Raw genomic sequence first — 69,321 nt, 5'->3', positions numbered from 1 at the left:
AGCACAACCCAGAAACCATAGAGGAACTCAAACCAAACCAAACAGCCGCAGATTGATCATACGACCCAAACATTGAATCACAATGAAATCACATAAACAAACAAGTTTGCATATTCAGTAGATAGAATGAGGAAAGAACTGAGTTTTAGAGACAACTAAGGTCTCAGTAGTAAAGAGAGTGACCAACGAACCCCAAATCCTAGTGTGTCAGAGTTCACAAGGATCTAAAGTGGACCCCGAGCACTGCTCACACTAGGGAGGTCATTAGAGAGAGTCTTAGTGGCCTTGGCTTTCAGCCGGCCAAGAGTGATAGATTCATAATAGTGTAGGTAACCAATGAGAGTGAGAGAACAGTGATTAAGGGACAAAATTTGGAGAGATGCACTTGTAGTTTATAAAGTAGACATAGCAAAGTTGCTTAAAACACAGAACATGCTAGTTAAAAGGGTCAACAAAACTTGGATGAATTTTTCTATTACAGGTTTAACACTTAGCAAGAAATAACATATTGGCAGAAAACACATTGAGAGAGTTGGAGGAGAATCAAGTTTCCTGAGATTACAAGATTAATATACAAAGGTGCATAATACCAAACAAATCTAAGTAGGGCACTAACTTAGAAAGTTTAAAGCTTAAAGGTCCAAATTATGCTAAGTATCCATCCCAAATCAAAACAGTGTCAAACATGGTAGGGAAACACAGATTAAGATAACCATTCCAAAGGTCCCAAATAATCACTGAGGCTACAGAATCATGCAAACCAAAGACATGTCGATGGACACATTAACAGGGGAATCAAGTCATAGTTGATAGCGAAGGTCTAAACATAGATTAGAATGCATTACAAATACTAGTCAGCTATTACAGGAATTCAGAATAGAGTAGGAATGAAAACTCATGTCAAATAGTAAATGTAAACGTTTAGATGCCAAAATATTAGGCTAAATGAACTTAAGAGGGTCTAAATTATTCAAGGGAAGCATATTCAAATAACAACTCTCAAAAAGCTGGAAATTTTAGGTAAAAATCAAATACTAAAGAGGTTCAGATCATAAGACAAGTTTAATAGTAGCAAAGTTACACACAGAGATGGTCTAAGAACACATTAGGTCATGAAATTCAGAAACGTGAATATGCAAGACATATACACAGAAGAATGAAATCGTAAAGCCATGAGACTTACCAGTTATCAGTTGAATAAACATACAACAAGAAAGAACAAATTACACAGTGCTCTGAATGTCAACAAAGAGCAAGAACTCAGATTCTTAGTGCGTCAGAGTTCCCAAGGGCTTCAAATGAACCCCGGGCAGTGCTCGCACCCAGAAAAGTTAAAAATCGAATTTCGGTGGCCTTGGCTTTCAGCTAGCCAAGAACCAGAGTATAGAATAAGAGAATAAGAGAACAATAGAGTAATAGTTTCGATTTGTTTAGTGAATCCGGGTAATTAAAAAGCCTGGTTCAAAGGGGAAAGGGGAGGGGTTTATATAGTAGTAGAAATCAAACAAACAAATCAAGGAAATACTGTAAAATCAACATAAATAAGGAAATAATAACATGCATAATCAGTAAAAGTCAGATTAGAGAAAAATTAGGTAAACCCTACTTGACAGAAATCGAAAATTGGCGGGAGATCTTGGATAATCAAACCCATATAGCCTTTTTATAAATGTATCTAGACGAAATATTGTGTGAATCCCAATGATTAGAACTGATTCCTTTGATTTGAAGATTTGTACTTTGCCAAAAATAGAGCAAGTACTATGTAATACCGCAAAGAGATAACCAGTGGAGAAGGAACATGGATATAGTAAGTAAATAATAGGTGAATCCCATGTCTAACGGGATTAGAAGAGGGATTGGTGAAGGGCGGCGATTAGGGTTCTTCAGAGAGAGGCGAGACAGAGAGAGTTTAGAGGCGGCGAGTAGTGGTATTTGTCTCTAGGGTTTGAGGTATTGGTAGTATAAGAAAAATGAGGGGAGTGTTGTGAGCCGTTGATCAACGGCTGCAATTTAAACAGGCTGGGCCCGGTTTTGGACTGGGTAAGTTCATAGACCATGACGTACTAGGCCATAAAGCGCATGACAAGGAATCACAGGCCATGAAATGGTGTCCTCGGGCTATGAGGATGGTGCCTCTGGACGATGACTCCTTTGAATAATGATGTGCAATATTGAGAGATCCTCAGGCCATGGCATGGTGTCACCCGGCTATAAGGATGATGCCTTCGGACTATGACGACTTTGGACAAGACGACGATGTTTCAGCCCATGAAATCCAAAAATATGATGCTTGGTCACATGTGATGATGAGACAAGACAAGGCTTAGTCTTGTGTAAGATGAGGGCAGTGCTTAGCCCTAGGTGAACAGAGGGATAATGCTAGGTTTTAGGTAGTGTAGTGGAGACAATATTTAATCTTATGTAAGGAAAAGGCAATGCTTAGCCTTATGCCAAAAGGGAAGACAATGCTTAGTTTTGTGCAGGGAAATGCAGTGCTTAGCCTTATGCAAGAAGAGGAGACAATGCTTAGTCTCATGCAATTAGGGGAGACAATGCTTAGTCACATGCAAGGAAAGGCAATGTTTAGCCTGATGCAAGAAGAGTAGACAATGCTTAGTCTCATGGAGATAGTACTTAGTATCATACAATTAAAGGAGACAATGCTTACCCTCATGCAAGGAAAGACAATGCTTAGCCTCATGCAAGAATATGGGACAATGCTTAGTCTCATGGAGACAATGCTTAGTCTCATGGAGACAATGCTTAGTCTCATGCAATTAGGGGTGACATTGCATAGTCTCATGGAATTAGGAAGGCAATGCTTAGCCTCATCCAAGAAGAGGAGACAATGCTTAGTCTCATGGAGACAGTGCTTAGTCTCATGCAATTAGGGGAGACAATGCTTAGTCACATGCAAGGAAAGGCAATGTTTAGCCTGATGCAAGAAGAGTAGACAATGCTTAGTCTCATGGAGATAGTACTTAGTCTCATACAATTAGAGGAGACAATGCTTACTCTCATGCAAGGAAAGACAATGCTTAGCCTCATGCAAGAATATGGGACAATGCTTAGTCTCATGGAGACAATGCTTAGTCTCATGGAGACAATGCTTAGTCTCATGCAATTAGGGGTGACATTGCATAGTCTCATGGAATTAGGGAGGCAATGCTTAGCCTCATCCAAGAAGAGGAGACAATGCTTAGTCTCATGGAGACAGTGCTTAGTCTCATGCAATTAGGGGAGACAATGCTTAGTCTCATGGAATTAGGGAGGCAATGCTTAGCATCATGCAAGAAGAGGAGACAATGCTTAGTCTTATGCAAATAATGGAGATAATACTTAGTCTCATGCAAGGAAATGTAGTGCTTAGCCTTATGCAATTAGGGAGGCAATGCTTAGCCTCATGCAAGAAGAAGAGACAATGCTTAGTCTCATGCATGGAAAAATAATGCTTAGCCTTATACAATTGGGAAGGCAATGTTTAGCCTCATGCAAGAAGAAGAGACAATGCTTAGTCTCATGCGAATAAAGTAAATGCTTAGCCTTATGCAAGAGAACGATGAGTGACAGTGAGAAAGTAAAGTATTTCTTAGCTGGAGGTGTTTGCGCTAGGTAATTTGTCGTCATGAAGATAGTGACTTGATGTATCTACGGATAATGTTGTTTTATCGTTCCTGCATCCAAAGAAAAATCGTGAGTTTTATGGGGGGAAGGTCGGTCCGTGCATTTGTCTTCTTGCTCGGCCTCTGTTCCTGTTTTGGGATCCTGTTTGAGTTACCCTGGGCAACATCTCACTGTCATAGAAACAAAATTTTGAAAAATATGCAATGCATTTGATAAATATAGTCATTTGAAATGTAGTAGTTTGCGACATCAAATAATTTAGATGAACCGGCGATTGTGACACATTTTAGAGACATTGCGACCTCCTTGCTTTAGAATTTTGAGGGTCCCCCTCAAAATTCTGCCCCAGTTTAAATGCATACTTCTGAAAATACTTTTGGCCGTTCCGCATATGACGAAGTTGGTTAAAATTGAGATCTTGCCCCAGTTTCTGATCGTTGGGAAAATGAAGATTTTATTAAGATGTGACCGAACCCATAGGGCTGCCTACGTATCCCCTCTTAAGAAGGAATCAGGTCAAGCGTAGTTCAGTTATATCAAGTGAAGAAACGTAAACAATCTTAAAAATAGTATCTCTTGACTGCGTCTGAGTTGATAGGTTTTGGCCAAATTTCTCCGTCCATTTCTGCAAGTATGAGTGCTCCTCCTTTTAATACTCAATGAACCATGTAGGGACGTTGCCAGTTGGGTGAGAACTTCCCCTTGGCTTCATCCTGATGTGGGAAGATCCGCTTTAGCACCAACTTTCCCGGTGTGAATTGCCTTGGTCTGACATTTTTGTTGAAAGCTCTTGCTATTCTGTTCTGGTAGAGTTGACCGCGACATACTGCATTCATTCTCTTTTCATCAATGAGAGCCAGTTGTTCATAGCAACTCTGTACCCATTCTGCATCGCTGAGCTCGGCTTCTTGTATAATTCTCGAAGAAGGGATTTCTACTTCGACAGGAATAACTGCTTTAGTGCTATAAACCAACAGGTAAGGAGTTGCCCCAGTTGATGTGCGAACCGTGGTACGATACCCGAGCAGAGCAAATGGCAACTTCTTGTGCCATTGCTTGTAATTATATACCATTTTCATTAGTATCTTCTTGATGTTCTTGTTAGCGGCCTCTATAGCTCCATTTATTTGCGGCCTATATGCCGTGGAATTCTTTTGCTTGATCTTGAAAGCTACACACATGGACTTCATTAGGTCACTGTTGATATTGGCGGCATTGTCGGTGATGATTGACTCTGACATTCCGAACCGACAAACAATGCGTTCCTGAAAAAAATCTGCAACGACCTTCTTAGTTATAGCTTTGTAAGATGCGGCTTCGACCCATTTTCTAAAATAATCTATGGTTACTAGAATGAACCTATGCCCATTTGAAGCAGCGGGTTCGATTGGACCGATGACATCCATGTCCTAAGCGGAGCAAGGCCAGGGTGCACTTGTTGCATTGAGTTCACTGGGTGGCACTCGTATCATATCAGCATGTATCTGGCATTGGTGACATTTCTAAACATACTTGAGCAGTCTGTTTCCATAGTCATCTAGAAATACCATGCTTTTAGTATTTTCTTGGCTAATACGAAGCCATTCATGTGCGGTCCACAAGTTCCGGCATGTATTTCCTAGAGCAATCTAGCTTCTTTGGCATCAACACACCATAATAATCCCAGGTCAGGAGTTCTTCTATACAAAATTCCTCCGCTTTAAAAGAAATGGTTGGATAATCTTCGAAGCATGCGCTTCTGAGTATGGGTAGAGTGCTCTGGATATTCTTCTTTTGCCAAATATTCCTTGATGTCGTGGAACCACGGATTTCCATCACTCTCTTCTTCAACATGAGCACAATAAGATGGCTGTTTATGAATTCCTATTGGGAAAAGATTGATGAAGTTCTTATCTGGTTGTTGTATCATGGAAGATAGAGTGTCCAATGCATCTGTGAACTCATTTTGAACTCTCGGAACATGTTTGAATTCTATCTTTGTGAACCTTTTGATCAGCTCTTGCACACAATGCAAATATGGCAATATTTTGGTGTTCTTTGTGGCCCATTCTCCTAGAACTTGGTGCACCAAAAGGTCTGAATCTTCGATTGCCAGCAGCTCCTAAACATTCGCGTCAATGGCCAATCGGAGTCCCAAAATATAGGCCTCATACTCTGCCATATTGTTTGTGCATGGAAACCCGAGTTTTGTGGATACCGGATAATGTTGGCCGGTCTCTGATACCAAGACAACTCCAATACCTAATCCTTTGAAGTTTGTTGCTCCGTCGAAGAACATTCTTCAACCATCATATGCTTCGGTAATATCTTCTCCCACAAACGACACCTCCTCGTAGGGAAAATACATTTTCAATGGTTCGTATTCTCTGTCTATGGGATTTTCTGCCAGATGATCTGCCAATGCTTGTACTTTGACCGCCTTCTCAGTTACACAGTCGATGTCAAACTCGCTAAGCAATATTTTCCACTTTGCTAACTTACCCGTAGGCATGGGCTTCTGAAAGATATATTTCAGTGGATTCATCCTTGATATGAGATATGTACTGTATGCAAAGAAATAATACCTCAACTTCTGAGCTATCCATGTCAAAGCACAGCAGGTGGATTCCAGCAAAGAGTACCGGGCTTCGTAGGGTGTGAATTTCTTGCTCAGATAGTATATTGCCTGCTCATTTCTTCCAGTTTCATAATGTTGTCCCAAAACGCAACCGAAAGCTCTATCCAGTACAGACAAATAAAGCAGCAGTGATCTTCCTGGCTCTGGTGGGACTAGAACAAGCGGTTTGGATAAATACTCCTTGATTTTGTTGAAGGCTTTCTGCCATTTTTCAGTCCAACTTGTTGCAGCACCTTTCCTCAGCTTTCTGAAGATCGGCTCACCGATCACGGTTGATTGTTCTATGAAATAGCTGACGTAGTTAAGACTTCCTAAGAAGCTCATCACATCTTTCTCATTCTTCGGAGGTGGCAAGTCCTGTATAGATTTGACCTTTGACGGGTCAAATTCAATCCCTCGACGACTGACGATGAATCCTAACAATTTTCCGGCAGGGACTTTGAAGGCACACTTTGCAGGATTCAGTTTTAGATTGTACCTTTGAAGCCGATCAAAGAATTTCCTCAAGTCTACTATATGATCTGTGCTTCTTCTGGATTTGATGATGGCGCCATCCACGTACACCTCTATTTTCTTGTGTATCATGTCGTGGAAAATGGTTGTCATGTCTCTCATGTAAGTGGCTCCAGCATTCTTCAAACCAAACGACATCATTTTATAGTAGTACATTCCCCATGGTGTGATAAAGGCTGTCTTTTCGGCATCCTCTTCATCCATCCAGATCTGATGATACCCTGCGAAGCAATCCACAAAGGACTGGAGTTCATGCTTGGCACAGTTGTCGATCAGTATGTGTATATTGGGCAATGGGAAATCGTCTTTGGGACTCGCCCTATTTAAGTCTCGGTAATCAACACACACTCTGACTTTCCCATCCTTCTTCGGAACCGACACAATGTTGGCCAACCAAGTCGGATATTCAACCACTCCGAGAACCTTGGCTTTAATTTGCTTAGTGACCTCCTCTTTTATCTTCAAACTCATATCCAGCTTGAATTTTCTGAGCTTCTATTTTGCCGGTGGACACATAGGATTGGTAGGTAGCTTGTGAGTCACTATGCATATGCTCAAACCAGTCATATCATCGTAGGACCATTCAAAGATATCTTCATACTCTTTTAGGAATCGGACATACTCTTCCTTCTCTGATGGTGATAGGTGAATGCTTATACGTGTTTCCTTGGCCGTTTCGGAGTCCCCTAAGTTAACTGCTTCAGTTTTGTCCAAATTGGACTTTGGTTTGTTTTCAAAATTTTCCACTTTTCTAACGATTTCCTCAGGTATCGTATCATCTTCCAGGTCTTCTGAATCACTATCCTTATGTTGCATTGTCTCATTACATGTCACATTCGTAGGATCATCGAGATAGGTAATAATAATGTTGAAAAGAAAAATGTAAAAATAATAATAAATACGAAAAGCAGTAATGCATAAAAAAAATCTTAAAACGTCAACAAGTGCGGATGATGGCTCGAGCAATTATTTCAAAACAGAATACTGAAAAATGTCTCAAATGCTCAAAACTATTTTTTAAAGTAATTCATGCTAATTTGCCAGGCTACCCAGGAACTCGACGGGCCTGGGATGGTGCAGCGGTCCAGTTCCTGATAAGATGCTAGTATGTACGAACCAACCTTTGGGAATGAGAATAATCAAAAGAAAGAAAAAGCAAAAGGTAACCAAGTTAGTATGGAATATTAAAAGAGTGTTTGCGATATTAAAACACGTTTCACAAAATCATGCAATAATTCGCGTCCTAATTTGGGGACCTCATTGTGCCTGAGGTAGGCCTAAGCGACACGTAGACTTGGAGAAAATTGATGCCAACATTTGCGTCATTTCATTAATGTGAAAATGAGCCAAGCCTTCACTAAATCGACAATAATAATAAAATGACTAATGGTATTTCGCCTTATTACAATTGAAATCTAAAACTAAGCTAGAAAGTTGTAAAGATCTTTCAACCAGTCAAGTAGCAAAGATGGGATGTTTTGGGCCATACCGAACCTGGGGACTTTGTGCTTCATTTTTTATAAACAAACAAAGGTTAGCCCTTCCCCCCTCCAGGTTTGACTACTTACGTAACAATGATCAACACGTTGGCACATTTGCTTCAAGTAATGCACATAATATGATAGTGTCCATTGGGATTGTGGAAATATCGTTGTACTTTGGACAAGGCTTATCTTAGCGGGCTATGACATTAACACCGTCATAACCCGTACTAGGTTTAACATGATACATGTGCATTTGATGTCGGAGTAAGGTTTCTAGAATGGTCTAGACTGGTACTCTCAAGTGGACAACTTGAGAGGGAAAGGCACGGGACCGTCGACTGCATCGCTGATCGACTAGTCTACCGCAAATAAGCCTTTCTGATTTAAAAAGGGTAATTCTCGAAGAGCGCAGACACTCATCAAGTGCCGCTATGTTGATAATTGGCATGAGTGGAGTATGATGTGGAGCATGCATTATGCAGAGATAATAACAAGTTGCCAAGTATTTACATGATAAATATGTAAAAGTAGTAAATACGGTAATAAGTTAAAACATGAAAAGAATAAGAAAGAAAGACAAAGGAAGTAGTTAGTTCGTGGAATATATGCGAGAATGTAATAGAGCAAGTAAGGGAGTAGGGATGGGAGAGGTATGATATAGCTGTCTTTAAACAAAATGAAGAGCAGTCATAGCAAATAATGGCGAACGGGAAAGGGATGTGCATGTTATAACAAAGAAAATAATCCACATAAGCCAAGTTCATTATGGAAAGAGCCTAAGTATTTCCCCAGCAGAGTCGCCATGCTGTCGTGCCCCATTTTCTCGCGAAAGCGGGTTTCGACGTCGTGACAACTCTTTTGAGTGGGAGGTAGAGTGCTAAAAGAAGAAGAGTCGCCACCTAACAGTTTTTAAGGTGTGTTAGGGCACCTATTATGTAGATAACTCTGTTTGACTAGTCAACGCCACCAAAGATCGGGTAAGAGCTCAAATTACCTCAAAGAGAAAGTGTTAGGCACATTTCGAGGTCCACAACTGTGGGTCCCGGCCGAACTTAAGATTATGTGGATTATAATTAGGCAAGATAAACAAAGTGAATAAGGGTCAAAGAAATTTATTATAACACAATGAGAATTAAGGATTACAAGGATATAACTATGACGGTCAATATTAGACGGCTAAAAGTATAAAGAAGAGAAAATGGGGGGGGGGGGATACTAAGTTTTTTAGCCTAAAGGATCACCCCGTGCGACATAAATAATACTTCACAACTCCCTTGAGGTATGGAATTACTCATATTATTCAGCAGGCACAAACTATCATCTCCTGCTACCCGATTACTAAGTTAAAATCATTTACTTAAGCATTCTAATTCAATTCTAAGTTGTGCCCTATGCGTGCACTGCCCGTCCCGTACCTATGGTCCAGGAGGCAGCATTAGACCTCTATTTAAGGTTAGTTCTAGAATTTACTTAGGCTGCTTAAAATGATGAAACTAGGCAACATACAAAACAAGTTGGACTTCATGTAAGGACAGTTAGGGGGATCAAGTTAGCCTCCACACTTAAACAATAAATGCACGCAAAATAGGTTCTCACATTAGGCGTTAGACAATTTCAGAACTGAGACAAATTAAAGCCATTTAAGCCCTATAGACATGGTTTGTATATGACCTTGGATTCAAACGTGCATGCAGTTTCAGATGCAAGATGCCGCTTTAAGCTTATAGACATGATCTGTAGGTGATTTACGCAGTAGGGGGTAGTGAGAACCATCAGAAATATTCAGAATTACTCGTGTTTGATCCTACGGGCGTGCTCTCTAATAATGACATGGCTAAGCAATGAAACACTATTTGAAAGTTCGGTATTGACACTTTAACGCGAGTGGTAATACCCCATAGGCAGGATTTCTAACGATTAACGATTGAAACTGATTTTTTATACTTACTCCTTATAGGCATGTTTTCCAGGTGAGCAGTATGATAACACTAGAAAATTAACCAATTAAAGTCCTATAGGCGTGATTTCTGGATGAAGATCAATAAAACATAAGCTAGTATAATTCTATAGGCATGGTATTTAATGAATACACTGCAGTTATTGAAGGAATGGACATTTGTTTCCTATAGGCATGTTGTCTAGTAACACATGGCAGTAGACATAGGAATAAATAAAGAACATATGCCTTGATAGTAGACAAGTTATGTGAGTGTGTGATTCTCCTAATGGCATGATTTCTACCAGTGTACATGAAAATTGAATAACATATATGACATGTTGGATAAAATAACAAGTAGATCATACGAACCCTATAGGAATGATTTCTACCCTTTCATGAAAACATTAGAGTATGCCCATTTCCACGATTTTACTAACACCCCAATTGTTTATTACAAAATTATTACTTACTTAATGATGAATGTAATTACAAAATATTATACAAGAAATAATAGTAGGCCTATAGCAGGCCTAAAAGGAGATACCCAATATTGCTTGGGCCTTCAACAAACGCTTTCCTCACAAATAGCATACCAATATCCCAACAAAGGACTATATTCATCAGCACAACCCCAGAAACCATAGAGGAACTCAAACCAAACCAAACAACCACAGATTGATCATACGACCCAAACATTGAATCACACTGAAATTACTTAAACAAACAAGTTTGCATATTCAGTAGATAGAATGAGGAAAGAACTGAGTGTCAGAGACAGCTAAGGTCTTAGTAGTAAAGAGAGTGACCAACGAACCCCAAATCCTAGTGTGTCAGAGTTCACAAGGGTCTCAAATGGACCCCGAGCACTGCTCGCACTAGGGAGGTCATTAGAGAGAGTCTTAGTGGTGTTGGCTTTCAGTCGGCCAAGAGTGATATATTTTGAATAGTGTACGTAACCAATGAGAGTGAGAGAACAATGATTATGGGACAGAAGTTTTAGAGATGCACTTGTATTTTAGAAAGCAGACATAGCAAAGTTGCTTAAAACACAGAATATGCTAGTTAAGAGGTCAACAAGACTTAGAGGCAGGTTGCTATTACAGGTTTAACACTTAGCAAGAAATAACATATTGGCATAAAACACATTGAGAGAGTTAGAGGAGAATCAAGTTTCTTGAGATTACAAGATTAACATACAAAGGTGCATAATAACAGACAAGTCTAAGTAGGGCACTAACTTAGAAGGTTTAAAGCTTAAGGGTACAAATTATGCTAAGTATCCATCCCAAATAGATTAGAACGCATTACAAATGCAAGTCAGCCATTACAGGAATTCAGAATAGAGTAGGAATGAAAACTCATGTCAAATAGTAAATGTATACGTTCAGGTGCCAAAACATTAGGCTAAATGAAATTAAGAGGATCTAAATTATTCAAGGGAAGCATATTCAAGTAACATCTCTAAAAAAATTGGAAAATTTAGGTAAAAATCAAATGCTAAAGAGGTTCAGATCGTAATACAAGTTTAATGCTAGCAAATTTACACACAGAGATGGTCTAAGAACACATTACGTCATGAAATTCAGAGGCGTGAATATGCAGGACATAAACACAGAAAAATAAAATCGTAAAGCCAGGAGACTTACCAGTTATCAGTTGAATAAACAGACAACGAGAAAGAACTAATTCCACAATGCTCTGAATGTCAACAAAGAGCAAGAACCTAAATTCTTAGTGCCTCAGAGTTCCCAAGGGCTTCAAATGAACCCCGGGCAGTGCTCGCACCAAGAAAAGTTAAAAATTGAATTCCGGTGGCCTTGGCTGTCAGCCGGCCAAGAACCAAAGTATATAACAAGAGAATAAGAGAACAATAGAGTAATAACTTCGATTTCTTTAGTGAATCCGGGTAACTAAAAAGTCTATTTCAAAGGGGAAAGGGGAGGGGTTTATATAGTAGTAGAAATCAAACAAAAAAATCAAGAAAATACTGTAAAATCAACATAAATAAGGAAATAATAACATGAATAATTAGTAAAAGTCAGATTAGAGAAAAATTAGGTAAGCCCTAGTTGACAGAAATCAAAAATTGGCCGGAGATCTTGGCTAATCGGACCTATTTAGCCTTGATACAAATGTATCTAGACGAAGTATTGTTTGAATCCCAACGATTATAACTGATTCCCTTTGATTTGAAGATTTATACTTTGCCAAACATAGAGCAAGTACTATGTAATACCGCAAAGAGGTAACCAGTGGAGAAGGAACATGGATATGGTAAGTAAATAATAGGTGAATCCCATGTCTAACGGGATTGGAAGAGGGATTGGCGAAGGGCGGCGATTAGGGTTCTTCAGAGAGAGGCGAGACAGAGAGAGTTTAGAGGCAGCGGGTAGTTGGATTTGTCTCCAGGGTTTGGGTTATTGGGAGTATAAGGAAAATGAGGGGAGTGTTGTGAGCCGTTGATCAATTTTGATTAACGGCTATGATTTAAACAGGCTGGGTCGAGTTTTGGACTGGGTAGGTTCATTAGGTTTCTTGGGCTGCTGGGGTTATTGGGACAAGGGTCTTTTGGTCCGAAATTAATCCTAATTTTGGGTAAGATTTTAAAAATAGGAAATTAAGGGAAAATAATTTAATAATACATTATAACAAATGCTATTTACGCAAAGTAATATTTTAAAATAGTAGTAGAATATTATAAAAAATGTAATATATTATTTTGACCTTAAATAAAATGATAAATGCAATAAAAATTATAAAATACAGGCTATTATTGCAAGATTGTGCAAATGGCCTAAAAATACTAATGTAAATATAAAAAATAGAGTAAAACATCTAAATCAAGTATTATAGATTCAAAATAATAATTTTAGGTAATTAAGTCATCACAAAATAATTGAAACGAGTAATTAAAAAATATTCAAGTAATTTAAATGCAAAAATATCGATTTTAAAGCTCTGAAAATTATGGAAAATTATAGAAAAATACTTGTATAGATTTGTAACTAAATAATGATGCCAAATGATGTTTTGAAAGTATATATACTATTCGAGAAAATATAAGGGCAAAATTGGGTATCAAAAGCTGCTCCTCTTTACCCGGGAATGATGAAAGATTTGTCGGGTAAAGAAAATGATGACCAATTTTGGCCGAATTGAATGAGAAATGATGTGATTTGAAATATGGGGCCTAACCCTGGTTCCTGAGTTGCCTACATATCCCTGGTGTTACAGGAATTAGGACGTGTGTAGTTCTGGACCCAACGGTGAACGAAACCGATGGAGTTGTTATATGAGTGTTCGCATGGTTCTTTTGGGTAGGATAGTATTAGATGATTTTATTTGGAGTCATGAATGTGAATCTGAAACTTTTCGGATGTATCACAGAGCAAATATCTGAACGGTCATAGAGTAAAAGTGGGCAATTACTGGTGGTCGGTTACGTTTGAAACAATTGAAGGATGTGAATGTTGTGAACGGAAACCGTAGCGAAGAATGCTCCCGTTTGTAGAACGGCTATCTCTTGGATTACCTGCAAAACTTAAAACACGGTGCATGCGAATATATATATGGATTATTGCAAAAATTTAAAACATGATGCAAATTCCCTTTGGACCATGAAGGTTGTCTTTGGACGGTGAGGATGATATCCTTAGACCATGACGTCCTGGGACATGAAGCGCATGACAAGGATTCGCAGGCCATGAAATGGTGTCCTCGGGCTATGAGGGTGGTGCCTCTGGACGATGATGCCTTTGAATAATGATGTGCAATATTGAGAGATCCTCAAGCCATGGCATGGTGTCTCCCGCCTATAAGGATGATGCCTTCGGACTATGACGGCTTTGGACAAGACGGCGATGTTTCAGCCCATGAAATGCAAAAATATAATGTTTGGTCATATGTGATAATGAGACAAGACAAGGCTTAGTCTTGTGTAAGATGAGGGAAGTGCTTAGCCCTAGCTGAATAGAAGAATAGTGCTAGGTTTTAGGTAGTATAGTGGAGATAATATTTAATCTTATGCATGGAAAAGGAAATGCTTAGCCTTATGCCAAAAGGGAAGATAATGCTTAGTTTTGTGCAGGTAAAGGCAGTGCTTAGCCTTATGCAAGAAAAGGAGACAATGCTTAGTCTCATGCAATTAGGGGAGACAATGCTTAGTATCATGGAAAGAAAGGCAATGTTTAGCCTAATGCAAGAAGAGGAGACAATGCTTAGTTTCATGGAGATAATACTTAGTCTCATACAATTAGGGGAGACAGTGCTTAGTCTCATGCAAGGAAAGGCAATGATTAGCCTCATGCAAGAAGAGAAGACAATGCTTAGTCTCATGCAATTAGATGAAACAATGCTTAGTCTCATGGAATTAGGGAGGCAATGCTTAGCCTCATGCAAGAAGAGGAAACAATGCTTAGTCTCATGGAGATAGTGCTTAGTCTCATGCAATTAGGGGAGACAATGCTATGTCTCATGGAATTAGGGAGGTGATGCTTAGCCTTATGCAAGAAGAGGAGACAATGCTTAGTCTCATGCAAATAAGGGAGATAATACTTAGTCTCATGCAAAGAAAGGCGGTGCTTAGCCTTATGCAATTAGGGAGGTAATGCTTAGCCTCATGCAAGAAGAAGAGACAATGCTTAGTCTTATGCAGGGAAAGGCAGTGCTTAGCCTTATGCAATTGGGGAGGCAATGCTTAGCCTCATGCAAGAAGAAAAGACAATGCTTAGTCTCTTGCGAAGAAACGCAATGCCTAGCCTTATGCAAGAGAACGATGAGTGACGGTGAGAAAGTAAAGTATTTCTTAGCTGGAGGTGTTTGCGCTAGGTAATTTGTCGTCATGAAGGTAGTGACTTGATGTATCTACGGATAATGTTGTTTTATCGTGTCTGCATCCAAAGAAAAATCATGAGTTTTGTGGGGGGAAGATCGGTTCGTGCTTTTGTCTTCTTGATCAGCCTCTGCTTCTATTTTGGGATCCTGTTTGAGTTACCCTGGGCAACATCTGGCTGTCATAGAAACAAAATTTCGAAAAATATGCAATGCATTTTATAAATATAGTCATTTGAAATGTAGTAGTATACGACATCAAATAATTTAGCTGAACTAGTGACTGTGACACATTTTAGAGACATTGCGACCTCCTTGGTTTAGAATTTTAAGGGTCCCCCTCAAAATTCTGCCCCAGTTTGAATGCATACTTCTGACAATACCTTTGGCTGTTCCATATATGACGAAGTTGGCTGAACTTGTGATCTTGCCCCATTTTCTGATCGTGGGGAAAATGAAGATTTTATTAAGATATGGCTGAACCTACAAGGCTGCCTACGTATTCCCTCTTAAACAGGAATCAGGTCAAGCGTAGTTTAATTACATCAAGTGAAGAAATGTAAACAATCCTATACATAGTATCTCTTGACTGCGTCTAAGTTGATAGGTTTTGGCCAAATCTCTCTGTCCATTTCTGCAAGTATGAGTGCTCTTCCTGTTAATACTCGATGAACTATGTAGGGACCTTGCTAGTTGGGTGAGAACTTCTCCTTGGCTTCATCCTGATGTGGTAAGATCCGCTCTAGCACCAACTGCCCCGGTGTGAATTGCCTTGGTCTGACTTTTTTATTGAAAGCTCTTTCCATTCTGTTCTCGAAGAGTTGACCGTGACATACTGCATTCATTCTCTTTCCATCAATGAGAGCCAGTTGTTCATAGCGGCTCTGTACCCATTCTGCATCACTGAGCTCGGCTTCTTGTATAATTCTCAAAGAAGGGATTTCTACTTCGGCAGGAATAACTGCTTCAGTGCCATAAACCAACAGATAAGGAGTTGCCCCAGTTGATGTGCGAACCGTGGTACGATACCCTAGCAGAGCAAATGGAAACTTCTCATGCCATTGCTTGTAATTTTCTACCATTTTCCTTAGTATCTTCTTGATGTTCTTGTTGGCGGCCTCTACAACTCCATTTATTTATGGCTTGTATGCCGTGGAATTCTTATGCTTGATCTTGAAAGTTTCACCCATGGCCTTCATTAGGTCACTGTTGATATTGGCGGCATTGTCGGTGATGATTGACTATGGCATTCCGAACCGACAAACAATGTTCTCCCGAACAAAATCTGTGATGACCTTCTTAGTTACAGCTTTGTAAGATGCGACTTCAACCCATTTTGTAGAATAATCTATGGCCACTAGAATGAACCTATGCTCATTTGAAGCAGCGGGTTCGATTGGACCGATAACATCCATGCCCCAAGCGGAGAAGACCAGAGTGCACTTGTTGCATTGAGTTAATTCTGAGGCACTCGTATCATATCAGCATGTATTTGGCATTGGTGACATTTCTAAACATACTTGACGCAGCCTGTTTGCATAGTCATCCAGAAATGCCCTACTCTTAGTATTTTCTTGGCTAAGATGAAGCCATTCATGTGCGGTCCGCAAGTTCCGGCATGTATTTCCTCGAGCAATTTGGATGCTACCTTGACATCGACGTACCGTAATAATCCCAAGTCAGGAGTTCTTCTATACAGAATTCCTCCGCTTTGAAAGAAATGGTTGGCTAATCTTCGAAGCGTGTGCTTCTGAGTATGGGTAGAGTGCTCTGGATATTATCCTTTTGGCAAATATTCCTTGATGTCGTGGAACCACGGATTTCCATCGCTCTCTTCTTCAACATGAGCACAATAAGCTGGTTGTTTATGAATTCCTATTGGGACAGGATCAATGAAGTTCTTGCCTGGGTGTTGTATCATGGAAGATAGAGTAGCCAATTCATTTGCGAACTCATTTTGAACTCTCGGAACATGTTTGAATCCCATCTTTGTGAACCTTTTGATCAGCTCTTGCACACAATGCAAATATGGCAATATTTTGGTGTTCTTTGTGGCCCATTCTCCTGGAACCTGGTGCACCAAAAGGTCTGAATCTTTGATTGCCAGCAGCTCCTGAACATTCGTGCCAATGGCCAATCGGAGTCCCAAAATGTAGGCCTCATACTCTGCCATATTGTTGGTGCATGGAAACCTGAGTTTTGTGGATACCAGATAGTGTTGGCTGGTCTCTGATACCAAGACAGCTCCCATACCTACTCCTTTGAAGTTTGCTGCTCCGTCGAAGAACATTCTCTAACCATCATATGCTTTGGTGATATCTTCTCCCACGAATGACACCTCCTCGTCGGGAAAATACGTTTTCAATGGTTCTTATTCTCCGTCTACGGGATTTTCTGCCAGATGATCTGCCAATGCTTGTACTTTGGCTGCCTTCTCAGTTACATAGTCGATGTCAAACTCGCTCAGCAATATTTTCCACTTTTCTAACTTACCCGTAGGCATGGGCTTCTGAAAGATATATTTCAGTGGATTCATCCTTGATATGAGATATGTAGTGTATGCAAAGAAATAATACCTCAACTTCTGAGCTATCCATGTCAAAGCACAGCAGGTGGATTCCAGCAAAGAGTACCGGGCTTCGTAGGGTGTGAATTTCTTGCTCAGATAGTATATTGCCTGCTCATTTCTTCCAGTTTCATAATGTTGTCCCAAAACGCAACCGAAAGCTCCATCCAGTACAGACAAATAAAGCAGCAGTGATCTTCCTGGCTCTGGTGGGACTAGAACGGGCGTTTTGGATAAATACTCCTTGATTTTGTCGAAGGCTTTCTGGCATTCTTCATTCCAACTTGTTGCAGCACCTTTCCTCAGCATTCTGAAGACCGGCTCACAGATCACGGTTGATTGTGCTATGAAACGGCTGATGTCGTTAAGACGCCCTAAGAAGCTCATCACATCTTTCTTATTCTTTGGAGGTGGCAAGTCATGTATAGATTTGACCTATGATGGGTCAAATTCAATCCCTCGATGACTGACGATGAATCCTAACAATTTTTCGGCAGGGACTTTGAAGGCACACTTTGCAGGATTCAGTTCAGATTGTACCTTCGAAGCCGATCAAAGAATTTCCTCAAGTCTGATATATGATTTGTGCTTCTTCTGGATTTGATGATAATGTCATCCACGTACACCTCTATTTTCTTGTGTATCATGTCGTGAAAAATGGTTGTCATGGCTCTCATGTAAGTGGCTCCAGCATTCTTCAAACCAAATGGCATCATTTTATAGCAGTACATTCCCCATGGTGTGATAAAGGCTATCTTTTCGGCATCCTCTTCATCCATCCATGTCACGACCCAAAATTCATAAAGGTCGTGATGGAGCCGGACTCCACTGTCAGGCAAGCCAACACTAAATTGTTAATTAAATCCTCATTTTAATATTTCTGAAATCGTAAATTTACTTTAGTTTGTCTAGTAAAAGATGAATTTACATAATAAATAACACTATTTTCCAATTCCAATAGTGAGCATCCCATAATCATCCCAGAACCTGGTGTCACAAGTGCATGAGCCTTTTCTAGAAATTTAAAATAAAATACAATAACTGTGCGGAATACAACTTGGACAGGTAATAAAATACAATACTCTGAAGGAGACTCTGCTGGCTGCGTTGCATCGAATAGAAAGCAGCTCACCTAAGTCCTCGCCATAATCGCGCCTCTGCGTCCACAAGGCCACTAAATATCTGTGTACCTGCACAAATATGTGCAGCAAGTATAATATGAGTACGTAAATCAACACGTACCCAGTGAGTATCCCGTCTAACCCTGAAGAAGTAGTGACGAGGGGTCGACTTCGACACTTACTATGGGCTATAAATGGGATGTCAATGATATAATTAAGTATGGATTATATGAAAGGTTGCAAGCTCAATATATTGAAGTAAGCAAGCAAATCTTTCATAATTAAGAAATCTCCAAATTTAACTCCCATTATTTAACAATTTAACCCAGACCGAGGGGGCAATAACATTATTTATAAATTTCAAGGCAAGCAATACAAGCATGCGCAAATCATAACAACATCACTATGCGGAACCTCAACACATAAGAAATTTACCAAGCTATTTCACAACTCACACGGCACAATATAGTATTACATGAAATAGCCGACGACGAAACGACATCCAACGTCCGAATACTACTACATAAGGAGCGCTATGCTGAAATGAACATATCCGGCCTGATATAGAGTGCATATTTATATTTAAATCCATCCGCGAACCTCAAGCCGATTCTGATTGCACCGTACTAGGCTAATAACCTTTCAAGGATCCATAATAACCCTTTTTCCCATAACACACAAGAACAACCATCATAACCAGAACAAACTTCCACAGTTCACAACCAAGTGAACCGAGCGCCCTCTAGGCATAAATTCTCGAATCAGCGATATTACCACAATCTTCATACTTGGTTTCAATCTTCACTCAATCAAGTGACTACATGCCACTCTTACACAATCTTTCCGTAGGACACACTCCCACGACCTTCCGCACCAGGTAACAAGTCTGCACATCCATACCACCGGTCATACTAATGCTGTAAAGCATATCAAGAATCCACAATCAGTACGCAAAGCCTCTTACACAGGACACTGATCTCAGGTGACGCTGGAGAGAATACCAGCTTATTCTAAACATCTAAATTCCTTTTCCTAGTCATCTGAGCTCATGACATCCTTGTCAATACCGAACTGCAACCTTAATCCCTAATCTTTCAAATTTCATGCCGCTCACTGCACCTATCTTACCAATATGCGAGGACCCAAGAATTGCATCATAGCTCCTAAACCACTAATAAGATACACAATTCACTTGTAGAAACCTTTCACTTTACTCGTTTCAGGAGAATCATTGCAACACATGATTGAATTCTCATAACCGTAGAACACACAAATCCTCAAGTAGTGGTCTAAACCACCATAACCCTTCCGGGATCCGCCTACACATAACAGACCATAATACTCGAATGCATCCAAATACAATCAATTACGGCGGCCATCAAGCCTCGCACGTCCCGCCATAAATCACATGCATAATCTAATCACGCTGGAGGAACTGATCACTGCCATCATCATGCCAATTCAACCATGGCTAACCGATCCGACTTCTCCTAACTTATCCTTAACTTGTCTTAGAAATAATAATAACTCCAGTCAACATATAATGAACTCAATCCGCATTCATCCTGAGTTGCCTTGAATCACGAGGCCATGCTGTCTCAAATCCCACGAACCATCTTATACCCTGCTTGTGCGCATATTCGCATCTTCAAGTGGTACACCCATTCTGATAATTCCACTATGAGTCCGAAGTTATTTTCTCTCATTCCTCCAATACTACACCGCAGACCGAAGGTAACATAGAACACTCCAAGCCCCTTTTCATAATCTGCAAAAGCTCGATACTCAACCATACTACTGGCTCGTAATCCTTAGGCACCGCACTCTGAATTTTTTTTATTTTTTTTAACCCACTAGAATCATTGCTGCGAGTCACCCACTCTGACCCGGTCCCGAATATAATCAACTCCAAGGCTCTACTAGCACATGAACGCTCTCTCAAAGAAGTACCCGGCCTAATCATTTTCCTTATACACCACTTCCACATGAAGCCTAGACTCTAAGTCTTCCCCAAACCTGGACACGAATCGATAAGGCCAAATATATCACACATTCCTCAAATCCTTTTCTCAAATTACCGTTGATGTTCTCTTCCCTTAGTCATGGTGACCCATCAATACACTGATAACCAGAAACCGCACTAGTTGACAATTACGGAATCCAATCATAGACAACGGGGCTCTCCCACTTAGCATGAAGCTACCATTGCATAACCCTGGAACCCACCAAGATTCTTTATCTCCTATTGACATGATCTTGCACAATAAACTCGCCAAATTTCCTCGAAATCCTTATGTTAAACATTTCATGAACATTCTGAATCACAAGCCATATTCACATATTCGACCTCTTACTGGATTACTAGTAAAATTTTTCGTAGAAGCTTTATCAACACCACGCAACCGCTAACCTGCTCACAGGAGATATCCCACCTGTGGAAATTCTATCCCGACATCCTCCAACAACGCTGCACCTAGTACAATTACCATAAAGCCAACAAACCATCCTGATCCCGTGCTCATTCACCAGTTGCACAAGCCCGTAGACCTAGTCACTGTCCACCATGAATCCCCAATCACTCTAACTTCCCCCAAGGCGTATTGTCATCCTACCACAAAACCCATATGCAACTCTACCACTCTCCTACTTTGGTCAACCCTCTCCTTTAAGCAACTACTCGACTCCTGTTTTTTTCACACTTGGCCTTCTAGAAGTTTAACCATCACGAGACATATCCCACATGTCCTTCCTCATCCTTCAGTGCCCGGTTGTTGCCTTAAATCAATATCTATATCTGTAGCACTTGAACCAATAGTTCGCCACCAACTTTAAACCTCCCCGAAGATCATCTTCCTTGAGCCCTCAACATCCGGAACACCGATTCAATCTTGAACCACCGCATACTGCGATCTCTGACAGTCGCTTCCCCGACACTATTTCACAATACCCTACCCTGAAGGCAAATTAATGAAGACCATAAAACCAACGAACTTAACACATTCAATCAAAGGCGACGATACCACATTATTGATGAAAATTCTACCACACTCGAAAATACCAAATCTCGTTATTCCATCACCCCAAATATAAACATTCCTAGTCTGATTACCTTTCCTTTGTCGAAAATAAAATACTGGATCTCTGAATCATGCACTGAGTAAACCTCTTTCCAAGTCATTTACTTCTTCGACGCATAGACAAGCATCCTTCCATTACATAAACACGGTGCGATAGCAACGCACGAATCATCATAACAATTGGCGCATAGCCCCAAAACTATCAGAAATACAACTACTAAGCTGAGATGACAGAACATCCTTCCACATGGCGACGCCGTTAGCCCAATTGAATACACAGGAAGAAACATCCTGCTCTACATCAGTAGTGCCATTAAAATTCCTTGATTCCAATTTATAATAAGCGCTTCGCATCACATAAGATTGAATAGGAAGGAAATTGAGGCATAAGCCTCAAAGGAATCGAATCGCACGATGAGGAATCAAGAAGGGAAGTGCTCCTATCAGCTCGGTAGCCTCTCAAAGATAAGTAGAGATGTCTCCGTACCGATCCACAAGACTCTACTAGACTCGCTCATGACTCGTGAGACCTAAGTGAACCTAGTGCTCTGATACCATGTTGTCACGACCCAAAATCCATAAAGGTCGTGATGGCGCCGGACTCCACTATCAGGAAAGCCAACACTAAATAGTTAATTAAATCCTCATTTTAATATTTCTAAAATCGTAAATTTACTTCAGTTTGTCTAGTAAAAGATGAATTTACAGAATAAATAACAATGTTTTCCAATTCCAATAGTGAACATCCCATAATCATCCCAGAACCCGGTGTCACAAGTGCATGAGCTTTTTCTAGAAATTTAAAATAAAATACAATAACTGTCTGGAATACAACTTGGACAGGAAAGAAAATACAATACCCTGAAGGAGACTGTGCTGGCTGCGGTGCAGCGAATAGAAAGCAGCTCACCTAAGTCCCCGCCATAATCACGCCTCTGAGCCCACAAGGCCGCTAAACATATGTGTACCTACACAAATATGTGCAGCAAGTGTAGTATGAGTACGTAAATCAATGCGTACCCAGAAAGTATCCCGCCTAACCCTGAAGAAGTAGTGACGAGGAGTCGACTTCGATACTTACTATGGTCTATAAATGGGATGTCAATGATATAATTAAGTATGGATTATATGAACGGTTGCAAGCTCAATATTTTGAAGTAAGTAAGCAGTTCTTTCATAATTAAGAAATCTCCAAATTTAACTCCCATTATTTAACAATTTAACCCAGGCCGAGGGGGCAATAATATTATTTATAAATTTCAAGGCAAGCAATACAAGCATGCGCAAATCATGTCGAGGTTGTACGACCCTATCCAACAAATATTTAAACTGTACACTGCAGAGGGTCGAATGATGCGAACCATAGATGCATCTATTTAATCTACCGAGGCGTTCGGCTCATTCCACAAAGATAAACACATTCAAACAGTCAATCAAGACTTCAACAAGGGAGAATTATCCAAGGAAATGGCAATTGCTCTTTTAACAGTCAAGAAATGATGTTTAGCTTTTTAGAAAGTTTATTTACCAAGTTTGATATGATTTAGGCATTTAAATTGACAACAAGGTTGTGAATACTACAAGTAGAGCATGCTTCTGGGTCCTAGACTACCCAGATTTAAGCATAATAATAGCTACGCACGGACTCTCGTCACCTCGTGCGTACATAGCCCCCACATATAGGAGTGCATATTGATTTATTTCACCTATGGGTAAATTCCCTCTTACAAGGTTAGAAAGGAGACTTACCGTGCTCCGAAATTCCATAACCGGCTCCAAGGCCGCTTTGACAATTCAAACTGATGCCCATCGCTCCAAAACTAGTCAAATATGATGCAACCGAATCAAAATATACTTTAATACTCATAATTAATCATTTTATTACAAATTTCCAACTCCGTTCGAAAAGTTGATAAAATCACCCCCGGGCCCATGTGCCCGGATTTCGAAAATATTTGAAGATAAACTTTACCCATAACCCCACGAACTCAAATATATAATTTATTCTCCATTTCATGCCCAAATTCGTGATTAAAATCCAAGAATACCAATTTCTAGGTTTTCTACCAAAACCCCACAATTTCTACAAATTTCCATGTCTAAATCCGTATATAAACCTTGTATTTAACTCACAACCAGAAGAAATCACTTACCTCTTGATGACGATGGAACCCCCTCTCAAAAATGCTCTCAAAAATCGCCTAAGTCCAAGCGGGAAATGGGCTAAGTCTCGGAATAAAAGCCCTTGGCTCCAGTTGCAGATGTAGTATTTTCGACAAATGCATCGCAAATGCGAAGCCAAGATGCCCCTACCCAGGTCACAAATGCGAAGGGGACAGGTCCGCAAAAGTGACAAATTGTTCGCCAATGCGAACCCCTTAGAAAATTCCCACCCTTCGCAAATGCAAACCACTCCTCGCAAATGCGATGTTCGCATTTGTGACCATTACATCGCAAATGCAATCACACCAGAACCAGCACTCCAACTTCTTAACAAAACACTCTCAAGACACTCCGAAACTCACCCGAGGCCCCCGGGACCCCGTCCAATCACACCAACCAGTCCAATAACATAACATGGACCTGCTCGAGGCCTCATATCACATCAAACAACATCGAAATCATGAATCGCACCCCAATCCAAGCTTAATGAACCTTAGAACTTCAAACTTCTACATTCGATGCCGAAACCCATCAAATCACGTTCGATTGACCTCAAATTTTGCACACAAGTCACATTCGGCATTACGGACCTACCCCAACTTCCAGAACCGGAATCCGACCCTGATATCAAAAAGTCCACTCCCGGTCAAACTTCTCAAAAGCCTTCAAATTTCTAACTTTCGCCAAATGACCCCAAAATGGCCTACAGACCTCCAAATCCACTTCCAGACGCGCTCCCAATACCAAAATTACCATACTGAGCTATTCCCAGACTCGAAATCCCAAACAGACATCGATAACATTGGAATGCACTTCTACCCAAATTTATGAAATTCTTCCAAAATGTTAACTTCCACAATAGGCACCGAAACGCTCCCGGGTTATCCAAAACCCGATCCGGGCATACACCCAAGTCCAAAATATTATACGAATATGTTGGAATCTTTAAATCCCGATTCCGAGGTCGTTTACTCAAAAATCCAATCTTAGTCAATTCTTCCAACTTAAAGCTTCCAAAATGAGAATTTTCTTTCAAAATCAACTCTGAACTTCCGAAATTCCAATTCCGACCACGCGTACCAGTCATAATACCTGAAGTGAAGTTGCTCATGGCCTCAAACTTCTGAACAACACGCTAGTGCTCAAAACGACCAGTTGGGTCGTTATAATCCATATCTGATGATACCTTGTGAAGCAATCCACAAAGGACAGGAGTTCATGCTTGGCACATTTGTTGATCAATATGTGCATATTGGGAAATGGGAAATCGTCTTTGGGACTCACCCTATTTAAGTCTCTATAATCAACACACACTCTGACTTTCCCATATTTTTTTGGAACTGACACAATGTTGGCCAACCAAGTCGAATATTCAACCACTCCGAGAACCTTGGCTTTGATTTGCTTGGTGACCTTCTCTTTTATCTTAAAACTCATATCCGGCTTGAATTTTCTGAGCTTCTATTTTACCAGTGGACACATGGGATTGGTAGGTAGCTTGTGAGTCACTATGGATATGCTGAAACCAGTCATATCATCGTAGGACCATGCAAAGATATCTTCATACTCTTTTAGGAATCGGACATAGTCTTCCTTCTATGATGGTGATAGGTGAATGCTTATACGTGTTTCCTAGGCCGTTTCGGAGTCCCCTAAGTTAACTGCTTCAATTTCGTCCAAATTGGACTTTGGCTTGTTTTCAAATTTTTCCATTTCTGTAACGATTTCCTCAGGCATCGTATCATCTTTCAGGTCTTCTGAATCACTATCCTTATGTTGCGCTGTCTCATTACATGTCACAGTCGTAGGCTCATCGGGATAGGTAATAATAATGATGAAAAGAAAAATGTAAAAATAATAATAAATACAAAAAATAGTAATACATTAAAAAAAATCTTAAAACGTCAACAAGTGCGGCTTGATGGCTCGAGCAATTATTTCAAAACAGAATACTGAAAAATGTCTCAAATGCTCAAAACTATTTTAAAAGTAATTCATGCTAATTTGCGAGGTTACCCAGGAGCACAACGGGCCCAGGATGGTGCAACGGTCCAGTTCTTGAGAAGATGCCAGTATGCACGAACCAACCTTTGGGAATGGGAATAATCAAAAAAAAGAAAAAGCAAAAGGTAACCAAGTTAGTACGGAATATTAAAAGAGTGTTTGCGATATTAAAACATGTTTCACAAAGTCATTCAATAATTCACGTCCTAATTTAGGGACCTCATTGTACCGGAGGTAGGCCTAAGCGACACATAGACTTGGAAAAAATTGATGCCAACATTTGCGTCATTTCATTAATGTGAAAATGAGGCAAACATTCACTAAATCGACAATAATAATAAAGTGAGTAATGGCATTTAGCCTTATTTACAATTGAAATCTAAAACTAAGCTACAAAGCTGTAAAGATATTTCAACCAGTTAAGTAGCAAAGGTGGGGTGTTTTGGACCATACCGAACCTGGGGACTTCGTGCTTCATTTTCAGTAAACAAACAAAGGTTAGCCCTTACCCCCTCCAGATTTGACTACTTACGCAACAATGATCAACACGTTGGCACATTTTCTTCAAGTAATGCACATAATATGATAGTGTCCATTAGGATTGTGAAAATCCCGTCGGACTTTGGATAAGGCTTATCTTAGCGGGCTATTACGTTAACAACGTCATAACCCGTACTACGTTTAACATGATGCATGTACATTTGATGTTGGAGTAAGGTTTCTAGAATGGTCTAGACTGGTACTTTCAAGTGGACAACTTGAGAGGGAAAGGCATGGGACAGTCGACTGCACCGTTGATCGACTAGTCTACCGCAAATAAGCCTTTCCGATTTAAAAAGGGTAATTCTGGAAGAGCGCGGACACTCATTAAGTGCCGCTATGTTGATAATTGGCACGGGTGGAGTATGATGTGGAACATGCATTATGCAGAGATAATAACAAGTTGCCAAGTATTTGCATGATAAATATGTAAAAGCAGTAAATACGGTAATAAGTTAAAACATGAAAAGCATAAGAAAGAAAGACAAAGGAAGAAGATAGTTCGTGGAATATATGCGAAAATATAATAGAGCAAGTAAGGGAGTAGGGATGAGAGAGGCATGATATAGCAGTCTTTAAACAAAATGAAGAGTAGTCATAGCAAATAATGGCGAACGGCAAAGGGATGTGCATGTTATAACAAAGAAAATAATCCACATAAGCCAAGTTCATTATGGTAAGAGCCTATGTATTTTCCCAATAGAGTCGCCATGCTGTCGCGCCCCGTTTTTCCACGAAAGCGGGTTTCGATGTCGTGAAAACTATTTTGAGTAGGAGGTAAAGTGCTAAAAGAATAAGAGTCGCCATCTAACGGGTTTTAAGGTGTGTTAGGGCACCTATTAAGTAAATAACTCTATTGACTAGTCAACGCCACCAAAGATCGGGTAAGGGCTCAGATTACCTCAAAGAGAATATGTTAGGCACACTTCGAGGTCCACAACTGTGGGTCTCGACCGAACTTAAGATTATGTGGATTATAATTAGGCAAGATAAACAAAGAGAATAAGGGTAAAAGAAATTTATAATAACACAATGAGAATTAAGGATTACAAGGATATAACTATGACGGTCTATATTAGATGGCTAAAAGTATAAAGAAGAGAAGGGGGGTCCTAAGTTTTTTAGCTTAAGGATCACCCCGTATAACATAAATAATATTTCGCAACTCTCTTGAGGTAGGGAATTACTCATATTATTCAGCGGGCACAGACTATCATCTCCCACTACCCGATTACTATGTTAAAGTTGTTTACTTAAGCGCTCTAATTCAATTCTAAGTCGTGCCCTATGCGTGCACTTCCCGTCCCGTACCAATGGTCCAGGAGGTAGCATTGGACCTCTATTTAAAGTAGGTTCAATACTTTACTTAGGCTGCTCAAAATGATGAAACTAGGTGACATACAAAATAAGTTGGACTTCATGTAAGGGCAGTTAGGGGGCTCAAGTTAGCCTCCACATTTAAATAACAAATGCACACAAAACCGGTTCTCACATTAGGCGTTAGATAGTTTTAGAACTGAGACAAATTAAAGCCATTTAAGCCCTGTAGACATGGTTTCTATATGACCTTGGATTAAAACGTGCAAGCAGTTTCAGATGCAAAATGCCGCTTTAAGCGTATAGATATGATCTCTAGGTGATTTACACAGTAGGGGTAGTGAGAACCATCAGAAATATTCAGAATTACTCATGTTTTATCCTACGGGAATGCTCTCTAATAATGGCATGGCTAAGCAATGAAACAGTGTTTGAAAGTTCAGTATTTATCCTTTAAAGTGAGTGGTAATACCCCATAGGCAGGATTTCTAATGATTAACGATTGAAACTGATTTTGTATACTTAGCCCCTATTGGCATGTTTTCTAGGTGAGCAGTATGATAACAATAGCAAATTAACCAATTAAAGTCCTATAGGTGTGATTTCTGGATGAAGATCAATAGAACATAAGCTAGTATAATCCTATAGGCATGGTATCTAATGAATAAGCTGCAGTTATTGAAGGAATGGTTATTGACATTTGTTTCATATAGGCATGCTGTCTAGTAACACATGGCAGTAGACATAGGAATAAATAAAGCACGTATGCCTTGATAGTAGACAAGTTGTGTGAGTGTGTGATTCTCCTATTGGCATGACATCTACCAGTGTACATGGAAATTGAATAGCATATATTACATGTTGGATAAAATAACAAGTAGATCATACGAACCCTATAGGCATGTTTTCTACGCTTTCATGCAAACATTAGAGTATGCCCATTTACCTGATTTCACTAACACCCTAATTGTTTATTACAAAATTATTACAGACCCAATGATGAATGCAATTATAAAATATTATACAAGCAATAATAGTAAGCCTATAGCAGGCCCAAAAGAAGATACCCAGTATTGCATGGGCCTTCAACAAATGCTTTCCTCACAAATAGCATACTCAGATCCCAACAAGGGACTATATTTATCAGCACAGTCCAGAAACCATAGAGGAATTCAAACCAAACCAAACAACCATATATTGATCATATGACCCAAACATTGAATCATACAAAAATAACTTAAACAAACTAATTTGCATATTCAGTAGATAGAATGAGGAAAGAACTGAGTGTCAGAGACAGCTAAGGTCTCAGTAGTAAAGAGAGTGACCAACGAACCCCAAATCCTAGTGTGTCAGAGTTCACAAGGGTCTCTAGTGGATCCCGAGCAGTGCTCACACTAGGGAGGTCATTAGAGAGAGTCTTAATGGCCTTGGCTTTTAGCCGGCCAAGAGTGATAGATTCATAATAGTATAGGTAACCAATGTGAGCGAGAGAACAGTGATTAAGGGACAGAATTTGGGGAGATGCACTTGTAGTTTAGAAAGCAGACATAGCAAAGTTGCTTAAAACACAGAACATACTAGTTAAGAGGGTCAACAAAACTTGGATGAATTTTGCTATTACAGGTTTACCACTTAGCAAGAACTAACATATTGGCAGAAAACACATTGAGAGAGTTAGAGGAGAATCAAGTTTCCTGAGATTACAAGATTAACATACAAAGGTGCATAATACCAAACAAGTCTAAGTAGGGCACTAACTTAGAAGGTTTAAAACTTAAGGGTCCAAATTATGCTAAGTATCCATCCCAAATCAAAAGACAAACATGTTAACTTACACCGTGAAGCAAAACAGTGTCAAACATAGTAGGGAAACACAAATTAAGATAGCCATTCTAAAGGTCCCAAATAATCACTGAGGCTACAGAATCATGCAAACCAAAAACATGTTGATGGACACATTAACAGGGGAAGCAAGTCATAGTTGATAGTGAAGGTCTTAACATAGATTAGAACGCATTACAAATGAAAGTCAGCCAGGAATTCAGAATAGAGTAGGAATGAAAACTCATGTAAAATAGTAAATGTAAACGTTCATGTGCCAAAACATTAGGCTAAATGAACTTAAGAGGGTCTAAATTATTCAAGGGAAGCATATTCAAATAACATCTCTCAAAAAACTGGCAATTTTAGGTAAAATTCAAATGCTAAAGAGGTTCAGATCATAAGACAAGTTTATTGCTAGCAAAGTTACACACAGAGATGGTTTAAGAACACATTAGGTCATGAAATTCAGAGGCGTGAATATGCAGGACATAAACACAGAAGAATGAAATCGTGAAGCCGGGAGACTTACCAGTTATCAGTTGAATAAACAGACAATGAGAAAAAACAAATTCCATAGTGCTCTGAATGTCAACAAAGAGCAAGAACCCAGATTCTTAGTGCGTGAGAGTTCCCAAGGGCTTCAAATGAACCCCGGGCAATGAAAGCAGCAAGAAAAGTTGAAAATCGAATTCTGGTGGCTTGGCTTTCAGCCGACCAAGAATCAGAGTATAGAACAATAGAGTAATAGCTTCGATTATTTTAGTGAATCAGGGTAAATAAAAAGTCTGTCTCAAAGGGGAAAGGGGATTTTTTTATATAGTAGTAGCAATCAAACAAAAAAGTCAAGGAAATACTGTAAAATCAACATAAATAAGGAAATAATAACATGAAGAATCAGTAAAAGTCAGATTAGAGAAAAATTAGGTAAACACTAGTTGACAGAAATCGAAAATTGGCCGGAGATCTTGGCTAATCGGACCCATTTAGCCTTGATATAAATGTATCTAGATGAAATATTGTCTGAATCCCAACTATTAGAACGGATTCCCTTTGATTTGAAGATTTGTACTTTGCCAAAAATAGAGCAAGTGCTATGTAATACCGCAAAGAGGTAACTAGTGGAGAAGGAACATGGATATGGTAAGTAAATAATAGGTGAATCCCATGTCTAACGGAATTAGAAAAGGGATTGGTGAAGGGAGGCGATTAGGGTTCTTCAGAAAGAGGCGAGACAGAGAGAGTTTAGAGGCGGCGGGTAGTGAGATTTGTCTCTAAGGTTTGGGGTATTGGGAGTATAAGGAAAATGGGGGGAGTGTTGTGAGCCATTGATCAATTTTGATCAACGGCTCCGATTTAAACATGTTGGGTCGGGTTTTGGACTGGGTAGGTTCATTAGGTTGTTTGGGCTGCTGGGGTTAATCGGCTAAGGGTCTATTGGTCCGAAATTAATCCTAATTTTGGGGCAAATTTTAAAAATAAAAAATTAAGGGAAAATAATTTAATAATAAATTATAAGAAATGCTCGTTATGCAAAGTAATATTTTAAAATAATAGTAGAATATTATAAAAAATATAAGATATTATTTTGACCTTAAATAAAATGACAAATGCAATAAAAATTATAAAATATAGGCTATTATTGCAAGATTGTGCAAATGGCCTAAAAATACTAATGTAATTATAAAAAATAGAGTAAAATATCTTAAGCAAGTATTATAGATGCAAAATAATAATTTTATGTAATTAAGGCATCACAAAATAATTGAAAGGAGTAATTAAAAAATATTCAAGTAATTTAAATGCAAAAAAATTGATTTTAAAGAACTGAAAATTATGGAAAATTATAGAAAAATACTTGTATAGATTTGTAACTAAATAATGATGCCAAGTGATGTTTTGAAAGTATATATACTATTCCAAAAAATATGAGGGGAAAATTGGATATCAATAGCTGCCTCTCTTTACCCGGGAATGATGAAAGAGTTGTTAGGTAAAGAAAATGATGACCAATTTTGTCCGAATTAAGTGAGGAATGATGTGGTTTGAAAAATAGGGTCGAACCCTAGTTCTTGAGTTGCCTACATACCCTTGGTGTTACGGGAATCAGGCCGTGTGTAGTTCTGGACCCAACGGTGAATGAAACCGATTGAGTTGTTATAGGAGTGTTCACATGTTTCAGAGAGGGTTCTATTGGGTAGGATAGTATCAGATGAATTTATGTAGAGTCATGCATGTGAATCTGAAACATTACGGATTTATCACAGAGCAAATATCTAAACGGTCATAGAGTAAAAGTGGGCAATTACTGGTGATCGGTTACGTTTGAAATAATTGAAGGATGTGAATGTTATGAACGGAAATCGGAGTGAAGATTGCTCCCATTTGTAGAACGGTTATCTCATGGATTACCTGTAAAACTTAAAACACGGTACATGCGAATATATATATGGATTATTGCGAAAATTTAAAATATGATGCAAATTCCCTTTGGACCATAAAGGTTGTCTTTGGACGGTGAGGATGATATCCTTATTCCATGACGTCCTGGGCCATGAAGCGCATGAAAAGGATACGCAGGCCATTAAATGGTGTCCTCGGGCTATAAGGATGGTGCCTCTGGATGATGACGCCTTTGAATAGTGATGTGCAATATTGAAAGATCCTCAAGCCATGGCATGGTATCTCCCGGCTATAAGGATGATGCCTTCGGACTATAACGCCTTTGGACAAGACGGCGGTGTTTCAGCCCACGAAATGCAAAACTATGATGCTTGGTCACATGTTGGATAAAACAACAAGTAGATCATACGAACCCTATAGGCATGTTTTCTACGCTTTCATGCAAACATTAGAGTATGCCCATTTACCCAATTTCACTAACACCCTAATTGTTTATTACAAAATTATTACAGACCCAATGATGAATGCAATTACAATATATTATACAAGCAATAATAGTAGGCCTAAAGCAGGCCCAAAAGGAGATACCCAGTATTGCAAGGGCCTTCAACAAACACTTTCCTCACAAATAGCATACGCAGATCCCAATAGGGGACTATATTTATCAGCACAGTCCAGAAACCATAGAGGAACTCAAACCAAACCAAACAGCCACAGATTGATCATACGACCCAAACATTGAATCACACAGAAATAACTTAAACAAACCAGTTTGCATATTCAGTAGATAGAATGAGGAAAGAATTGAGTGTTAGAGACAGCTAAGGTCTCAGTAGTAAAGAGAGTGACCAACGAATCCCAAATCTTAGTGTGTCAGAGTTCACAAGGGTCTCAAGTGGACCCCGAGCAGTGCTCACACTAGGGAGGTCATTAAAGAGAGTCTTAGTGGACTTGGCTTTCAACCGGTCAAGAGTGATAGATTCATAATAGTGTAGGTAACCAATGAGAGTGAGAGAACAGTGATTAAGGGACAAAATTTGGAGAGATGCACTTGTAGTTTAGAAAGCTGACATAGCAAAGTTGCTTAAAATACAGAACATACTAGTTAAGAGTGTCAACAAAACTTAGATAAATTTTGCTATTACAGGTTTAACACTTAGCAAGAAATAACATATTGGCAGAAAACACATTGAGAGAGTTAGAGGAGAATAAAGTTTCCTGAGATTACAAGATTAACATACAAAGGTGCATAATACCAAACAAGTCTAAGTAGGGCTCTAACTTAGAAGGTTTAAAGCTTAAGGGTCCAAATTATGCTAAGTAACCATCCCAAATCAAAAGACAAACATGTTAACTTACATCGTGAAGCAAAACACTGTCAAACATGGTAGGGAAACACAAATTAAGATAGCCATTCCAAAGGTCCCAAATAATCATTGAGGCTACAGAATCATGCAAACCAAAAACATGATGACGGACACATTAACAGGGGAAGCAAGTCATAGTTGATAGTGAAGGTCTTAACATAGATTAGAATGCATTACAAATGCAAGTCAGCGAGGAATTCAGAATATAGTAGGAATGAAAACTCATGTAGAATAGTAAATGTAAACGTTCAGGTGCCAAAACATTAGGCTAAATGAACTTAAGAGGGTCTAAATTATTCAAGGGAAGCATATTCAAATAACATCTCTCAAAAAACTGGAAATTTTAGGTAAAAATCAAATGCTAAAGAGGTTCAGATCATAAGACAAGTTTAATGCTAGCAAAGTTACATACAGAGATGGTCTAAGAACACATTAGGTCATGAAATTCAGAGGCATGAATATGCACGACATAAACACAGAAGAATGAAATCGTAAAGCCAGGAGACTTACCAGTTATCAGTTGAATAAACAGACAACGAGAAAGAACTAATTCCACAATGCTCTGAATGTCAACAAAGAGCAAGAACCCATATTCTTAGTGCGTCAGAGTTCCCAAGGGCTTCAAATGAACCCCGCGTAATGCTCGCACCAAGAAAAGTTGAAAATCGAATTTCGGTGGCCTTGGCTTTCAGCCGACCAAGAACCAGAGTATAGAACAATAGATTAATAGCTTCGATTATTTTAGTGAATCAGGCTAATTAAAAAGTCTGTCTCAAAGGGGAAAGGGGATGGGTTTATATAGTAGTAGAAATCAAACAACAAAAATCAAGGAAATACTGTAAAATTAACATAAATAAGGAAATAATAACATGAAGAATCAGTAAAAGTTATATTAGAGAAAAATTAGCTAAACACTAGTTGACAGAAATTGAAAATTGGTCGGAGATCTTGGCTAATCGGACCCATTTAGCCTTGATATAAATGTATCTAGACGAAATATTGTCTGAATCCCAACTATTAGAACTGATTCCTTTTGATTTGAAGATATGTACTTTGCCAAAAATAGAGCAAGTTCTATGTAATACCGCAAAGAGGTAACTAGTGGAGAAGGAACATGGATATAGTAAGTAAATAACAGGTGAATCCCATGTCTAACGGGATTAGAAGAGGGATTGGTGAAGGACGGCGATTAGGGTTCTTCAGAGAGAGGCGAGACAGATAGAGTTTAGAGGCGGCGGGTAGTGGGATTTGTCTCTAGGGTTTGGGGGTATTGGGAGTATAAGGAAAATGGGGGGAGTGTTGTGAGCCGTTGATCAATTTTGATTTGATCAACGGCTGCGATTTAAACATGTTGGGTCGGGTTTTGGACTAGGTAGGTTCATTAGGTTGCTTGGGCTGCTGGGGTTAATCGGTCAAGGGCCTATTGGTCCGAAATTAATCCTAATTTTGGGCCAAATTTTAAAAATAGAAAATTAAAGGAAAATAATTTAATAATAAATTATAAAAAATGCTCTTTATGCAATGTAATATTTTAAAATAATAGTAGAAGATTATAAAAAAATGTAAGATATTATTTTGACCTTAAATAAAATGACAAATACAATAAAAATTGTAAAATACAGGCTATTATTGCAAGATTGTGTAAATGGCCTAAAAATACTAATGTAATTATAAAAAATAGAGTAAAATATCTGAAGCAAGTAATATAGATGCAAAATAATAATTTTAGGTAATTAATTTATCACAAAATAATTGAAAGGAGTAATTAAAAATATTCAAGTAATTTAAATACAAAAAAAATAATTTTAAAGCTCTGAAAATTATGAAAAATTATAGAAAAATACTTGTATAGATTTGTAACTAAATAATGATGCCAAGTGATGTTTTGAAAGTATATATACTATTCGAGAAAATATGAGTAAAAAATTGGGTATCAATAGTTGCCTCTCTTTACCCGGGAATGATGAAAGAGTTGTTGGGTAAAGAAAATGATGACCAATTTTGGCTGAATTGAGTGAAGAATGATGTGATTTGAAAAATAGGGTCGAACTCTAGTTCCTGAGTTGCCTACATATCCTTGGTGTTACGGGAATCAGGCTGTGTGTAGTTCTGGACCCAACGGTGAATGAAACTGATGGAGTTGTTATGAGAGTGTTCACATGTTACAGAGAGGGTTCTTTTGGGTAGGATAGTATCAGATGAATTTATGTAGAGTCATGCATGTGAATCTGAAACGTTACGGATGTATCATAGAGCAAATATCTAAACGGTCATAGAGTAAAAGTGGGCAATTACTGATGGTCGGTTACGTTTGAAACAATTGAATGATGTGAATGTTATGAACGGAAACCAGAGCGAAGATTGCTCCCGTTTGTAGAACAGTTATCTCATGGATTACCTGTAAAACTTAAAACACGGTGCATGCGTATATATATATATATGGATTATTGCAAAACTTTAAAACATGATGCAAATTCCCTTTGGATCATAAAGGTTATTTTTGGACGGTGAGGATGATATCCTTAGACCATGACGTCCTGGGCCATGAAGCGCATGAAAAGGATACGCAGGCCATGAAATGGTGTCCTCGGGCTATGAGGATGGTGCCTCTGGATGATGACGCCTTTGAATAGTGATGTGCAATATTGAGAGATCCTCAGGCCATGGTATAGTGTCTCCCGGCTATAAGAATGATGCCTTCGGACTATAATGCCTTTGGAAAAGACGGCGATGTTTCAGCCCATGAAATGCAAAACTATGACGCTTGGTCACATGCAAAGATGATATAAGACAAGGCTTAGTCTTGTGTAAGATAAGTGCAGTGCTTATCCCTATGTGAATAGAGGGATAGTGCTAGGTTTTAGGTAATGTAGTGGAGACAATATTTAATCTTATGCAAGGAAAAGGCAATGCTTAGCCTTATGCCAAAAGGGAAGACAATGCTTAGTTTTGTGCAGGGAAAGACGGTGCTTAGCCTTATGCAAGAAGAGGAGACAATTCTTAGTCTCATGTAATTAGGGGTGAGAGTGCTTAGTCTCATGCAAGGAAAGGCAATGTTTAGCCTAATACAAGAAGAGGAGACAATGCTTAGTCTCATGGAGATAATACTTAGTCCCATGTAATTAGGGGAGACGATGCTTAGCCTCATGCAAGGAAAGGCAATGTTTAGCCTCATGCAAGAAGAGGAAACAATGCTTAGTCTTATGGAGACAGTGCTTAGTCTTATGCAATTAGGGGAGACAATGCTTAGTCTCATAGAATTAGGGAGGCAATGATTAGCCTCATGCAAGAAGAGGAGACAATTCTTAGTCTCATGGAGATTGTGCTTAGTCGCATGCAATTAGGGGAGACAATGTGTAGTCTCATGGAATTATGGAGGCAATGCTTAGCCTTATGCAAGAAGAGGAGACAATGCTTAGTCTCATGCAAAGAAGGGAGATAATACTTAGTCTCATGCAAGGAAAGGCAGTGCTTAGCCTTATGCAATTAGGGAGGCAATGCTTAGCATCATGCAAGAAGAAGAGACAATGCTTAGTCTCATGCAGGGAAAGGCAGTGCTTAGCCTTATGCAATTGGGGAGGCAATGCTTAGCCTCATACAAGAAGAAGAGACAATGCTTAGTCTCATGCGAAAAAAGGCAATGCTTATCCTTATGCAAGAGAACGATAAGTGACGGTGAGAAAGTAAAGTATTTCTTAGCTGGAGGTGTTTGTGCTAGGTAATTTGTCGTCATGAAAGTAGTGACTTGATGTATCTATGGATAATGTTGTTTTATCGTGCCTGCATCCAAAGAAAAATCGTGAGTTTTGTGGGGGGGGGGGGGGGGGGTTCGTGCTTTTGTCTTCTTGATCGGCCTCTGCTCCTGTTTTGGGATCTTGTTTGAGTTACCCTGAGCAACATCTGGCTATCATAGAAACATAATTTCGAAAAATATGCAATGCATTTGATAAATATAGTCTTTTGAAATGTAGTAGTATACGACATCAAATAATTTAGATGAACCGGTGACTGTGACATATTTTAGATACATTGCGACCTCCTTGGTTTAGCATTTTAAGGGTCCCCTTCAAAATTCTGCCATAGTTTAAATGCATACTTCTAACAATACTTTTGGTTGTTCCACATATGACGAAGTTGGCTGAACTTGTGATCTTGCCCCAGTTTCTGATCGTGGGGAAAATGAATATTTTATTAAGATGTGACCGAACACACAGGGCTGACTACATATCCCCTCTTAAATGGGAATCAAGTCAAGCGTAGTTCAGTTACATCAAGTGAAGAAACGTAAACAATCCTAAACATAGTATCTCTTGACTGCGTCTGAGCTGATAAGTTTTTTCCAAATTTCTCAGTCCATTTCTGCAAGTATGAGTGCTCCTCCTGTTAATACTCGATGAACCATGTAGGGACCTTTCCAGTTGGGTGAGAACTTCCCCTTGACTTCATCCTGATGTGGGAAGATCCGCTTTAGCACCAAATGCCCCGGTGTGAATTGCCTTGGTCTAAACTTTTTGTTGAAAGCTCTTGCCATTCTGTTTTGGTAGAGTTGACCATGACATACTGCATTCATTCTATTTCCATCAATGAGAGCCAGTTGTTCATAGTAGCTCTGTACCCATTCTGCTTCACTGAGCACGGCTTCTTGTATAATTCTCAAAGAAGGGATTTCTACTTCGGCAGGAATAACTACTTCAGTGCCATAAACCAACAGGTAAGGAGTTGCCCCAATTGATGTACGAACTGTGTTACGATACCCGAGTAGAGCAAATGGAAACTTCTCGTGCCATTTCTTGTAATTATCAACCATTTTCCTTAGTATCTTCTTGATGTTCTTGTTGGTGGCCTCTATAGCTCCATTCATTTACGGCCTGTATGCCGTGGAATTCTTATGCTTGATCTTGAAAGTTTCACACATGGCCTTCATTAGGTCACTGTTGAGATTGGCGGCATTGTCGGTGATGATTGACTCTGGCATTCCGAACCGACAAACAATGCGCTCCCGAACAAAATCTGCGACGACCTTCTTAGTTATAGCTTTATAAGATGTAGCTTCGACCCATTTTGTAAAATAATCTATGGCCACTAGAATGAACCTATACCCATTTGAAGCAGCGAGTTCGATTGGTCCGATGACATCCATGCCCCAATCAGAGAAAGGCCAGGGTGCACTTGTTGCATTGAGTTCATAGGGTGGCACTCGTATCATTTCATCATGTATCTGGCATTGGTGACATTTCTAAACATACTTGATGCAGTCTATTTCCATAGTCATCCAGAAATACCTTGCTCTTAGTATTTTCTTGGCTAAGACGAAGCCATTCATGTGCGGTCCACAAGTTCCGACATGTATTTCCTCGAGCAATCTGGATGCTTCCTTGGCATCGACGCATCGTAATAATCCCAAGTCAAGAGTTCTTCTATACAGAATTCCTCCGCTTTCAAAGAAATGGTTGGCTAATCTTTAAAGCGTGCGCTTCTGAGTATGGGTAGAGTGCTCTGCATATTCTCCTTTTACCAAATATTCCTTGATGTCTTGGAACCACGGATTTCCATCGCTCTCTTCTTCAACAAGAGTACAATAATCTGGTTGTTTATGAATTCCTATTGGGACAGGATCGATGAAGTTCTTGTCTGGGTGTTGTATCGTGGAAGATAGAGTGGCCAATGCATATGCGAACTCATTTTGAACTCTCGAAACATGTTTGAATTCTATCTTTGTGAACCTTTTGACCAGCTCTTGCACACAATGCAAATATGGCAATATTTTGGTGTTCTTTGTGGCCCATTCTCCTGGAACCTAGTGCACCAAAAGGTTTGAAGCTTTGATTGCCAGCAGCTCCTGAACGTTCGTGTTAATGGCTAATCGGAGTCCCAAAATGTAGTCCTCATACTCTGCCATATTGTTGGTGCATAGAAACCTGAGTTTTGTGGATATCGGATATTATTGGCCGGTCTTTGATACCAAGACATCTCCAATACCTACTCCTTTGAAGTTTGCTGCTCCATCGAAGAACATTCTCCAACCATCATATGCTTCAGTGATATCTTCTCCCACGAACGACACCTCCTCGTCGGGAAAATACGTTTTCAATGGTTCGTATTCTCTGCCTACGGGATTTTCTACCAGATGATCTGCCAATGCTTGTACTTTGACTGCCTTCTAAGTTACATAGACTATGTCAAACTCGCTCAACAATATTTGCCACTTTGCTAACTTACCCGTAGGCATGGGCTTTTGAAAGATATATTTCAGTGGATCCATCCTTGATATGAGATATGCAGTGTATACACAGAAATAATGCCTCAACTTCTGAGCTATCTATGTCAAAGCAGAGTAGGTGCATTCCAGCAAAGAGTACCGAGCTTCGTAGGGTGTGAATTGTTTGCTCAGATAGTATATTGCCTTCTCCTTTCATCCAGTTTCATAATGTTGTCCCAAAACGCAACCGAAAGCTCCATCCAGTACAGATAAATAAAGCAACAGTGGTCTTCCTTGCTCTAGTGGGACTAGAACGGGCAGTTTGGATAAATACTCCTTGATTTTGTCGAAGGCTTTCTGGCATTCTTCAATCCAACTTGTTGCAGCATCTTTCCTCAACATTCTGAAGATCGGCTCACAGATCACGGTTGATTGTGCTATGAAACGGCTGATGTAGTTGAGACGCCCTAAGAATCTCATCACATCTTTCTTATTCTTCGGAGGTGGCAAGTCCTGGATAGCTTTGACCTTTGACGGGTCCAATTCAATCCATCGACGACTGATGATAAATACTAACAATTTTTCGGCAGGGACTCCGAAGGAACACTTTGCAGGATTCAGTTTCAGATTGTACCTTCAATGCCGATCAAAGAATTTCCTCAAGTCTGCTATATGATCTGTGCTTCTTCTGGATTTGATGATGATGTCATCCACGTACACCTCTATTTCCTTGTGTATCATGTCTTGAAAAATGGTTGTCATGACTCTCATGTAAGTGGCTCCAGCATACTTCAAACCAAATGACATCATTTTATAGCAGTACATTCCCCATGGTGTGATAAAGGTTGTCTTTTTGGCATCCTCTACATCCATCCAGATCTGATGATACCCTACGAAGCAATCCATAAAGGACTAGAGTTCATGCTTGGCACAGTTGTCGATCAATATGTGTATATTGGGCAATGGGAAATCGTCTTTGGGACTCGCCCTGTTTAAATCTCGGTAATCAACACACACTCTGACTTTCCCATCTTTCTTCGGAACCGGCACAATGTTGGCCAACCAAGTCAGATATTCAACCACTCTGAGAACCTTGGCTTTGATTTGCTTGGTGACCTCCTCTTTTATCTTCAAACTCATATCCGACTTGAATTTTTTGAGCTTCTATTTTACCGGTGGACACATGGGATTGGTAGGTAGCTTGTGAGTCACTATGGATATGCTCAAACTAGTCATATCATCGTAGGACCATGCAAAGATATCTTTATACTCTTTTCGGAATCGGACATACTCTTCCTTTTCTGATGGTGATAGGTGAATGCTTATACGTGTTTCCTTGGCCGTTTCGGAGTCCCCTGCGTTAACTACTTCAGTTTCGTCCAAATTGGACTTTGTCTTGTTTTCAAAATTTTCCACTTCTCTGACGATTTCCTCAGGCATCGTATCATCTTCCAGGTCTTCTGAATCACTATCCTTATATTGCATTGTCTCATTACATGTCACAGACGTAGGTTTATCGGGATAGGTAATAATAATACTGAAAAAAATATAAAAATAATAATAAATACGAAAAGCAGTAATGCATTAAAACAAATCTTAAAATGTCAACAAGTGCGGCTTGATGGCTCGAGCAATTATTTCAAAACAGAATACTAAAAAATGTCTCAAATTCTCAGAACTATTTTTAAAAGTAATTCATGCTAATTTGCCAGGCTACCCAGGAACTCGACGGGCCCGGGATGGTGCAGCGGTCCAGTTCTTGAGAAGATGCCAATATGCACGAACCAACCTTTGGGAATGGAAATAATCAAAAGAAAGAAAAAGCAAAAGGCAAACAAGTTAGTAAGGAATATTAAAAGAGTGTTTGCGATATTAAAACATGTTTCACAAAGTGATGCAATAATCCGCGTCCTAATTTGGGGACCTCATTGTGCCCGAGGAAGGCCTAAGCAACACGTAGACTTGGAAAAGATTGATGCCAACATTTGCATTATTTCAATAATGTGAAAATGAGCCAAACCTTTACTAAATCGACAATAATAATAAAGTGAAAATGAGCCAAACCTTCATTTGAAGTAAACAAACAAAGGTTATCCCTTACCCCCTCCAGATTTGACTACTTACGCAACAATGATCAACACGTTGGCACATTTTCTTCAAGTAATGCACATAATATGATAGTGTCCATTGGGATTGTGGAAATCCCGTCGGACTTTGGACAAGGCTTATCTTAGCGGGCTATTACATTAACAATGTCATAACCCATACAAGGTTTAACATGATGCATGTATAGTTGATGTTGGAGTAAGGTTTCTAGAATGGTCTAGACTGGTACTCTCAAGTGGACAATTTGAGAGGGAAAGGCATGGGACCGTCGACTGCACCGATGATCGACTAGTCTACCGCAAATAAGCCTTTTCAATTTAAAAAGGGTAATTCTGGAAGAGCGCAGACACTCATCAAGTACCTCTATGTTGATAATTGGCATGAGTGGAGTATGATGTGGAGCATGCTTTATGCACAGATAATAACACATTGCCAAGTATTTGCATGATAAATATGTAAAAGCATTAAATACGGTAATAAGTTAAAACATGAAAAACATAAGAAAGAAAGACAAAGGAAGAAGTTTCTTCGTGGAATATATGAGAGAATGTAGTAGAGCAAGTAAGGGAGTTGGTATGGAAAAGGCATGAAATAGTAGTCTTTAAACAAAATGAAGAGCAGTCATAGCAAATAATGGTGAACGGGAAACAGATGTGCATGTTATAACAAATAAAATAATCCACATAAGCCAAGTTCATTATGGAAAGAGCCTAAGTATTTTCCCAGCAGAGTCGCCATGCTGTCGCTCCCCCATTTTCTCGCGAAAGTGGGTTTCGACGTCGTGACAACTCTTTTGAGCGGGGGGTAAAGTGCTAAAAGAATAAGAGTCACCACCTAACTGTTTTTAAGGTGCGTTAGGGCGTCTATTATGTAGATAACTCTATTTGACTCGTCAATGCCACCAAAGCTCGGGTAAGGGCTCAAATTACCTTAAAGAGAAGGTGTTAGGCACTCTTCGAGGTCTACAATTGTGGATTTCGGTCAAACTTAAGATTATGTGGATTATAATTAGGCAAGATGAACAAAGAGAATAAGGGTCAAAGAAATTTATTACAACACAATGAGAAATAAGAATTACAAGGATATAACTATGACGGTCTATATTAGACGGCTAAAAGTATAAAGAAGAGAAGGGGGGGTCCTAAGTTTTTTAGCCTAAAGGATCCACCCTGTGCAACATAAATAATACTTCGTAACTCCCTTGAGGTAGGGAATTACTCATATTATTCAGCGGGTACATACTATCATCTCATGCTACCTGATTACTATGTTAAAGTTGTTTACTTAAGCTCTCTAAGTCAATTCTAAGTCGTGCCCTATGCGTGCACTGCCCGTCCCGTACCTATGGTCCAGGAGGCAGCATTGGACCTCTATTTAAGGTAGGTTCTAGACTTTACTTTGTCTGCTCAAAATGATAAAACTAGGTGACATACAAAACAAGTTGGACTTCATGTAAGGACAGTTAGGGGGCTCAAGTTAGCCTCCACACTTAAATAACAAATGCACGCAAAACAGCTTCTCACATTAGGCTTTAGACAGTTTCATAACTGAGACAAATTAAAGCCATTTAATCCCTGTAGACATGGTTTCTATATGACCTTGGATTCAAACGTGCAGGCAGTTTCATATGCAAGACACCACTTTAAGCTTATAGACATGATCTCTAGGTGATTTACGCAGTAGGGGGCAGTGAGAACCATCGGAAATATTCAGAATTACTCGTGTTTGTTCCTACGGTCATGCTCTCTAATAATGGCATGGCTAAGCAATGAAACAGTGTTTGAAAGTTCAGTATTGACACTTTAAAGCAAGTGGTAATACCCCATAGGCAGGAGTTCTAACGATTAACGATTGAAACTGATTTTTTATACTTAGCCACTATAGGCGTATTTTCTAGGTGAGCAATATGATAACAATAGCAAATTAACCAATTAAAGTCCTATAGGCATGATTTCTGGATGAAGATCAATAGAACATAAGCTAGTATAATCCTATAGGCATGGTATATAATGAATACGCTGCATTTATTGAAGGAATGGTTATTGACATTTGTTTCCTATAGGCATGTTGTCTAGTAACACATGACAGTAGACATAGGAATAAATAAAGCACTTATGCCTAGATAGTAGACAAGTTGTGTGAGTGTATGATTCTCCTAATGGCATGATTTCTACCAGTGTACATGGAAATTGAATAACATATATGCCAGGTTGGATAAAATAACAATTAGATCATACGAACACTAGATGCATATTTTCTACCCTTTCATGCAAACATTAGAGTATGCCAATTTCCCCGATTTCACTAACACCCCAATTGTTTATTACAAAATTATTACACACCCACTAATGAATGTAATTACAAAATATTATACAAGCAATAATAGTAGGCCTATAGCAGGCCCAAAAGGAGATACCTAGTATTGCCTGGGCCTTCAACAAATGCTTTCATTAGAAATAGCTTACCCAGATCCCAACAGGGGACTATATTCATCAGCACAGTCCAGAAACCATAGAGGAACTCAAACCAAACCAAACATCCACAGATTGATAATATGACCCAAACATTGAATCACACAGAAATACCTTAAACAAACCAGTTTGCATATTCAGTAGATAGAATGAGGAAAGAACTGAGTGTCAGAGACAGTTAAGGTCTCAGTAGTAAAGAGAGTGACCAACGAACCCCAAATCCTAGTGTGTCAGAGTTCACAAGGGTCTCAAGTGGACCCCGAGCAGTGCTCACACTAGGGAGGTCATTAGAGAGAGTCTTAGTGGCCTTGGCTTTCAGCCGGCCAAGAGTGATAGATTCAGAATAATGTAGGTAACCAATGAGAGTGAGAGAACAGTGATTAAGGGACATAATTTGGAGAGATGCACTTGTAGTTTAGAAAGCAGACATAGCAAAGTTGCTTAAAACACAGAACATACTAGTTAAGAGGGTCAACAAAACTTAGATGAATTTTGCTATTATAGGTTTAACACTTAGCAAGAAATAATATATTGGCAGAAAATACATTGAGAGAGTTAAAGGAGAATCAAGTTTCCTGATATTACAAGATTAACATACAAAGGTGCATAATACCAAACAAGTCTAAGTAGGGTACTAACTTAGAAGGTTTAAAGCATAAGGGTCCAAATTATGCTAAGTAACCATCCCAAATCAAAAGACAAACATGTTAACTTACATCGTGAAGCAAAACACTATCAAACATGGTAGGGAAACACAAATTAAGATAGCCATTACAAAGGTCCCAAATAATCATTGAGGCTACAGAATCATGCAAACCAAAGACATGCTGACTGACACATTAACAGGGGAAGCAAGTCCTAGATGATAGTGAAGGTCTTAACATAGATTAAAACGCATTACAAATGCAAGTCAGCCATTACATGAATTCAGAATATAGTAGGAATGAAAACTCATGTAGAATAGTAAATGTAAACGTTCAGGTGCCAAAACATTAGGCTAAATGAACTTAAGAGGGTCTAAATTATTCAAGGGAAGCATATTCAAATAACATCTCTCAAAAAACTGGAAATTTTAGGTAAAAATCAAATGCTAAAGAGGTTCAGATCATAAGACAAGTTTAATGCTAGCAAAGTTACATACAGAGATGGTCTAAGAACACATTAGGTCATGAAATTCAGAGGCATGAATATGCACGACATAAACACAGAAGAATGAAATCGTAAAGCCAGGAGACTTACCAGTTATCAGTTGAATAAACAGACAATGAGAAAGAACAAATTCCACAGTGCTTTGAATGTCAACAAAGAGCAAGAACCCAGATTCTTAGTACGTCAGAGTTCCCAAGGGCTTCAAATGAACCCCCGGCAGTGCTCGCACCAAGAAAAGTTGAAAATCGAATTTCGGTGGCCTTGGCTTTCAGCCGACCAAGAACCAGAGTATAGAACAAGAGATTAAGAGAACAATAGAGTAATAGCTTCGATTATTTTAGTGAATCCGGGTAATTAAAAAGTCTGTTTCAAAGGGGAAAGGGGATGGGTTTATATAGTAGTAGAAATCAAACAAAAAAAATCAAGGAAATACTGTAAAATCAACATAAATAAGGAAATAATAACATGAAGAATCACTAAAAGTCAGATTAGAGAAAAATTAGGTAAAGATTGTCTGAATCCCAACTATTAGAACTGATTCCCTTTGATTTGAAGATTTGTACTTTGCCAAAAATAGAGCAAGTACTATGTAATACCGCAAAGAGGTAACCAGTGGAGAAGGAACATGGATATGGTAAGTAAATAACAGGTGAATCCCATGTCTAACGGGATTAGAAGAGGGATTGGTGAAGGGCGGCAATTAGGGTTTTTCAAAGAGAGGCGAGATAGAGAGAGTTTAGAGGCGGCGGGTAGTGGGATTTGTCTCTAGGGTTTGGGGTATTGGGAGTAAAAGGAAAATAAGGGGAGTGTTGTGAGTCGTTGATCAATTTTGATCAACGGCTGTGATTTAAACAGGCTGGGTCGAGTTTTGGACTGGGTAGGTTCATTAGGTTGCTTGGGCTGCTTGGGTTATTGGGCCAAGGGTCTATTGGTTCGAAATTAATCCTAATTTTGGGCCAGATTTTAAAAATAGGAAATTAAGGGAAATAATTTAATAATAAATTATAAAAAATGCTATTTATGCAAAGTAATATTTTAAAATAATAGTAGAACATTATAAAAAATGTAATATATTATTTTGACCTTAAATAAAATGACAAATGCAATAAAAATTGTAAAATATAGGCTATAATTGCAAGATTGTGCAAATGGCCTAAAAGTACTAATGTAATTTTAAAACATAGAGTAAAATATCTGAAGCAAGTATTATAGATCCAAAATAATTGAAATGAGTAATTAAAAAATATTCGTGTAATTTAAATGCAAAAAAATCGATTTTAAAGCTCTGAAAATTATGAAAAATTATAGAAAAATGCTTGTATTGATTTGTAACTAAATAATGATGCCAAATGATGTTTTGAAAGTATATATACTATTCGAAAAAATATGAGGGCAAAATTGGATATCAACAATGTGTTTGATTTTTAGGCGACACACATGCTAGGTGACGGGCGTGTGGGCGTGCACCGTGTGAACTGTGATTTTCGTTATTTTTGTGGTACTGTGTAGTTACCTGAACTTGTCTGAAATTATGAAATCTCTACGTACTAGAGTTATCGAGCAATGATTATGTTAGAAACCATGTCTAGGCTACATGTTTATCCTGTTGGGACCCATTGAGGTCATTTCTGTTGTTGAGTAATCTTCTTTCATTGCATTACATACTCAGTCATACGCATTCACATGCATATCATATCTCAATATTTGTTGTTATTTATTAATGCATCATATTATTGTTTCCGGGCTGATATCATGACATTGTGAGCCCGAGAGACTAGAAAGATTGATGACTGAGTGAGGCCGAGGGCCTAATTGTGAGGATGATTATGGGATCGGGCTGCAAGCCACAACGGGTCAGATTGGCTTACTATAGCACGTGAGTTATCCGTGCAGCACGTGAGTTGTCTGTGCGATTCCAAATATTGATATTATGGCACGTGAGTTGTCCATGCGGATTATGGCGCTTGGGTTGTAGGAACCCCTCTGGAGTCTGCACACCCCCAGTGAGCACAGGTACCTACTGAATGCGAGTGCCGAGTGCTGAGTGACTGGGAGGACGGAGTGAATTGATACTCTGAGAGTATGCATATGATCTTTATCACTGATTTGCATCGCATTTGGCATGCGCACTTGACATACATGCATATAGATGAATTTTTTCTCATGTTGTATAGTATCACGTTATTTATGACCTCTCATACATTTTGACATATGGGCATAGAGAGACATCTTACACTTGCTATCTGAAAGGAAAATGAAACATCTTACTTATTGTTGAAAGGATTTTTGGGAAAAATTATAGTTTTCAAACTTACTTGTATTTGGCTTTCACTAAAAGATTTGGGTTTTCACTAAGATACTTGAAAAGAAATGCCTATTTTTCTGGAACTGTGAATGAACTGAGCATTTTATTTCTGAGATACCTCTTTTGTTACTTGTACTATGCTGTTATGAACTGTTGTGGAATATTGGTATTGGACCCAACCTTGTGTTAGCTCGTTACTACTTTCAAGCTAAGGTTAGGTTTGTTACTTATTGAGTACATGGGGTCGGTTGTACTCATACTACACTTCTGCACCTAGTGTGCAGATACTGACTGTTGATGTTGCTGTGATCGACGGGAGCCGGCATTGAAGATGTACCTGCATCCCGGTTGTAGCTGCCAATGGTTCATGGTAGCCTTAGATCTATAAAACTCCGTTAATGTATTTTTCAAACAGATGATGTATTTACTTCATTTCAGCTTTGTAAACTCTATTCTTAGAAGCTCATGATTTGTACTACTAGTCCTTGGGGAATGTATAAGATTCAGATATTTCTTTACTTAATCACTTTATTAATTGTTATTGGAATTAGTTAGTGGTTAATTAGCTTACCTAGCGGGTTGGGTTAGGTTCCATCATGACTAGCGGATTTAGGGTCGTGACACAATCGACTTCGGTCGGAATTTTAATTATTCATTTTTTTAAAATTGTTCAATTCCGACCGAAATCGGTCAGTATTCTTAAAGTATTTAAAATTTAAAATAAAAATATTCCGACCAAAGTCGGTCGGTATTATTAAAATATTTAATAATTAAAATCAAAAATTCTGACCAAAGTCGATCGGTAAATTTAAATATATGGGAAATCAATTGAACATTTCCGACTTACTTCGGTCGTGTAACGACCCGACTGGTCGTTTTGAGCTCTAGCGCGTCGTTCAGCGGTTTGAGGCCATGAGCAGCTTCACTTTAGGTATTATGACTTGTGCGTGTGGTTGGTTTGAGGAATGATGGAGCTCCTTTCATCTGGTGAAACCGTACATGCGAGGTTTTAGCCGTAGGTGCAGAGCCGCAAAAGAGGCCAGGAGGTCGCAGAAGTGAAAAGGGAGTGGAGGACTGTGTCCGCAGGTGCAAACAATTTGCCGCAGAAGCGGATGCGCACCTTCGGGGAGTTTAGCACAGAATCGGGCTGGGCAGCTGGGGGACTTACGCAGAAGTGGAACATTTTGCCGCACCTGCGGAACCGCAGAAGCGGTCCAGTGAGCGCAGGTGCGGAGGTCGCCTGGGCAGATTACATAAGTTGGCCAAATCGGGTTTTGGCTCATTTCACCTCTTTTCTCTCGTTGGAGCCAGCCTTGGGGGCAATTTTGGAGTGCCATCTTCATCAGCTATTATGGGGTAAGTGATTTCTTCTCATTGTGAGTTAAATACATGGTTTTTATATGGATTCAAGCATGAAAATTTGTAGGAATTTGGGATTTTGAAGAAAGACCTAGAAATTGGTATTTTTGGATTTTGACCATGAAATTAGATATGCAAGTTGGAATGAATTATATATTTGAGTTCGTGGGGTTATGGGTAATATTTTTCTTCGAAAATTTTTGGAATCCGAGCACGTGGGCCCGAGGGTATTTTTATCGACTTTTCGAGCGGACTTAGAAATTGTTGTAAATTGAATTATAATGAGTATTAGAGTACATATTTATGGATTTGCACCCTTATTGACTAGTTGTGGAGAGATGGGCATTGGTTTGAGTTGTTGGAAAGGCTTTGGAGCCGGTTATGAAATTTCGGAGTGAGGTAAGTCTCCTTTCTAACCTTGTAAGAGGGAATTAACCCCATATGTGAATCAAATTATTATGTGCTTCTATTTGTGGGGGCTACGTATGCACGAGGTGACGAGAGTCCGTGCGTAGCTACTATTATGCTTATGTCCGGGTAGTCTACGACCCATATCATGTTGTACTTGCGATGTTTGCGCCCTACTTGTTAATTTAATTGTTTAAAATATTTAGAAACTCGATAAGAGAATTGTAAAAAGGTTAAACTTCATTTACTTGACCGTTAAATAAGAATTTGAAATTCTTGGAATATTTTCCCCTTAATAAATCTTGAATTGGTTGTTTAATGTGTTTTCTCTTTTGTGGAGCGGGCCGAATGCCTCGGTAGCAGATAGATGCATCTATGGTTCATGTCGTTCGACCCTCGATAGTGCACAGTTTAATTATTATGTTGGATCGGGTCGTACGACCTTGGCATAATTTGCGTGTGATAAATCTTTGGAACCAATTATAATTGATATTTCTTCTTTGGCTTGAGATGTAAATTGTTACATGACGAGAATAAGTTTGGAAAAATCTCCTATTAATAAAAGAATTGCCCACTCACTTCTTGTTATTGAGTTTACAGCTATTTCATTCAATCCATGTTTAAGTATAATATCGGTATTTATTGTTAGCCCATAGTAAGTGTCGGAGTCAACCCCTTATCACTACTTCTTTGAGGTTAGACGGGATACTTACTGGGTACGCGTTGATTTACGTACTCATACTACGCTTGTTGCACATTTTTGTGCAGGTACATATATGTCTAGTGGCCTCATGGGCGCATAGGCGCGGTTATTGCAGGGACTTAGGTGGGTTGCATTCTATACTACGATCCGTAGCCAGCAGAGTCTCCTTCAGAGTATTTATATTTTTCCTGTCCAATTAGTATTTCGGACAGATGCTGTATTTTATTTTACTTCCTAGTTGATGCTCATGCACTTGTGACATTGGATTTTGGGGTGATTATGGGTTGTTTGATATTGAAATTGTGAAAATATTTTTATTTACGCTGTAAAGTCCATCTTTTATTATTAAATTGAAGGAAATCGTGATTTCAAATACTAAAATGAGTAATTAAGTTAATTAATTATTTTTATCTTGCCTAACAGCGGTGTTAAGCGTCATCACGGCCTATAATGGATTTTGGGTCGTGACAAGTCGGTAGGCGGTCGATTTTATGGGTAAGTTTTTGGCAGAATACAACTGTTTTATAGCTGCACCACCTGCCAACAACTAATCACCTATAATGGCAGCATTTCATTGCTGACATTCAACCAATAACAACATCAATAACAATAATAACAACAATAATAACAACATTAACAACAACAATAATAGCAACAACTATCAAAACTATATTAACAAAACATCATCTCCATCTCCACTAAACTATATTAACAAAACATCATACCCAACAACAAAACGTTTCACAAGTTAAAAGTTTAAACATCATTCAATGAGTGTTTTGTACTACATCATCTCTATCTTCACTATTAGAACCTTCATTGTTGGCATGGTTCGAAGGATCACGACGAGAAAGAGAAACATATGGGGAAGGCTCACGAGACCGGAGAGAACTTGAAGGGTATCAAATTGTTTATCTCTCTTTTGTTCTCTAGCCTTGTCTCTTCAAGCTCTGCTGTCAGCTTTGCAATCTTCCTCTCCATAGACAAGAGAGTCGATCTATCAATTACCTCGCCCTGGGCGGAAGTCCCTATACCTTGTAATCCATCCCTATAGCGCCGAAATGATCTCTCTGGAAGGCCGTATGCTATCCTCTTTTTAGGACCACCGACAACATCCAACCATATCTTTTGCGCTTCTTCGTTTGAAAAGGATGGTCTCTTTCCTTGCTCATTCGGTGGCAAGCTCTGAGTGTACTCCTCCACATTAGTCTTGTAACGACCCTTATTTAGAAGATAGAAAATTATTAACTATATAATATTATAAATATTAATTTCAAGTTATAGTTGTTATGAAACTTACATATGTAGTCTCTGCCCGGTCCTCGACCCATCTAGTTGGATATGTCGATGCCTTCTTCTTCCGGAAGTGAGTATCCATGAAGAACTCATCATGAGTCATCTTCCTCCCATATTTTATTTCTTACAAATATAATAAAACATGTTAACTAAATTAAAATATATAAATATAGTTCGATAAAAGTAGAATTAAATATTTTAAGGAATTACCAGTAGTCTCCTCGCAGTCCCCATACTCCTTGTACCCACACAGTGCAAGGAGCCATCCTTCTCAAATGTTCGGGCCTTCTTTCCCTGTTCACTCCTCTTCTCGAATTTCTCAGTAGTCCACTTCCTCAGCAGATCCTCCCATATGTATGGTAGAACCCATGAAAGCTTCTTGCTCTTCTTCTGATCAAATCATAAGGAATTAGATAGTCTCTTACGGCATTTGAACTCAAAATTTGGAAGAATGGCACTGTTATGTCGGTCCTCCCAGGAATACATAGTCTGCAAATAAATTGTGTAACGTTAGATGAAATTATTGTTAATAATGCTTAAATAGATAAGAATTGTATTAAAACCTTAAATTGGTTGAAAATTTGCACCACGAGCTCCGGTGGAAATTCACTCCAAGTCGCATAGGGTGCATCATACAACCGGCCAAGAGCTTCAGTGATTATGTTGCGACCCAAAATCCTCTAAAGGTCGTGATGATGCCTAACGTTACCGTCAGGCAAGCCAACAATGATTGATCAACTTAATTACTCATTTTATTACTTTCGAAATCAAAATCTCCATTAATTAAATAGTATAAAATAGAATTTACAGGGTAAAATGATAATAACTACGTGAACTACAATATCGAACAACCAGTAGGAACCCCCAAAATCTGGTGTCACAAGTGCATGAGCATTAACTAGGAAATATAATAAAATACAACATCTGTCTGGAATACAAGTTAGAAAGGAGAATATAAATAACTTTGATAGAGACTCTGTATGTTGCGGATCGTAACATGGAATGCAGCTCACCGTAAAGTCCCCGCAAATGCCGTGCCTATGTGCCCAGATGACCACCAGAAGCATATATATACCTGCACAATAAGTGCAGCAAGTGTAGCATGAGTACGTAAATCAACGTGTACCCAGTAAGTATCTAGCCTAACCCCAGAGAAGTAGAGACGAAAGGTCGACATCGACACTTACCAGTGGTTCAATAAGACTGGTACAGTAAGAAGTAAATAAATATGGGGCAGAGCAGATAATCGATATGAACAAATATAAATACGAGGTATAATCCTCCTCTGAACGGTAAACTCAAGCTCTCACTAAGCAACTACCTTCTCAGTCGGAGTATATATACAATGGACCTCACCAGATAGGTCGTCACAATTCAATTCAGGAAAACTCACAGATACACTGCTTCTTGTCAAATATTACGCATGATTTCATAAGAGTATTTTATAGAAAAGTCGAGGCGTACGACCAGATCCCATCATAATATGTGCACTGCCGAGGGTCGAATGGCACGAACCATATATACGTCTATTAAAATGCAGACGCGAACGGACCGCTCCCATAAGAGTGTGATACAAAAATCCTGTCGAGGCGAACAGCCCGATCCCATCATAATATGCGCACTGCCAAGGATTGAACGGCACAAACCATAGATGTATCTATTATACTACCGAGGCGAACGACCATCCCATTAGAATAAGAAGATTTCACGGGTCCTTGAGCTCATTCACGAATAAACGTGCTAGTTATGAACTTTAAGGAAAACATTTCGATGAAAATGCATAGCGCAGGAGAAATTCGTAAGAGGAGTACAATTATTCCGCGCTTATCATGAAGCCCATCAAATCTTTACAATAGCAAGTCTATCACTCTACGCCAGCCTAGTCTCAAGTCGTAATGTAAAATAAAGGAATTTAATAGTCAAGGGTGTGAACCTATTATGGGAGAAATTCGTAATAGGAGTACGCTAGTATAGCATGGTGTGAACCTAAGTCTACCCGGACAATAACATGAATTTAGCTATGTACGGGTTCCCATCACCTCGTACGTACGTAGCCCCTGCAACAAGTAGCATGTATCAAATAAATTACCTAGGGGGTAGTTTCCCCCTCATAGAGTTAGACAGGAGACTTACCTCGCTCCAAAGTTCCATAACCGGCTCCAACACTTCTCAACCACCTCAAACCGATGCTCGTCTCTCCAAACCTAGTCATACAAATTGTGCAAACCCAAAATATATACCATATTACCCATAATTAATCAATTCGTAACAATCCCTAACTCTGCTCTAAAAGTCAATAAAGTTCACCCTCCGGGCTGCGTGCTTGGATTCCGAAAATTTTCGAAGATAAGCTTTACCCACAATGCCACGAACTCAAATATATAATTTATTCCAAATTCCATATCCGATTTCGTGGTCAAAATCCAAAAATACCAATTTTTAGGTTTTATACCAAAACCCCACAATTTCTACTAGTTTTCATGTTTAAATCCTAATTAACTCACAATATGTGAGAATCACTTACCTTGACATAGATGATGGAAATCTTCCCTCCAAGAACTCCAAAAATCGTCCAACCAAATGAAAATGTGAGAGAAATGGGCTAAGTCTCGGATTAAAAACACCTCACTGCCCAACAACCTTCGCACCTGCGGTCGATTAGCCGCTTATGCGGAAAATCCATCGCAGGTGCGGCTCCAACTCAAACCAACAGTCCTCGCTTCTGACCCCAAGTAGCGCATCTGCGCTTTCGCTTATGTGGGCTTCAAGTGCTTCTGCGCGTCCTTGTCCGCTTCTGCGGCCCAGGCCTTCTTGGCCAACCTTCGCTTCTGTGCTTCTTCTCCGCATCTGCGGCTTCACGGGTGTGGACATTTCCTCACACCTGCGTGATCGCACCTGCGGCCACTCCCTCCGCAGGTATGATGGCACAAGATTTCAGCAGCATAAGCAGGTCCTCAAATTCCAAGTTCAATTCGTTTTCAATCCGTTTCAAACCCGAGCCCCCCGGACCCCCAACCAAATGCACCAACTAGTCCCAAAACATAACACGAACCTACTCGGGGTCTCAAATCACACCAACAACATCAAAATTACGAATCGACAATTGAAACCTTCCTTTAAACTTTTAAACTTCGACGAACGCGACCGAATCACACTTAAAGTTTCCAGAATGACACCAAACTTTGTGCACAAGTCATAAATCACAATACGAACCTATTCCAAGGCTCGGAATCCCAAACGGACATTGATAACATCAAAATCCGCTTCAAACGAAACTTATGAAATTCTAAAACTTTTTAAAATGCCAACTTTCTACAATAAGCGCCGAAATGCTTCCGGACCACCCAATACTCAACCCGAACATACGCCCAAATCCGAAATTATCATTCGAATCTATTAGAACCTTAAAATCACGATTCTGATGTCGTTTACTCAAAGGTCAAACCTTAGCCAATTCTTCCAACTTAAAACTTCCGAAATTAGAATTTTCTTTCCAAATCAATTCTGAACTTCCCGAAATTCAATTTCGACCACACGTACAAGTCATAATACCTGAAGTGAAGCTACTCAGGGCCTTAACCCACCGAACGACACACTAGAGCTCAAAATGACTGGTCGGGTTGTTACATTCTCCCCCACTTAAATATACATTAATACTCGAACGTGCTAAGAACTGCTCCAGAGTTGTCCAAAATCACTGTTTAACACCTTGCGCACCTACCCGTACCACCACAACCCATGTGAGCACGTTAGCTCGAGCCAGACCGAAGATCCTTCCTATAACCTTAGCTAACATGCTTCAGAACCAAATTCCAACATCCGCAATTTTCTACGAGGCCCGATCCTAACATACGAACACCACATCAATCACCAGACATTGTACCCAACATGACCATGCTCCTTCGCTAAAATCACACCATGTACCACATAATTCACTAGGCCATAATAACATCCTCTGACCATAATAGCTGCCATTTCACGAATTCGATGTCCGCAACGCCCCTCATAACACATATAAGCCCGGTTTCAATCCTCATAATACTGCCACGATAGAAGAGATGTGTAGAAACTCATAACCACCTGCCGAATCAACAAAACATGGAGTCTCTCCTCCTGACAGGAACTATTACCTCACTCTAAACTGAATAACGATATTTGCCCTTTAATATACCTCATATAAACCTGATCGCACTGATTTCAGGTCCAATTATCTCGTCTCACTCAGTACACGCTACTTGGGCAATAAGCCACCTCAAACACTTACCAATATCTCATATGACGCCATCAATGCCCCAACAAGCTATAACTTGAATATGACACATAAAGGAGAATGAACTCTAGAAAAAGAATAACCCGGCCCGCGTAACGAATAAAACAGCTGAAGAGATGCTATAAACCCTTCATCAGAGAATGAGAAACAAATACACAAAAATAAGTATAGGGGACCGTACTCAATATCTCACTGTTGCGGCGTGCAACTCGATTCACATATGATACCGTTGCGGCGTGCAACCCGATCCAAACAACGTGCCCGTGGCGGCGTACCACCCGATCCACACATAACAATAAATAAGGACATACCCATCAAGCCATAATGCTTATACGTACGGAATACCGAATGTCATCCACAAGCACGCCAAGTGCAAAAATACAACTTTGGGGAGACGGATAGCGCAATATGTCACAAAACCAAGGCACAACTAGGTGTGATAAATGACCTGCATCTCAAGAGCCATCCTGCTCATATAACACCACAAGCTACACGGGACCTCAACACATGTGCAAATAATTAAGCCACCTCAATCCGGAACAACTCCCACAGTTCACAACCAAAGGAATAGATCGCCTTCCAAGCATAAACTCTCACATTAACGATAGTACCATAATCTTCATGCTTAGTTTCAATCTTTAACAATCAAGTGACTAACATGTCACACTTATATAGATTTGCTCGTGGGTTACTCTCCTACGACCTTTCGCACCAGGTAGCAAAGATTGCACCTCCACACCACCAACCGCACTAATTTAACAAAGCCAACCAAGAGTCCGCAATTCAATACACAAAGCCTCTTACGTAGGACACCGTTCTTAGGTGACACTAAAGAAAATACCAATTTACTCTAAACTTCTAAACTCCTTCCTTCTCATCCGAGCTCACGACATTCTTTTCAACACCGAATCGCAACCTTGATCCTCACCTTCAAATTTCCATGCTGCTCACTGCACCTGTCATGCCGCGACGCGAGAATACATGAATTCATCATAACCTCTGAACTACTAGTAGAATAAATACTTCATTGGCTAGAAACCTTTCACTTAGCTCATTTAAGAAGAACCCATGCAACACCCAACTGAATTCCTAAACCGCAGAAAATACAACCTCAAGCCGTGATCTAAACTGTCATAACTCTTCCGGGATCCATTTACACATAACAAGGCCATTAGAATCAAATACCTCTCTAAATCAATCAAATTACGGCAGTTGTCAAGCCCGCACATACCACCATAAATAACTTGTATAACACTAACATGCCGAAGGAACTGATCACTACCTCAATCACGTTGATTCAAACCATTACTAATCGACCCAACTTCCTCCGATTTACTCTTGACGTGCCTTAGAAATAATAATAGTTCCATTCAAACACATAACAAAACTCGATCGACACTCATACCGAGTGACCCAATGCAAAAACTCGATCTTTAACCACACAACGAACCCAAAATCCTTAGACACTACACTTTAATTCTTGAACCCACTAGGACCATTGTTGAGAGTCATCCACTCTGATTAGGTCCCGAATATAACCAAACTCCAACGCTCTACTAGCACATAAACACCCTATCAAAGAAGCAACCGACTGAATTCTAAGTCTTACATGTAATTAACTCACAATATATGGGAATCACTTAACTTGACATAGATGATGAAAATCTTTCCTCCAAGAGCTCCAAAAATCGCCCAACCAAATGAAAATGTGAGAGAAATGGGCTAAGTCTCGGATTAAAAATACCTCACTGCCCAACGACCTTCGCATATGTGGTTCATTAGTCATTTTTGCGGCTCCGCACCTCACAAAATCCATAGCAGGTGCGGCTCCAACTCAAACCAATAGTCCTCGCTTTTACGCCCCAAGTAGCGCATATGCGGGCCTCAAGCGCTTCTGCGCTCGCGCACCTGTGCGTCCTTGTCCGCTTCTGTGGCCCAGGCCTTCTTGGCCAACCTCCGCTTTTGTGCTTCTTCTCCGCATCTGCAGCTTCGTAGGTGCGGACATTTCCTCGCACCTGTGCTCCCAGATTTCCTCTATGATAATCGCACCTACGATTGAATCTCCGCACCTGTGTGACCGCATCTGCGGCCACTCCCTCCGCAGGTGCGATGGCACCAGATTTCAGCAGCATCAACAGGTCCTCAAATTCCAAGTTCAATCCGTTTTCAATCCGTTTCAAACCCTCCCCCTCCCCCCCGGGGGGTCCCAACCAAATGTGCCAACCAGTCCCAAAACATAATACAAACCTACTCGGGATTTCAAATCCCACCAACAACATCAAAATTGCAAATCGACGATCGAAACCTTCCTTTAAACTTTTAAACTTCGACGAATGCGTCCGAATCACACTTAAACTTTTCGGAATGACACCAACTTTGCGCACAAGTCATAAATCACAATACGAACCTATTCCAAGGCTCGAAATCCCAAACGGACATTGATAACATCAAAATACGCTTCAAACAAAACTTATGAAATTCTAAAACTTCCAAAAATGCTAACTTTCTACAATAAGCGCCGAAATGCTTTCGGACCACCCGATACTCAAACCTGAACATATGCCCAAGTCTGAAATTATCATATGAACCTATTGGAACCTTCAAATCCTAATTCTGAGGTCGTTTACTCAAAAGTTAGACCTTAGCCAATTCTTCCAACTTAAAGCTTCCGAAATTAGAATTTTCTTTCCAAATCAACCCCGAACTTCCCGAAATTCAATTTTGACCACACGTACAAGTCATAATACCTGAAGTGAATCTACTCAAGGCCTCATACTGCCGAACGATGCACTAGAGCTCAAAATGACTGATCGGGTTGTTACAAATTAAATTTGTAATCTGATGACTAGGTATGAACCTACAATATGGAAATTACGTTAAATAAACAAGACTAACTATTATAATTCAGCAAAAACAAAGAAGTAATGAATAAATCTTACCCAATGCCCTCAGGCCTGATGATCATCCTATGATAACGATCATACCACACTTCCTCTATGATAACGATCATACCGCACTTCCTCTAAACCATAAATGCAATAGAGATTAAGGTATCTATGAAGATATGACAGTCATGACTTTTCATATAACTCAGCTTTCCTTCAACTATATCAGCACGTTTTCCCAGGTTCGAAGCATAGCCCTTGGACATCTTTAGGTTTGTAACCCCAGTCACAATATGTCATCTTTGTTCCAAAGTGGATGTGTAGCTGGCCTTGGGCTTGAACACCTCACCATTATTCGTAGACTGCAAATGTAATCCAGGTTGCCTGCAATATTCTTGTAAGTCCAATCTAGCCTTTGGGTTATCTTTTGTCTTATTCTTATCATCCATCACTGTGTTGAACAAATTGCCAAAATAGTTCTTCTCAATATGTATGACATCAAGATTGTGTCGGAGAAGATTATCCTTCCAATATAGAAACTCCCAAAATATGCTCTGTTTTGTCTAGTTATGAGTAACACCATATCCAAAAAATCTACAAGGTGGGGCCTCGGTAACTTTATTGAAGTTTCGAACCCTCTCCCAAATTTCCTCACCAGACAAAATTAGAGGTGGCAAATCATGTTCAACTGTATTCTCTTTGAATGCATTATTCATCCTTCTGAACTCAAGATCAACTGGCAAGAACTCATAATGACAATCAAACCATGACTGCTTTCGGCCATGTCTTAAAGTGAATGCTTTACCATTTTCCATGCAGTAAGGACATGCTAACTTTCCAGCTGTCATCCACCCAGACAAGATTCCATACATAGGAAAATCATTAATGGTCCACATTAAGTTAGCACGCTAGTTGAAATTTTGCTTAGTTGATATGTCATATGTCTCAACTCCATCATACCACAATTGTTTTAGTTCATCAATAAGAGGTTGCAAATATACATCAATCAAACTCTTTGGATTGCGGGGACCGGGAATAACACAATTAAAGAAAATATATGGACTAGCCATACACATTTCAGGTGAAAGATTATACGGCATAATAAAGACTGGCCAGCATGAATATGGTGTTGCAGAAGCAGAAAATGGCGTGAAACCATCAGCACACAAACCCAGCCGAACATTCCTCGGTTCACTAGCAAAATCCGGATACGTCCTATGAAAATTCTTCCAAGCTTCCCCATCTGAAGGATGACACATAACACCATGCGGCCTTCTATTTTCATAGTTTCATCTCATATGAGGAGCGAAACTCATCGATGCGTACAACCTTTTTAATCTAGGAATAAGAGGTAAATAATGCATTGACTTCACAACAACTTTCTTCCCATTGGAAACCAGCTTAAAATGAGGTTTTTCACAAAATTTACAATTTTCTAAATCTGCATCACCCTTATAATATAACATGCAACCATCTTCACAATAATCAATTCTCATAGACGAGAGTCCTAACTTAGAAACTAATCTTTTAGCCTTATAGAAATCTTCAGGTATGTTGAAAGTTGGGTCAACTAGTTCACTCATAAGGCCAATGAAAGAATCCATTCCCGCTTGAAAAATATTGGTATCTGATTTGATACTTAATAATCTAACCGCAACAGACAACTGAGAGTGCATACTCCCTTCACTTTGTGGACGACTAGCGGCCTCTAACTATTCATAAAAATATTTTGCCTCTTCGTTAGGAGCTTGTTCAACACTTTCATACGGTTCAAACTCCAAGTGCATCCCAAAAGCATCCGCAACCATTTCATGGTATCTAGGATGTTGAACGTTATTCTCCACCGACCTACTACTTTCACCAACAACTACGTTATAAAATACACCATCACTACCATCAACATCTCCATGACTAGTCCACACAAAATAGTTATCCATAAACCTTTTTTTATAAATAGGAGTCTTAACATCCTCCGATCCAAAAAAAAATGCAAACACTTGCACTTCACACAAGGACACCTAATCATCCCTCTGATTTGAAACGGTTCAAGTGATACTGCATGCCTAATAAATTCATTAACCCCTTCTATAAATTCCTCCCTAAAAAACAGACGATTAGGATAATTCCTCTTATACATCCAACTACGATATTCCATCTACACAAAGAATAAATAAATTGTATGTTATATTAAATGAGTATTCAAATTAATTTATAGTTTAAGTTACATAATAAACTTTAGTTACAATATAGTTAATTTTAAAAATTTGAGTGCATATTAATTTTAAAGTTCTCATATATCCCTAGCATTAATCGTAATTAGACTAACTCATGAAGATTATAATTTGTTAACACATTCAATTAGACTAACTCATTCAATTAATATAGCATAATTAGTTAAGCCTAATTTTTTAAAAGCAATAAACACTAATAGAATAATATTATCTCCTAAATTAATAAACCCTAAATTTCTAAAAGCAATAAACACTAATAGAATAATAAATTAAACACGTAAAATAATAAATTATTTCTAAAAGAAATAAACAAAAATAGAACAATAAATTAAATTCTAAATTAATAAATTATTTCTAAAAGAAATAAACAAAAATAGAACAATAAATTAAACCCTAAATTTTAAGAATTAAAGTAGCGTAAAAAAAACTAGGTGACTAACCTTCGCGTGGTAGAAGTAGCGGCGGTTGAGCAGCGGTGAGAAGCGAGGCAGGTGGTGGAAGGAGTGGCAGTGACGATGGTGAGGCAGTGGTGGAGGAGGACGGTGGTGGTGAGGCAATGGGATTGGGGATTTGGGCGAAGAAGGTAATGGAATGATTTTGGGGGAGACAACCGCCTTAGGGTTGAAGAGGGTGGGGGAGAAAATGAGAGATAAAGAAAATTGAGAAATGGGGAAGAGAGGCCGTTGGTGGGCTCGAATTTGCAGATTTCCGACCGACTTCGGTCGGAAATGGCGGTCGGTACATTTAAGTGAAATATTGATCGTTTGACCATAAACTTACCGACCGAATTCGATCGAAAATCTGATTTTTATTTATTTATTTTTTATTATTATTAAAATAATCGACCAAAGTCGGTCGGTATTTATTGAAATAGTCAAAATTAATTTTATATATATACGTAACACACATAACCTTGAATGTTTTATTCTCGATCATCTTATTAGTACTTTGCTCGGATACTTCATCTGTGGATAAATTGGAAATTTAATTATATTCGATTAAAACTTATTATAATACATTTAAAAATAAAGTGTATAGTTCTATAAGATGTAGTGTTATATTAATACTTTAAGTTTTAGCAACAACAACATATGTATACTTATATTAATATAGCATATGTTAATATAGCATTAATATGTATACATATGTTGTTGTTGCTACAACTTAAGTATCAAAATAGCATATATATATATATATATATATATATATATATATATATATATATATATATATATATGCAAGTATAAATTATCATATATGAAATAAAATCATACACTCTATTATAATATACTACACGTCTACGGATATGAAGTGTAATTTATACGAAAGCACACAGATGATAAACATTATAAATATAATTGATCGAGTTTAATTAAAATTATCGTTATATCCAACATGTTATGATACAGTTAGTGTCGTAGTAAATAGATAATAAAGTATATATATATATATATATATATATATATATATATATATGTGTGTGTGTGTGTGTGTGTGTGTGTGTGTGTGTGTGTGTTGTTAAATATATGTAGATATTGAAAATAACAAATAATCTAACAATAATACTGATGGCGCCAGACACCGTTGTCAGGCAAGCCAAAAATAAATACTTAATTTGGTTCTCATTTTAATATTTTTGAAATTATATTTCCTTTAATTAAATAGTAAAAGATGGGATTTGCAGAGAAAATTAAATATTTTTAACAATTTCAATATAGAACAACCCATAATCACCCCAAAATCCGGTGTCACAAGTGCAAGATCCTCAACTAAGAATGTAAAATAAAATACAACATCTGTCTGGAAAACAAATTTGGACAGGAGAAATATAAATATTCTGAAGGAAACTCTGCTGGTTGCAGATCGTAGTATAGAATGCAACTCGCCTAAGTCCCCGCAATAACCGCACCTTCGCGCCCACAAGGCCACTAGACATATATATACCTGCACAAAAATGTGCAGCAAGTGTAGTATGAGTACGTAAATCAACGCGTACCCAGAAAGTATCCCGTCGAACCTCGAAGGTGTAGTGACAAGTACTTACTATGGGCTAATAGTAAATACCGATATTATACTTAAAGCATGGATTGTAGGAAATAACTATAAACTCAATAACAAGAAGTGAGTGGACAATTCTTTTATTAATAGAAAATTTTTCCAAACTTATTCTCGTCATTTAACAATATATATCTCAAGTCAAAGAAGCAATATCAATTATAAATAGTTCCAAAGATTTATCATGCGCAAATTATGCCGAGGTCGTACGGCCCAATCCAATATAAAATTTAAACTGTGAACTGCCGAGGGTCGAACGACACGAACCATAGATGCATCTATCTGCTACCAAGGCATTCGGCCCGCTCCACAAAAGAGAAAATACATTAAACAACCAATTCAAGATTTATTAAGGGGTAAATATTTCAAAATTTTTAAATTCTCATTTAACGGTCAAGTAAATGAAGTTTAACCTTTATACAATTCCTTTATCAAGTCTCTAAATGTTTTAAACGATTAAATTAAAAAGTAGGGCGCAGACATCGCAAGTACAGCATGATATGGGTCATAGACTACCCGGACATAAGCATAATAGTAGCTACGCACGGACTCTCGTCACCTCGTGCGTACGTAGCCCGCACAAATAGAAGCACATATTAATTCAATTCACCTATGGGGTTAGTTCCCTCTTACAAGGTTAGAAAAGAGACTTACCTCGCTCCGAAGTTCCATAGCCGGCTCCCAAGCCTTTCAAACGACTCAATTCGGTGCCCAACGCTCCAAAACTAGTATATAAAAGTGCAAATCCATAAATGTATACTCGAATACTCATTATAATTCAATGTATGATAATTTCCAACTCCGCTCGAAAAGTCAATAAAAATCACCCTCGGGCCTACGTGCTCGGATTCCGAAAATTTTCGAAGATAAACATTACCTAAACCCACGAACTAAATATGTAATTCATTCCAAATTCCATGTCCAATTCCGTGGAAAAAATTCCAAAAATATAAATTTCTAGGTTTCTTTCAAAATCCCACAATTTCTATCAATTTTCATGCTTGAATCCATGTATATATCTTGTATTTAACTCACAATACGCGGGAATCACTTACCTCATGAAGGATGATAAAATGGCACTCCAAAAGTGCTCCAAAATCGGCTCCCATGGATGAAATGAAGTGAAATTGAGCCAAACCCTCGTTTTAAAGAAACACACTGCCCAACCCGACTTTCGCACCCGCGGTCCAGTAGTCGCTCCTGCGGCTCCGCAGGTGCGGTCCAAATTCCGCTCATGCAGTCCTCACTGCCCAGCCAAGAACTCGCACCTGCAGAAGTCTCTTCGCTTCTACGGGCATCGCAAGTGCGACCTGCTCTCGCGCATCTGCGCAAATGTTACGCACCAGCGGCAACTGCCTCTCTCCTGCGCACTCGCAGGTGCGCTTCTCCAGTCCGCTTCTGCGGTTCCCCCAGCTCCAGTCCATTCTCGCTTCTGCGAGCAATTCGCCGCACCCACGATCTCGCACCTGCAGCCAAAGTCACGCAAGTGCGATTAGACCAGAAGCATTAAGCTTCAGAAATCCTTAAGTCCAAAAATCGATCTGTTAACCTTCCGAAATCCACCCGAGGACCCCGAGACCTTAACTAATTATACTAACGCATCCCAAAATATATTACGATCTTAGTCGAGCCTTCGAATCATATCAAACAACGCTAAAACCATGAATCGCACCCCAATTCAAGCTTAATGAACTTTAGAACTTCAAACTTCTACATTCGATACCGAAACCTATCAAATCACGTCCGATTGACCTCAAACTTTTGCACACAAGTCATAATTAACATTACGGACCTACTCCAACTTCCGGAATCGGAATCTGACCCCGATATCAAAAAGTCCACTTTCGGTCAAACTTCTCAAAAACCTTCAAATTTCTAACTTTCGCCAAATGACCCCAAAATGACCTACGGACCTCCAACTCCACATCCGGACGCGCTCCCAATACCAGAATCACCTTACGGAGCTATTCCGAGACTCAGAATCCCAAATGGACATCGATAACATTGAAATGCACTTCAACCCAAATTTATGAAATTCTTCCAAAAATGCCAACTTTCCTTAATAGACGTCGAAACGCTCACGGGTCATCCAAAACCCGATCTGGACATACGCCCAAGTCCAAAATCATTATACGAACCTGTTGGAACCATCAAATCCCGATTCTGAGATCGTTCACTCAAAATTAACCCGCAGTAATTCTTCCAACTTAAATCTTCCGAAATGAGAGTTTCATTTCCAAATCAATTCCGAACTTCCCGAAATTCAATTCTGACCACGTGCGCAAGTCATAATACCTGAAGTGAAGTTATTCAAGGCCTCAAAACTCCGAACGACGCGCTAAAGCTCAAAACGACCAGTCGAGTCGTTACATTTTCTCCCACTTAAACATATGTTTGTCCTCGAACGTGCTAAGAACTGCTCTGGAGTTGTCCGAAATCACTGGTCAACACCTCGTGCACCTACCCGTGCTACCACAACCCAGTTGAGCACATTAGCTCGATCCAGTCTAAAGATCTTCCCTTTTATTTAGGCAAATAAGCCTTAGATCCAAATTCCAACATCCGAGATTCTCTACTAGGCCTGCTTCCAACATACGAACACCGTTTCAATCACTACACGATGTACCAATACATGATTGTATACTCTCACTGAATTCACACCATGCATCGCATTATTCACATGCCCATAATAACATCCTATGACCACAATAGCCAAAATCCCACAAATCTGATGCTCACGACACACCTCATGACACCTATAAGTCTTGTTCCGACTCTTGAAATGCCACGACAGAGAAGATGTGTAGAACTCATAGCCACCTGCCAAATTACAATTTATGGAATCTCTCCTCCCGACAAGAACCATTACTTCATTCTGGACTGAATAACAATATGTACTCTTTAATATGCTTCATATAAATCTTATCGCATAGATCCTAGGTCCAATAATCTCGTCTCACCCAGTACAAGTTGCTCAGACAATAAGCCACCCCAGACACTGCCAAAAGTTCCATATGATGCCACCATATGTCAACAAGCTACAAACTCGAATGCAATACATAAGGAAATGAACTTTGGAAAGATCTACTCAGCCCACGTAACTAATTTAAACAACCGAAAAGATGTTATGAACCTTCCTCAGGAACTGAGAAGCAAAACACACGATAATAGATATGGGAAGTTGTACTCAATATCACACTGTTGCAACGTGCAACCCGATCTACACATGATACCATTGTGGCATGCAACCCGATCCAACCATGATTCCCGTGGCGGCGTGCCACTCGATCCAAACAACATATCTATGGTGGCGTGCCACTCGATCCAACCATATACCCGTGGCGGCGTGCCACCCGATATAACCATATACCCGTGGCGACGTGCCACCCAATCCACACATAATAATCTAAAGAAAACACACCACGATCTGTAACGCTCATACTCACGAAATGCCCGAATACCAGCCATAAGCACGCCAAGTGCATAATACAAATCCTGGGAAGACGCGTAGCGTCATACGTTATAAAACTCAAGCACAACTAAGGTGCGATATATGATCTGCATCTTGAGAGCCATCCTGCTCACAAAACACCAACGCTACGTGGGACCTCAACACATTGTACAAATAATCAAGCCGTCTCACGACCCACATGGCACAATAGAGTATTACATGAAATAGCTGGTGACGAAATTAACATTTAACGCCCGAATACTTCTCCATAAGGAATGCTATGCTGAATGAATACACCCAGGCTGGTGTAGAATACACATCCACATCTGGACCCATCAACGGACCTTAAACCGATTCTGATCATACCATGATTGGGCAAATACCCTCTCAAGGATCCAAAATGACCTTTTTCCCCCTGATACACAAGAACAACCGTCGAATCCGGAACAAACTTCCACAATTCACAACCAACTGAATAGAGCGCCTTTTAGGCCTAAACTCTCACATTAACGATAGTACCAAATATCCATACTTGGTTTCAATCTTTAATCAATCAAGTGACTACATGTCACACCTATACAATCTTCTAGTGGGATACGCTCCCACGACCTTCCGCACTGGTAACAAGTCTGCACCTCCATACCACCGGCCATACTAATGCTGTAAAGCAAATCAAGAAGTCGCAAATCAGTACACAAAGCCTCTTACACAGGACACCTATCTCAGGTGACGCTAAAGACAATACCATCTTACTCTAAACATCTAAATTCTTCCCTGATGATCCGAGCTCGTGACATTCTTGTCAACACCGAACCGCAACCTTGATCCTCAACTTCCAATTTCCCATGCCGCTCACTGCACCTAATATGTCAATACGTGAGAGTACCAGAATTCCATAATAACCCCTGATCCACTAATAAGATACACACTTCATCATATAGAAACATTTTACTTATCTCATTTCAGAAGAACTAATGCAACACACAACTAAATTCCTAAACCGCAGAAAATACAACCTTATGTCGTAATCTAAACTGCTATAACTCTTCCAGAAATCCCTTTACACAACAAAGCCATATGAATCGAATACCTCCCAAATCAACCAAGTGGTGGTGACGCTCAAGCACAAGTGTACAACCACAAACCACATGTATAACTTCACGCTGGAGAAACTGATCACTGCCATAACCGTGTTGATTCAACCATTACCAATCGAGCCACTTCTTCTAATTTACTTGGGACTTGCCCTAGAAGTAATAATAGCTCCATTCAAAATATCATGAACCCAAATACGCACTTATCCTAAGTGACCTTATTTCACGAGACCACGCTGTCTCCAAAACCCACGAACCATCTCATACCCTTCTTATGCGCATATTCGCATCTTCAACTGGTTCTGAAAATCCCTCTATGAATCCTTAGTTATTTTCTCCCATTCCTCTAATGCCACACCGCAGACCGAAGATAACGTAGAACACTCCAAGCCACTTTTCATAATCCACTGCAAAAGCTCAATACTTAACTATACTACTAGCTCGAAATCCTTAGGCACCGCACTTTGAATCTTTGAACCCACTAGAACCATTGTTGAGAGTCACCCACTCTAACTTGTTCCCAATTATGATCAAACTCCAAGGCCCTGCTAGCACTTGAACACCTTGTCAAAGAAGCACTCGGCTGAATCACTTTCCTTATACATCACATCTACACGAAGCATAAACTTCGAGTCTTCCCAAAGCCTAAACATGAATCGATAAGGACAATTGTGGCACACATTCCTCAAATCCTTGGCTCAAATCACCATTGATATTCTCTTTCCTTAGTCGTAACAACCCACCAATATGCCGATATCCAGAAACCTCACAAGTAGACAACCATGCAATCCAATCGTAGGCGGTGGGGCTCTCCTACTTAAGCTTGAAGCTACCATTACATGACCCTCGAACCTACCAAGATTCCTTCTTCCCAACTGATATGACCTCGCGCAATCGACCCGCCAAATTCCTCAAAATCTTCCTGTTAACCATTTCATGAACACTCTGAATCACTAGCCACATTTATATATTCGACCTCTTACCGGATAGCCGGTAAAATTCTTCATAGAAGCTTCATCAACACCATACAACAGTTAACCTGCTCACCAGAAATAACCCACCTGTGGAAATTCCATGCGGACATCTTCCAACAACGTTGCACCGAGTACAATTACCACAAAACCAATAAACCATCTTGAGCCCGTGCTCGTTCACCAGCTGTACAATTCTGTTCACTCCTCATGGACATCAACTAAAGGTGCGACAATACATTCCAATCCAAAGTCATGTTGTATCCTTCTTCATACCATGCAACTCTTTTCTGTCGTATCCAACCCTTCTTCGTATAGCAGCCAACATTCCAAATTAAGTTCGTAGACTTAGTCACTGTCCACCATGAGTTTCAAATCACTCTAAACTTTCCTCAACGCGTGTAGCTATCCTACCACATAACCCATATGATACTCTTCCACTCTCCTACTTTGGTCAAACCCTCTCCTTTAAGCAACTACTCGACTTCTGCTTCTCACACTTGGCCTTCTAGAAACTTAATCGTGACAAGACACCTCCCACATGTCTTTCCTCATCCTTCGCTGCCCAGTTGTTGCCTTAAATCAAAATCTATCTTTGTAGAACTTGAACCAATCGATAGCTACCAACTTTAAATCTTTCTGAAGATCATCTTTCTCGAGCCATCAACACTAGAAACATCGATTCGATTCCGAAATTGCTACACCCCGTTATTTCTCACAATTGCTTCTCCGGCACCATTACACAATACCCCGCCCCGAAGGCGAATTGAAGAAGACCACAACACCGGCGAACTTAATGCATCCAATCCAGGACGATGATACCACATCATAGATGAAAATTCCACCGCGCTCGAAATACCCAGTCTCATTACTCCATCAACCTAAACCTGAATGTTCGTAGTCTGATTGCCTCTCCTCCTCTGGAACTAAATGCTGAACCTCTAAGCCGTGAAATGAGAAGTCATTTACTATCGCG

General features: G+C 39.4%; 3 protein-coding genes across 3 annotated transcripts; all 3 read right to left on the bottom strand.

The window, feature by feature from the left end:
* Positions 1-5,326: 5,326 nt before the first annotated feature.
* On the bottom strand, positions 5,327-5,905 carry LOC138894810 (uncharacterized). The gene is made up of 2 exons (XM_070179540.1): positions 5,825-5,905; positions 5,327-5,728 (listed from the first exon to the last, which is right to left on the bottom strand). Exons 1-2 carry the CDS (start codon positions 5,903-5,905, stop codon positions 5,327-5,329), a joined length of 483 nt encoding a protein of 160 aa, XP_070035641.1.
* A 10,882-nt stretch (positions 5,906-16,787) lies between these two features.
* LOC138894809 (uncharacterized) lies at positions 16,788-17,300 on the bottom strand. Its single transcript, XM_070179539.1, has one exon. The coding sequence runs from the start codon at positions 17,298-17,300 to the stop codon at positions 16,788-16,790; it is 513 nt and encodes a 170-aa protein (XP_070035640.1).
* A 20,337-nt stretch (positions 17,301-37,637) lies between these two features.
* LOC138894808 (uncharacterized) lies at positions 37,638-38,253 on the bottom strand. The gene is made up of 2 exons (XM_070179538.1): positions 37,954-38,253; positions 37,638-37,772 (listed from the first exon to the last, which is right to left on the bottom strand). The coding sequence occupies exons 1-2, from the start codon at positions 38,251-38,253 to the stop codon at positions 37,638-37,640; spliced, it is 435 nt and encodes a 144-aa protein (XP_070035639.1).
* Between the last annotated feature and the right edge of the window lie 31,068 nt (positions 38,254-69,321).

This window comes from Nicotiana tomentosiformis, chromosome 6 (genome assembly GCF_000390325.3).
Source record: "Nicotiana tomentosiformis chromosome 6, ASM39032v3, whole genome shotgun sequence".
In the NCBI taxonomy this organism is placed as follows: Eukaryota; Viridiplantae; Streptophyta; class Magnoliopsida; order Solanales; family Solanaceae; genus Nicotiana; species Nicotiana tomentosiformis.
Note: the sequence above shows the minus strand (reverse complement) of the source record. Positions and strands in the feature narration are given on the sequence as shown.

Coding starts and splice junctions, on each gene's coding strand:
- LOC138894808 (XM_070179538.1), bottom strand. CDS start 38,253: ATGAATGGAGCTATAGAGGCCACCAACAAGAACATCAAGAAGATACTA. Junction 37,773..37,953: donor ATGGAAATAGAATGAATGCA/GTATGTCATGGT, acceptor GAGTATTAACAG/GAGGAGCACTCATACTTGCA.
- LOC138894810 (XM_070179540.1), bottom strand. CDS start 5,905: ATGTTCTTCGACGGAGCAACAAACTTCAAAGGATTAGGTATTGGAGTT. Junction 5,729..5,824: donor AGACCGGCCAACATTATCCG/GTATCCACAAAA, acceptor GCGAATGTTTAG/GAGCTGCTGGCAATCGAAGA.
- LOC138894809 (XM_070179539.1), bottom strand. CDS start 17,300: ATGTTCTTCGACGGAGCAGCAAACTTCAAAGGAGTAGGTATGGGAGCT.